At 45.5% G+C, this 72,089-nt stretch overlaps 2 protein-coding genes and 2 pseudogenes across 2 annotated transcripts; 2 read left to right on the top strand and 2 right to left on the bottom strand.

The window, feature by feature from the left end:
• Positions 1 to 21,318: 21,318 nt before the first annotated feature.
• On the bottom strand, positions 21,319 to 22,110 carry LOC125547946 (defensin-like protein CAL1). The gene is made up of 2 exons (XM_048711703.2): positions 21,895 to 22,110; positions 21,319 to 21,779 (listed from the first exon to the last, which is right to left on the bottom strand). The coding sequence occupies exons 1-2, from the start codon at positions 21,956 to 21,958 to the stop codon at positions 21,595 to 21,597; spliced, it is 249 nt and encodes an 82-aa protein (XP_048567660.1). The 5' UTR covers positions 21,959 to 22,110; the 3' UTR covers positions 21,319 to 21,594.
• A 1,159-nt stretch (positions 22,111 to 23,269) lies between these two features.
• On the top strand, positions 23,270 to 24,671 carry LOC147989805 (uncharacterized; annotated as a pseudogene).
• A 9,248-nt stretch (positions 24,672 to 33,919) lies between these two features.
• Positions 33,920 to 34,058, top strand: LOC125533330 (small nucleolar RNA Z247; annotated as a pseudogene).
• Positions 34,059 to 47,630: 13,572 nt separating this feature from the next.
• LOC125547841 (bidirectional sugar transporter SWEET14) lies at positions 47,631 to 49,901 on the bottom strand. Its single transcript, XM_048711621.2, has 5 exons — positions 49,693 to 49,901; positions 49,045 to 49,081; positions 48,576 to 48,948; positions 48,357 to 48,476; positions 47,631 to 48,278 (listed from the first exon to the last, which is right to left on the bottom strand). Exons 1-5 carry the CDS (start codon positions 49,742 to 49,744, stop codon positions 47,979 to 47,981), a joined length of 882 nt encoding a protein of 293 aa, XP_048567578.2. The 5' UTR covers positions 49,745 to 49,901; the 3' UTR covers positions 47,631 to 47,978.
• Between the last annotated feature and the right edge of the window lie 22,188 nt (positions 49,902 to 72,089).

The raw sequence follows: 72,089 nt of genomic DNA, 5'->3' as shown, positions 1-72,089 counted from the left end.
GTGGTGGGTGGACGGCGAATTTCTTCGTCATCCGCATCCCAATCCTGCCGGACGTAGTTCGGCTAGGATCCTCCTGACAAGGAGAGAGACCTTAATGAGTTCAGTATGTTGCCGAAGGCTGAGTGCTGGAAAATATCCGCGGAGGAAAACTCCATGATCGGCGCCCAATCGGATTCGATAGGCACGGGCGCAGGCGGTTCGGAGTCCGTGGCCGGAGAAGGGTCCGGCAGTTTGGCAACACGGCTCTCATGAAGGGTAAGGTCGATATTCGGCTCGATCACCGCTGAGGGTACGACCTCCGTGACGGGGTCCATCCACCCGTCCATGGATGGCGCAACTGGCTCCGAATTGAGGCTCGGAGCGGCTGCCGGTGCGATCTCCTGAATACGGTCCGATGATAGAGCTAAACCGTACTCATCATGACCGCGCGACACACAAGGCAGGGGCTCGAATCCGTCGAAGATCAAGTCTCCGCGGATGTCGGCCATGTAGTTTAAGCTTCCAAACCTGACCTGGTGGCCAGGGGCGTAACTTTCGATCTGCTCCAGGTGGCCAAGCGAGTTGGCCCGCAGTGCGAAGCCGCCGAACACAAAGATCTGTCCAGGGAGAAAAGTCTCACCCTGGACCGCATCGCTATTGATGATCGTAGGAGCCATCAAGCTTAACGGCGACGACACAGAGGAACTCTTAATGAAAGCACCAATGTCGGTGTCAAAACCGGCGGATCTCGGGTAGGGGGTCCTGAACTGTGCATCTAAGGCGGATGGTTACAGGAAGCAGGGAACACGATGTTTTACCTAGGTTCGGGCCCTCTTGATGGAGGTAAAACCCTACGTCCTGCTTGATTTATTCTTGATGATATGAGTATTACAAGAGTTGATCTACCACGAGATCAGAGAGGCTAAACCCTAGAAGCTAGCCTATGGTATGATTGTATGTTGTCCTACGGACTAAAACCCTCTGGTTTATATAGACACCGGAGGGGGTTAGGGTTACACAAGGTCGGTTACAAAGGAGGAGATATACATATCCGTATTGCCTAGCTTGCCTTCCACGCCAAGTAGAGTCCCATCCGGACACGAGACGAAGTCTTCAATCTTGTATCTTCATAGTCTAACAGTCCGGCCAAAGGATATAGTCCGGCTGTCCGAAGACACCCTAATCCAGGACTCCCTCAATGACCAAGCAATGGAAGACCCTGAAGCTGAGGAGGCAGAGGAGGCCCCCATGCCTGGTTGGGACCATTGGGCTATGCCCATTGACCAAGAACTGTACCAGGGTGAATTCTTGGCTCTCAATGACATTATGGAACCTTTGACGATTCACCTGCAGTGGAAGGAAATGTCAACAGCAGTATTATTGTTTCAGATGGTCCTGTTGATCACTCAGCTAATTCTTCAGAATCAGCCAATGGTCCTTTGGCGCCAATATTGATTGGGGTTCCAGATTTGAATGTGGCACTTGAGCCCAATGGGCCTGGCCCATTGCCACAGATGCCTGCACACCATGCTACGCTTCAACAACTTGAGCCTGTGGTGGAAGTTGAGCATCCTGCTATGGTGAGACAACCTATCATTGACCAAAGCTCTGATCTTATTTTTATGAAAGAAAGGACTGTACAAGAGGACGGATCTTTGGATCCCATGCATTTAGAATTTCAAACTTCTATTAAGTTGGCACTGATCAAGGAGATTTCACCTCAGGGTACAGAACAGGCTGCACCTGCCACTGAACCCATTCCTATTCCCTCAGAATTGGTTACTGCTGATGCAACTGCACCTATGATCGGCCAGGCACAGGATTATGAACTTGAGAGAGTCATCCTCCCACAGGAAACTGCAGGTGAGATTTCTGAAGGTCTATCTACTCCACCTGGTTTCCCTGTTCCTTTGTATATTAACCAGGCTCATACTATCTGCTCAGGGATAGTCCATATGACTGACAAGACTGTTGAGGGTGCACCACAGGTCACTGTCACTACAATTCAGACAGAGGTGGATCTTCTTGGATCTGCAGGTGCTAAGATTTGGAAAACCCACTTTGCTCCATCTCATCACAGCAAGGAAATTATTCAGGTTCCATCTCACTGGGTTAATTTTTTGGTAGTAAATTTCTTATCAGCAGGAAAGTTTGATTGGGCCAAGAGTTTTGTTAACTCCAAAGTATGGACTATCATTGTGCAAGGATCCACTTGTCCTACCTCTCTGCCTTTTGTTATCATTGACAAGTGCCCGGATCCTATCAATCTCACCAGCTCTTCATTACTTTCTGAGCAGGCCACCTCTACAGAAGCTGACCCAACCGAAGTGACTTCTGCTTCCTCCACTTCAGGGCTGCAGAACAAGAAAAAGAGGAAGGACAAAATCCCACTGGTTGAGACCGAGGTAAGGAGAAGCTGTATACTCCTAAAGTTAGCTAAGGGTTATAAACAATCAGTATGTTTGGACAAAGATTGCCTTGCTTGTTCTACTAAACCACCCACTATCTCTGCTAAAGTGGTTAAAAGTCTGAATACCTCTTTCTGCAAGGTTACTAACAAAGACACCACTGAAGAAATCTTGTCCAAGAGGCCCAAGAAGTCCAAAGGTGCATGCTCTCTGTAGGAGGGAAGCAAGAACTCCAAGGAGCCTGGGAAGAAATGGATATAATTCCATTCCCTCATTTTATCAGTAGTAGTATTTTGGGTGCTGAGTTGGCTGGTAGAGCTGGTATCCAGTTGGTGCTGTTTACGACATATTCTTGTAATAGACTTCTCATATCTGCTGCCATCTGTATCTGTAAGAACTTTGGAACCGTACTGTTCTTTTGGGGGCCTGTGGATAAGGGGCCATACTTTTATCTGTATAAGTTGCAACTCTCTCCTATGTGTGACTGTTTGAGAGGCTCCCCGCATATTTCTGTGAAAGTTCTGCACTACTACCAATCATGAACAGAGAATGGAATATCCTAAATTGGAATATCAGAGGAATTAATGACCCCAAGAAATGGACTGCTATTAATAAAAAAATTGAGGATTCACAATGTGCTATTCTATGTCTTCAGGAAACTAAAAGAGAGACTTTTGACAGTTCCTATCTCAAGAATTTCTGTCCCAGGAGGATTGGTAAATTTGAATATCTTCCCTCTGTGGGAGCTGCAGCTGGTATGCTTGTTGCATGGAATGAGCATATCTTTGGGGGTCAGGTTACTCACAGCAACAATTATGCTCTCTCTATCCAATTCACCTCTAAGCACAATGGGGAACAATGGATTCTCACCAATGTTTATGGTCCCTGTGATTCACAAGAGAGGCAGCTTTTCATTGACTGGTTTAAAAACTTACACATTGCAGCTGATAGGAGTTGGATTATTTTGGGGGACTTTAACTATATCAGATATCCTCATAACAGGAATAGAGGGGAAGGTTGCATTGAGGACATGCTCACTTTTAGTGAGGCCATTAATCACCAAGCTTTGATTGAAGTTCCCCTTAAGGGCAGGAACTATACTTGTAGCAACATGCAAGATGCTCCCCTGTTGGAAAAGTTGGATTGGTGTTTTACCTCAGAATCATGGACCTTATAATATCCTTCCACACTTGCTTATCCATTGGCCAAGACTACCTCTGATCATGTGCCCATCAACATAAAAATTGGCTCTTCTATCCCTAGATCCAACATCTTCAGATTTGAAAATTTCTGGATCAAACATCCCCAGTTTAAAGAGGTGGTCAAATCTATCTGGTCACAAGATGTGAATGAAGTGGATAGTGCTAAAATTATTGCAGCCAAATTCAAGAGATTAAGAAAAGGGCTTAAGATTTGGGCCAGACAACTCTCAGACCTGAAGAGCACTATTGCAGATACAATTTTCCTTATCCTCTGCTATGATCATTTTGAAGAATTTAGGCCACTTACCACACAGGAAACAAATGGGAGGAGAATCCTTAAGGATCATATTGCTCAGCTACTTGATCATCAGAGAATTTATTGGAAAAAGAGAGCTACCATTATGCAAATTCAGATGGGGGAGGCTAATACTAAATATTTTCAAGCCAAGGCCACTATTAAACACAGAAATAATTGTATTGCTATGCTCATAGATGAACCTGATAATGAATTTCATGATCACCAGGCCAAGGCTGCCATCCTGTTCAGAGCTTACAAAGATAGGTTGGGCAAAAAAATACCTTCTGAAAATCCCCTCAACCTTCATGAGCTTCTGCATCCTTCAGTTGATTTAGCAGAGCTAGAAATCCCATTCACCAACAATGAGATTGATGAGGTGGTCAGCCATATGCCATCAGACAAGTCACCTGGGCCAGATGGTTTTAATGCTGCTTTCCTTAAGACATGTTGGGATATTGTTGCAGTGGATTTTTACAGGCTCATTCATGATTTCTACCATGGCAAGGTCAATATTCAAAGCATCAATTATTCCTTTATCACCCTCATCCCCAAAATTGATGCTGCTTCTAGACCATCAGATTTTGGACCCATCTCCTTGCTCAACTGCACACTCAGGATCATTACCAAGTTGTTGGAAAATAGACTACAGAAAGTTATCCTCAAATTGGTCCACACCAACCAGTATGGTTTCTTAAACAAAAGATGCATCCAGGATTGCCTTGCATGGTCTTATGAATATATCCACCAATGCTTCCACAGTAAAAAAGAATTGGTCCTATTGAAGCTTGACTTTGAGAAGGCATTTGACATGCTTAATCATGAGACCATCATACAGATTATGAGAGCTAAGGGTTTTGGTCCAAGGTGGATTCACTGGATACAAATGATCTATGGGTCTGGGTTTTCCTCAGTACTTCTCAATGGAGTTCCAGGTAAACAGTTTCTCTGTAAGAAGGGTGTTAGACAAGGTGATCCATTGTCACCACTCATCTTTGTGATTGCTGCTGATCTTCTTCAATCCATGATGAATGAAGCCATGCACAACAATTTAATACAATCTCCATTGTTCCATCATTCATGCCCTGACTACCCTATCATTCAGTATGCTGATGACACTATTTTGGTGGCCAATGTTGATAGTAGGCAGATGGAACATATCAAAAACCTTCTACTCCATTATGCTGCACACACTGGGCTCAAAGTGAACTACTCAAAGTCAACTCTCATTGTAATTAACACCCCCATGGACAAGATGGACACACTTTCACAATTATTGGGTTGTCAGATTGGGACTTTGCCACACAAATATCTGGGTCTTCCTTTTGTCATTCTAAGCCCAAGATTGTGGATTTTCTCCCTATGTTACAAAGGATCGAATCAGGGCTATTGAGTTGCTCTACCTTGCTATCAACTGGTGACAAATTGACCCTCATCAAATCTGTCTTTACCAGTATGCCCACTTTTTTCATGTGCACACTTTGGATCCCTAAAACAGTGGTCAAGCAGATTAATTCTTATCTTATGAACTGTTTTTGGAGGAAATTTGGTACCCAGGATAGAGGAATGGTTATGGTTTCATGGGATAAAGTTTGTCAGCCCAAATCTCATGGTGGACTGGGAGTTCTTGATTTATATAAGCATAATCAGGCCCTGCTCATGAAATTCTTGCACAAATTCTTCAACAAAGATGACACACCTTGGTTCAGGATTTTATGGGAAACATATTATCAAGATGGTCTGCCAAGTAATTCATTGGTGGGCTCATTCTGGTGGAAAGGCATTCTGCAGACTTTGCCTGAATACAAGAAGTATTCTAGATGTATACAAGGAAAGGGGGAGACTATTCTGTTTTGGCATGATAATTGGTCAGACCTACCACTTCATCAAAAGATGCTTGAGCTCTATTCTTTTGTCATCAACAAAGATATCACACTGAACCAGATACATGAGCAACAAGCACCGGAGAACTGCTTCCACCGACCTCTCTCACAACAGGCTTTTAACCAATTCAACATCCTTCAAGATCAACTGCATGGTCTGACTCTCACTGATGACTCTGATAAGTGGAGATATAACTGGGCCTCACCAAACTTCTCTGCTATGAAAATGTACAAAAATTGGTTTGACAAGAATGGAGCTCACTTCATCTTCAAACAACTATGGAAGTCGAAGTGCAGACTAAGGCACAAGATTTTCTTCTCGATGCTACTCTATGACAGAGTTAGTACAAGGAATCTGCTACACAGAAAAAACATGCATCTGCCGGACTACAAGTGCGCTCTTTGCTTGGACAGAACCCAAGAAACTTTAATTCACCTGTTCTGGGACTGCCACTTTGCATTAAACTGCTGGAACGATATCCTCCCACACAGACAGAGGGGTATTTCGACCTACGATAAGATCGGATTGATGATTTTGCTTCTTCCCCATGATTTGGCTATGGAGATCATTATCATGGGCTGCTGGGGAATATGGATGGTCAGGAATGATAAGATTTTCAGATCTATTCCTCCTAGTTTGAACACCTGGAAATTCTATGTTCAGGAAGGCATGCAACACATCAAACTTAGAACGAAGGAAGCCAAGGCCGCAAAGATAGATCAGTGGATTGAACAGACCATGTAATTCATTTTATTATGATACCTAGAACTGGCATTGGGTGACTTGTTGTTTGGTTTTGTACTCTGTATTTTGTTTATATATTATATGAAAATACCGTAGAACAATTGTTTTACGGTCACAGGGTCAAAAAAACTTATTACTAGTAAGCCGTACATGCTACGCATGTAGGGGCACTGGTTTATATACTTTAGTAGAAAAAAAGTTTGAATAGTGCGTCCAGCTTATGTTTTTATCTTGCTAAAAAAACTTATGTTTTTGTCGTTACCAGTTTGCTTTATCTCACCTAAGTTGAGTATGCACACTCCACAAGATTTTAGAAACTAGGAATATCTAGAAATTTCAAAACGACAACTTCCGACTATTGGAGTAGTACTACAATTGATAGAGCCTTAAATTTATTTATTTATGTGTGGAAAATTGACATCACCAAAAATATTGACTGCCATAGTCCAACAATGGTCGAGCATGGTGTGACCAATGATACAAACATTAAAAATCCTGGTATTTGGCGCGGTGAGCATGAGATGGACCAGAACACATGCGCATTGTCCATGATTTTACACAATTGCTCTAGAAACGTCCGGAGCACTATAGTTTCATGCTAGACCTGCAACCATCTCAATCCAACTTCACCGTGCGATCCCAAATGGACGTCCGGTTTGGTCGGATTTTGTCCCTTTGAAACAGCAATGGGTTCGTCCATGTCTGCGTTTGTCCGATGGGTTGTGGTGCGCCCAATGCGCGGCCACACCCCAAAATCTGTATGGGGTGGACGTGAATGAAAAAATATAAAACTTAAATAAAATGACTAAAAAAGTAAATAAACACAGTTAAAAAAACATAAAACATATATAGGGGCCACGGCCATAAAACGGCCCAGTTTCTCAGTCCACTTAAACGGCCCAGTTTCATAATTAACATAAAAACAAAATAAAAAAACGCCCCCCGCGTGCTTCTGCCGCGCGTCGATGCCGTGGTCGTCGCCGTCTTCACTGGCCGCCGGTGTCGCCGTCGTCGCTGACGAAGTCGACGTAGTCCAGCGGCGTCCACAGGTGGGCCGGCGGTGCGTGGTGCACGGGGGCGGCGGGCTGGAAGGTGGTCGGCGCCTGCACCATCTCCTCCCGAGGCGAGGTCTCCCGCTCCGGCGACCGCGGCGGTGTGGGGCACCAGTTCACGCCCCCCACGGCGGCCGCCATCTGCTCAGCGGTGCACGACCAACTCCATCCCTGGCCCACCAGGCCATGGTGGTACGCGGCCACCGGCGGCTCCTCCACCACCTCCTCCTTCGGCACCATCTCCATCTCGGGGATGGCGACGTCGCCAGCCGCGGAGAGGGGCCAGCCTCGCGGTTGTGCTTGCCTTTGCGGCCGTAGTTCCATAGCCCCATGGTGGGCGGGCGGTCGGCCGATGAGTTCTTGGCTAGGGTTTGGGACTGGGGCTGTCGGGTTTCGAGGAGGCCGCGGGATGGCGTGGGACAGTGTGGACGACGACCGGTACATGGTTCCAATTTAAGAAGGACCGCGCCCTCTCGCCTGGGCGGATGACAGGCGGGCCTGCCCGCGCGTGCGCATTGATGTGGGCGGGTGGGAGGTAGGTGGCCGCCTGCCACGCGGTCCTAACGCAGACGAGGCGCGTGTCCGTTTGGTGTCCGCCGTGACCCAAACCCGGCACAAGTTTGCGCTCGAAATGGGTCGACCCGGACAAAAACGGACCAAATGGGTTCGAGCCGTCGCGCGCTGAGCCGCCTCGTTTCTCCATTTTACTTCAAACGGACGAGACCGTTTAGAATGAGATCGCGCGATGGAGTTGGCCTCATAACATTGACAATATAGAAAGATCTAGAGACGCAAGGTGACACGATCTCACACAACCAAGAAGTTGCAGAAGCACTTGCGCACGAAGCGGGACGTGTGGCATGTTGGCTTTTGAGCCCTAGAACAAATCAACCAGAAGCAACCTATACGTGCAAGCTAGCTAGACAAGCAGTCAAACAATATGTTAGAATTAAACATGACTTAGTACTCCTTGTCTGATACGGGCTTGGAGGTAGTCACCGTGTAGGACTAGTATTGCTAGGTATAGCCTAGTATATACATGTATCTACCGTGCTCCTTTGTAACAACCAAGGAGAGAAATAAAGCAAGGCTCGATACGAGCCTCTCGCCATCGTTCAGTTTTCCTGTTGCTAAGTTTACCGTCCGCCGAGTTGTCGATCTGAGATCATATCGATCCTGTAGGCGCTAGTACGTTCCGCCGAGAGAGCTGATCGCAAGTCAAAGCAAGCCCAGGCCTACATAGTATTGTTCATCAATCAAGCTGATTGTTTGACTACTTATAGCTTGCACGTATAGGTTGCTTCTGGTTGATTTTTTCTAGCGTTCAAAAGCCAACAATTGGTATCAGAGTTTCGACGATCTACGATGACGGACATCGACGCTGAGTCAGTTAAGTCCGGCAACGGTGGTTTCAAGGGGAACAAGTCCGTCGACGGTGGTTCCAAGGTGAACAAGTCCGTCAATGGTGGTTCCAAGGCGAACAAGAACGGCGACAAGGTGAAGAAGGGCGGCAAGTCAGCGACTAGTGGTGGCGGAACGGGCGGCACCAACGTTCAGGCGCATCGCAACATCCCCATCCAGTACCCGATGCCAACTACGGCGTGTGGGCGGTCAAGATGAAGATTATTCTCCGATCCCTTCGAGTGTGGGAGGCCATCACGGACGACGACGTCGACGAGGAGTGCGACAAAGGTGCCATGGCCGCCATAGCCCAGTCTGTGCCGGATTCCGTGCTGATGACATTGGCGGAGTTCGAGACATCAAGAGAGGCGTGGAACGCACTCAAAGAGATGAGGATTGGAGAAGATCGCGTCACGAAGGCTCGGGCACAAGTGCTGAAGCGCCAATTTCACAAGTTGCAGATGGAGAAAACTGAATCGGTGAACGACTATGCCATGCGTCTGACTACTTTGGTGGGAGAGATCCGCGCACTTGGTGCAAAGCTCGAGGAAGCCGAGATTGTGGAGAAGTTTTTCAGTTCGGTGATTGATAAATTCACGTACATCATCGGCACGCTCGAGCAGCTTTACGACATCGACGACATGACCATAACGGAGGCGATCGGACGCTTGCGGACATGGGAAGAGAATGCTCGTGGTTGTCGAAAAGGCAATGGAGGAGGTAGTGACCAACTTATATACTCACGCGCAGATAGGGAGTCCCCAAGTAGCAAAGGAAGGCGCAAAATTGGCGAAGGCTCAAGCATCGCGAAGCACGGCGGACAAACCGAAGAAGGCAAAGGAAAAGGCAAGCCACAAGGTCGTGGTAAGGCGGACCGATCTAAAGAGCGGAAGGCACAGAACTTGGATATGTCCGAGATCAAGTGCTATAACTGCAACGAGATGGGTCACTTTGCAAAGGATTGTCCGGAGCCTGACAAGCGAGAGATCAAGGCAAATTTGGCGAAGCAGGAAGTCGAACGTCCAGGTCTTATGATGGCCGAAGTTTGTGATCTCGTGAAGCCTAACAAAGGGGAGGTCAAGGCAAATTTGGCAAAGCGGGAAGGCGAACGTCCAGGTCTTCTTACGGCCAAAGTTTGTGATCTCGTCCAAACGATGGTTGTGAAACCAAGTTGGAAGGTACTACTTCATGAGAAAAAGGTAACACCAAAGTTATCCGGAAACCAGAACGTGTCGTGGTATCTAGACACGGGTGCCAGAAACCACATGACGGGGTGCAAGGAGAAGTTCCTCGAGCTGGAATATGATGTTCAAGGCTCGGTCAAGTTCGGTGATGATTCAAATGTGGAGATTTGCGGGCAAGGCTCTGTCCTCTTCGAGGGTCTCACAGGAGAACATCGCATACTCACCGGAGTGTACTACATCCCACGGCTTCGCAACAACATCATCTCTGTTGGGAAACTTGATGAGAATGGATGCAAGGTGGATATTGAGAATGGAGTGATGACGATCTTCGACAACCTCCGAAATGTGCTAGCACGTGTGAATTGCACGCGGAACAAGCTCTATATCCTCAACCTTGATCAATCTCAATCAGAGTGTTGGCTCACCAAGAGTGATGATGATTCATGGTTATGGCATGCTAGATTTGGACACGTTAACTTCTACGCCTTGAAGAAGATGCCAAAGATGGAGATGGTATCCGAGATGCCATTTATCGACCATGTTGATCGAGTATGTGATGGGTGCTTGGTTGGAAAACAGCATCGCAGGCCATTCCCTGCTCAGTCTACCTATCGTGCAAGTGATGCACTCGAGTTGCTCCATGGTGATATATGTGGCCCTATCACCCCAGCAACTCACGGAGGAAAGACGTATTTCTTCCTAGTGGTAGATGACTTCTCGAGATATATGTGGGTCATTCTCCTACGATCTAAAGATGAGGCGTTTGAAGCGTTCAAGAAGCTCAAGGCTGCAACAGAGATGGAACACAAGCTGAAGGTTCGCGCTCTACGGACAGATCACGGCGGAGAGTTTACGTCAAACGAGTTCAATGACTACTGCGAGAAGATTGGCATAAAGAGGTTCCTCACGGCACCTTATACGCCGCAGCAGAACGGGGTTGTTGAAAGGCACAATTGAACCGTCGTTGACATGGCGAGAAGTTTACTCAAGAGCAAGAACTTGCCGGGGACTTTTTGGGGAGAAGTTGTCCCGACGGTGGTCTATCTTCTCAACCGGGCTCCAACGAATGCAGTGATCGGCAAGACTCCATATGAAGCAATTTACGGACGGAAGCCGAATGTGTCTCATCTACGGACGTTTGGGTGTGTGGCATGTGTGAAGATGGCGGAGCCACATCTCTCAAATCTTGCCGATCGCAGCACCAAGATGGTGTTCATCGGATATGAGAGGAGTTCCGGCACCAAGGCATACCGCTTCTACGATCCACGAACCAAGCGTCTATGGATTTCACGCGACGTCGTGTTTGAAGAAAATCAAGCGTGGAATTGGAGCCCAGCAGCCAACGATGCTCCAAACGGTAACATATTCACAGTTGAATTTCCAACTGATGATGATGCAGGGGAGGATGTCCAGGTGGTTGGCAAGACACCCAACCAAGGTGACCACAATGGTAGTGATCATCATGGTGCCGACACCGATGACGACGCGCATGGGTCGCAAGGTGATAGCGACTACGATGCGCAATACACGGGTAGAGATCTCGGCAATGACATCGACAACGAGGCGCATAGTGATGATGACAATCAAGATGATGGTCACGATCACGACGACTACACCAGTGATGCGGATGCCAACGATCCGGCATCTACCATGCCCAAGACTCAACCGTCTTCCTCAAGTGCATCAACGCCGACACAATTTGTGTCACCTCCTTTGCAAGCCACAACGGATTCTTCCGGGCCTCGTCGCTACACAACCCTCAAGAAAGTCTACAAGTACGCAAAGCCAGTTACGCTCGAGTACTCTGATTTGTGTTTACTCAGAGTTGAGGAGCCGGCGAACTTTGTAGAGGCGAGCAAAAGCACAAGTTGGATGCATGCCCTGGATGAGGAGATGAGGGCGATCGAGAGCAATGGCACGTGGACTTTGGTAACCCGACCTCCGAACCAAAAGGCAATAGGTTTGAATTGGGTTTACAAGTTAAAGAAGGACATGAAGGGTTCCATTGTGAAGTACAAGGCAAGACTCGTCGTAAAGGGCTACGTACAACGTCAAGGACTTGACTATGAGGAGGTGTTTGCACCGATTGGTCGAATCGAGACAATGAGGGTGCTCCTAGCTTTGGCAGCACAAGAGGATTGGAAGATTTATCATATGGATGTTAAATCCGCTTTCCTCAATGGCGACCTAAAAGAAGAAATATACGTGGAACAACCCCTCGGCTACGAGAAGAAATGAGAAGAAGGAAAAGTGTACAAGATCAAGAAGGCACTTTAATGGCTGAAGCAAGCGCCAAGAGCTTGGAAGTCAAAGTTAGACCGAAGTTTGGTCTCGCGCGGGTTCGAAAGATGTCCCATCGAGGATCCAAAAGATTGTCTATTAAGCACCAAAGAACATGTGAAGGTTGAAGAGGCGACAAAGGAGCGTTGGCGTCAAGCTACAAATGAGCCGACAATGCCAAAGTCGGTGACTGGGATGCTACGAGGAACGACGAAGGCATTGCCAAGGGTAAAACATACGAGCAATCGTGTCTGGGATCTAGGTCACAGAAAAGAGTATGTCATGTTTAAGGGGGTGAATGTTAGAATTAAACACGACTTAGTACTCCTTGTCTGATACGGGCTTGGAGGTAGTCACCGTGTAGGACTAGTATTGCTAGGTATAGCCTAGTATATATATGTATCTACCGTGCTCCTTTGTAATAACCAAGGAGAGAAATAAAGCAAGGCTCGATATGAGCCTCTGACCATCGTTCAGTTTTCCTGTTGCTAAGTTTACCATCCACCGAGTTGTACGATCTGAGATCGTATCGATCCTGTTGGCGCTAGTACGTTCCGCCGAGAGAGCCGATCGCAAGTCAAAGCAAGCCCAGGCCTATGTGGTATTGTTCATCAATCAAGCTGATTGTTTGACTGCTTGTCTAGCAAGCTTGCACGTATAGGTTGCTTCTGGTTGATTTGTTCAAGCGTTCAAAAGCCAACAATTGGTATCAGAGCTTTGACGATCTAGGATGACGGACAGCGACGCTGGGTCAGTCAAGTTCGGCAACGGTGGTTCCAAGGGGAACAAGTCTGTCGACTGTGGTTTCAAGTTGAACAAGTCCGTCAACGGTGGTTCCAAGGCGAACAAGAATGGTGACAAGGTAAAGAAGGGTGGCAAGTCAGCGACTAGTGGTGGCGGAACGGGCGGCGCCAACGTTCAGGCGCATCGCAACATCCCCATCCAGTACCCGATGCTCACCGACGCCAACTACGGCGTGTGGGCGGTTAAGATGAAGATTATTCTCCGATCCCTTCGAGTGTGGGAGGCCATCATGGATGACGACGTCGACGAGGAGTGCGACGAAGGTGCCATGGCCGCCATAGCCCAGTCTGTGCCGGATTCCATGCTGATGACATTGGCGGAGTTCGAGACAGCAAGAGAGGCATGGAACGCACTCAAAGAGATGAGGATTGGAGGAGATCGCGTCACGAAGGCTCGGGCACAAGTGCTGAAGCGCCAATTTCACAAGTTGCAGATAGAGAAAACTGAATCGGTGAACGACTATGCCATGCGTCTGACTACTTTGGTGGGAGAGATCCGCGCACTTGGTGCAAAGCTCGAGAAAGCCGAGATTGTGGAGAAGTTTTTCAGTTCGGTGACTGATAAATTCACGGACATCATCGGCACGCTCGAGCAGCTTTTCGACATCGACGACATGACCATAACGGAGGCAATCGGACGCTTGCGGACATGGGAAGAGAATGCTCGTGGTTGTCGAAAAGGCAATGGAGGAGGTAGTGACCAACTTATGTACTCACGTGCAGATAGAGAGTCCCCAAGTAGCAAAGGAAGGCACAAAATTGGCAAAGGCTCAAGCATCGCAAAGCGCGGCGGACAAACCAAAGAAGGCAAAGGAAAAGGCAAGCCACAAGGTCGTGGTACGGCAGACCGATCTAAAGAGCGGAAGCCACGGAATTGGATATGTCCGAGATCAAGTGCTATAACTACAACGAGATGGGTCACTTTGCAAAGGATTGTCCGGAGCTTGACAAGCGGGAGATCAAGACAAATTTGGCGAAGCAGGAAGACGAACGTCCAGGTCATATGATGGCCGAAGTTTGTGATCTCGTGAAGCCTAACAAAGGGGAGATCAAGGGAAATTTGGCGAAGCAGGAGGACGAACGTCCAGGTCTTCTGATGGCCAAAGTTTGTGATCTCGTCCAAACGATGGTTGTGAAACCAAGCCGGAAGGTGCTACTTCATGAGAAAAAGGTAACACCAAAGTTATCCGGAAGCCAGAACGTGTCGTGGTATCTAGACACGGGTGCCAGTAACCACATGACGGGGTGCAAGGAGAAGTTCCTCGAGCTGGAATATGATGTTCAAGGCTCGGTCAAGTTCGGTGATGATTCAAATGTGGAGATTTGCGGGCAAGGTTCTGTCCTCTTCGAGGGTCTCACAGGAGAACATCGCATACTCACCGGAGTGTACTACATCCCACGGCTTCGCAACAACATCATCTCTGTCGGGAAACTTGATGAGAATGGATGCAAGGTGGATAGTGAGAATGGAGTGATGACGATCTTCGACAACCTCCGAAATGTGCTAGCACGTGTGAATCGCACGCGGAATAGGCTCTATATCCTCAACCTTGATCAATCTCAATCAGAGTGTTGGCTCACCAAGAGTGATGATGATTCATGGTTATGGCATGCTAGATTTGAACACGTTAACTTCTACGCCTTGAAGAAGATGTCGAAGATGGAGATGGTATCCGGGATGCCATTTATCGACCATGTTGATCGAGTATGTGACGGGTGCTTGGTTGGAAAACAGCATCGCAGGCCATTCCCTGCTCAGTCTACCTATCGTGCAAGTGATGCACTCGAGCTGCTCCATGGTGATATATGTGGCCCTATCACCCCAGCAACTCACGGAGGAAAGAAGTATTTCTTCCTAGTGGTAGATGACTACTCGAGATATATGTGGGTCACTCTCCTACGATCTAAAGATGAGGCATTTGAAGCGTTCAAGAAGCTCAAGGCTGCAACGGAGATGGAACACAAGCTGAAGGTCCGCGCTCTACGGACAGATCACGGCGGAGAGTTTACGTCAAACGAGTTCAACGACTACTGCGAGAAGATTGGCATAAAGAGGTTCCTCACGGCACCTTATACGCCACAGCAGAACGGGGTTGTTGAAAGGCGCAATCGAACCGTCGTTGACATGGCGAGAAGTTTACTCAAGAGCAAGAACTTGTCGGGGACTTTTTGGGGAGAAGTTGTCCCGACGGCAGTCTATCTTCTCAACCGGGCTTCAACGAAGGCAGTGATCGGCATGACTCCATATGAAGCAATTTACGGACGGAAGCCGAATGTGTCTCATCTACGAACGTTTGGGTGTGTGGCACGTGTGAAGATGAAGAAGCCGCATCTCTCAAAGCTTGCCGATCGCAGCACCAAGATGGTGTTTATCGGATACGAGAGGAGTTCCGGCACCAAGGCATACCGCTTCTACGATCCATGAACCAAAAGCGTCTACGGATTTCACGCGACATCATGTTTGAAGAAAATCAAGCCTGGAATTGGAGCCCAGCAGCCAACGATGCTCCAAACGGTAACATATTCACAGTTGAATTTCCAACTGATGATGATGCAGGGGAGGATGTCCAGGTGGTTGGCAAGACACCCAACCAAGGTGACCACAATGGTAGTGATCATCATGGTGCCGACACCGACGACGACGCGCATGGGTCGCAAGGTGATAGCGACAACGACGCGCAACGGGTAGAGATCTCGGCAACGACATCGACAACGAGGCGCATAGTGATGATGACAATCAAGATGATGGTCACGATCACGACGACTACACCAACGATGCGGATGCCAACGATCCGGCATCTACCATGCCCAAGACTCAACCGTCTTCCTCAAGTGCATCAACGCCGACACAATTTGTGTCGCCTCCTTTGCAAGCCACAACAGATTCTTCTGGGCCTCGTCGCTACAAGACCCTCAAGAAAGTCTACAAGTACGCAAAGCCAGTTATGCTCAAGTACTCTGATTTGTGTTTACTCGAAGTTGAGGAGCCGACGGACTTCGTAGAGGCGAGCAAAAGTTCAAGTTGGACGCATGCCCTGGATGAGGAGATGAGGGCGATCGAGAGCAACGGCACGTGGACTTTGGTAACCCGACCTCCGAACCAAAAGGCAATAAGTTTGAATTGGGTTTACAAGTTAAAGAAGGACACGAAGGGTGCCATTGTGAAGTACAAGGCAAGACTCGTCGTAAAGGGCTACGTACAACGTCAAGGACTTGACTATGAGAAGGTGTTTGCACCGATTGCTCGAATCGAGACAATGAGGGTGCTCCTAGCTTCGGCAGCACAAGAGGATTGGAAGATTCATCATATGGATGTTAAATCCGCTTTCCTCAACGGCGGCCTGAAAGAAGAAATATACGTGGAACAACCCCTCGGCTACGAGAAGAAAGGAGAAGAAGGAAAAGTGTACAAGCTCAAGAAGGCACTTTACGAGCTGAAGCAAGCGCCAAGAGCTTGAAAGTCAAAGTTAGACCGAAGTTTGGTCTCGCGCGGGTTCGAAAGATGTCCCATCGAGGATCCAAAAGATTGTCTATTAAGCACCAAAGAACAGGTGAAGGTTGAAGAGGCGACAAAGAAGGAGCGTTGGCGTCAAGCTACAAATGAGCCGACAATGGCAAAGTCAGTGACTGGGATGCTACAAGGAACCACGAAGGCATTGCCAAGGGTAAAACATACGAGCAATCGTATCCGGGATCCAGGTCGTAGAAAAGAGTATGTCATGTTTAAGGGGATGAATGTTAGAATTAAACATGACTTAGTACTCCTTGTCCGATACGGGCTTGGAGGTAGTCACTGAAGTTTACCTTGTTGTCTAGGTATTCATCATGTTTATTTCGTCGTATTAGTTTTGGTCATGCATTTAGTCTAAGCTGCGGCAGGTTGTGTATGTCTAATTGTGATCACGCTACACAGTGCAAAGCTGGTTAGTAGAGTGAGTTAGTTAGTTGGGAGGAAGTCAGTAGAGAATGGATGCTTGTGCGGGCGTCCATCAGATTAGTAGCATGCATGTACGCGTATTTCCGTTGCATGAATGTGCTGTATAGCCCATAGTGGCTTAGATGTGGACCGAGTAATTAGGAGATAAGCGTGACGCCGGCTGAATCGTGTGGCCATGTCAAAGAGGTTGTTACTCGTGGCCATGCTACCGGCTAGTGGAGAGAAAATAGCGGATCAGGCAGTACGTAGCACGGAGTAGTACGTGTGTGTCTCTATTAAAAGACTTTGTAATCAGTTGTGTGTGTTGAGAAGAAACAGAGAAAAGGCACAAGTGTGTGCGGTGCCGCAAAACTCTCTATGTGCTCTTCTTCTACCTCTAGCTCTTGTGTGTGTCCTTTCTTCTTCCTCCTCGGGCTGTGCCAACAGTCACCGTGTAGGACTAGTATTGCTAGGTATAGCCTAGTATATATATGTATCTACCGTGCTCCTTTGTAACTACCAAGGAGAGAAATAAAGCAAGGCTCGATACGAGCCTCTGGCCATCGTTCAGTTTTCCTGTTGCTAAGTTTACATCCACCGAGTTGTACGATCTGAGATCGTATCGATCCTGTTGGCGCTAGTACGTTCCGCCGAGAGAGCCGATCGCAAGTCGAAGCAAGCCCAGGCCTACGTGGTATTGTTCATCAATCAAGCTGATTGTTTGACTGCTTGTCTAGCTAGCTTGCATGTATAGGTTGCTTCTGGTTGATTTGTTCTAGCGTTCAAAAGCCAACATGGCACTCGCCGTCGGGGAAGTACTTTGGTGCGGCAGACAGCGGCGCAGTTGCTGCTGTTGATAATCCTATATCCACAGAAAACATCAATCCTTCAGCCTTCAGTTGCCACCTCCCCCGAGCCCAGCACCTGCACAGGAGCAGAGCGCCCATTCCACGTTGCCACCCGCACCCAGGTCCATTAAATCCATTTTATGCCGAAACTGGTGAGTGGGGACTGTGGGAGAGTGATCACTTCACGGGCTGAATTTCACGGATTAGGTCAGTGGTCATTTTATGTAGAGACGGATGATGGATGGCCCGTCGATGGACGACACAGGCAAGGTCACATGCTGCTCGTCAGGCAGGCCGAGCTGGATTCCATCAAAACTGGTGCGTGGCCTGGCCATGGAGCGTCCATCAAGGTCGCAAGCAACACTCACGGGCCTGCTGTTACTGTATGCAATGAATATAGTGCCGGGTCCTAAAAGGAAAAACGAGCCTGATGTATGCTACCTGCTGAAATGAATTCTTTCCCTGCCTGACTAGTCACTCCTTGTGATGAGAAGCAGATCCATGCGTACACAGGTCAGAAACAGATAAATGGACCCGTGAATCCCTGCAGGATATAATCGCGTCCATCAGCTAGGGTTATCATAAGTTAATAAATATGCCAAGTGATCTTTTGCTATTGCCTTGTGGTGGAATTCAAGCCGAGTCGAGCCAGCTCAGCAAGACTAGGAAGAGCTCGTTTAACTTGCATGTTAGATCGGTTAACTCGTTGTAAACATGAACATGGTATTGTATTGCGTATGCAATATCTATTTCTATTCACACACCATAACAATCGGTAATTTACACCAAAGGGGCACATGGTACACACCATAAATGACAACAATATTGGTTCTTATCTAATGGATGCAGATGTTCAGGGCATGGTTCCGTGGGGTGCCAGAAGATGGACCGCAGGCTCAAGCAATGAGATTCAGGTTTAATATAGGGATTTTAGGAATACAGTCCATGTGCTTGACATATACATGAGAATAAGCACACGAAATTTACCGTCCAGGCGTGAGCCATGTCTCATAAATTTTGTACGCATGCGTGTTTGTCCTCTTGCTTGTTGGGATTAACCACGACGTAGTGTTTAAATACATGTCTGAAGTACAACATATGCAGGAAGGAGGCACTAATAAATGTTGTAGATAGAGTGATGCAGTGTGTTTAAATGAATGGTTGGGGTGGGGGCCGTACCACGTCTTCATAGTTCACTCAATGACAGCGTGGTTTCATGTGATTACGATAGCATTTGATTTTTGTTTTCCTCTTGACCATTGTTGGTGCCTGTTTAGACTAGGTTTCGTAATAGCAAAATCAAGTAATTCTGTACGTCAAGATTATTAGTGCCCAATTGTATGCTCACAGGAGTGCTACTTAAACATTAACGCATGTTGAGTCTAAAACAACAACAGGAACCAACATTTAGAATATATACTTTTTGTGCATAGAATCTGGACCGAAACATTAACATATCACATTTTTGTGGGCCGGGTAGCTACTTCAACTCACACAACCAATAGAATCTATTAAATGGAGCTAATGTTACGGCTGGAGAAAGTTGGCGGGACAGGTGATCATCTGCAAATATTCTTCGTAACAAAGGTTGTCATTGGCAAGTTGCTCAACACAAAATGAGACTATAACTCTGCTTAGTCAACAGCGTGGTACCAATGCATGATCTTATACGGGCCCTAATACTAGTTTTATCCATGGACGTGCCATCCTCAACCTAATGCACACCCCCTTCCTTTCCCTCCCCTTCCCACACATGTGGCATAATGAGCAGATAATGGAGCTTGCAAAGGGCAAAAATGGATTCATGTTGACGGTAGGGAGGTGTGGAAGTGCGGAGTTTGAGATGATACTTTATGGAGCATGTAATTTGGGGAGAGGTGGAAAGTGAAAGGTCCACTCATGGTGGCAATGAACCAGGAAAGTTTGATGTTGCACGTTCTCAACAACCATGGGCATAAGGTTGCGAAGCCGACCTGCTCTGGCAAGGCAACGAAGTGTGGTCTTCAACATTAGCTTGGAAACCCAAGGATCGAGAGGTATAGAAACAGAATGAAGCCGGAGGTAATCCCCTTTTTCTAACAAAAATTAGAAACAGAATAAAAGAGATAAGTAGATAAGGAGGAGCACACGAACACACTACAAGAACTAGAGGAGGGACTAGTATAGGAGGAGATGCGGGGTGGAGATGGATTGGCGAGAAAATGCACATCGGTGATGGCATCCTTTCCAAATAAATGAGAGATTAACTCCTACTGTCAGCCCGATGGGCCGTGGTCACTAATTGACGCTCGGAATACAAGTCGTTTATATAGGTATACTTCATCCTAAGACATGCATATACGCGACGAGTAGTATGAGTACTATGTCCACCAATACACTTTGGCTTATCTAATGTGCCTTCTAATTAGCAAGCTTAACGATTAAATGAGTAACTCATTAACTTGGCTCGTTAAACTCGTTCTATTAATGAGCTTAGATTAAAACTCGGTGAGTTCGAGCAAGTCACGAGCTTTGGTTTTTAACTCGAGACCTACATTCATTCAATGCACCAATCATGCGAATAGAATTTTGTACTAATATAAATCAATACTCGGGAGAACCAACCTGAACGGTGTTTGTATGATATAGACATTTCAGTCTGAAAAAAGCATGGCTGGCTTGATGGCTCACAAGATTGTATAAAGGAAGAAAGCTATAGATCAAATATGATACCAGATAAATGAATTGCTAATGTATTACATAGAAGGTCTTGTTTGAGTAGGGCATTTTAGAGCTCGGCCTCCATGGAGGCCAATTGTTTTTTGAAAAATACAAAATTCAAACTGGTAAGTTTTAAAAAAAATCTTAAAAAATGTGCAAGTATATAAGTATGTCGTGTATATGTGTGTAAAATTTCAAGATGAAATACCTTAAAATGCGAGTTGTGCAAAACAAATCATGGACTTTGACGATGAATAGTGCTTGTACTAACAAGGTGAAGATTTTTTTTTCTTGTGTGTATAGTACTCATTTTAATGTATTTTGTCATGAAAATCGACACACTTGTACTTATGCCTCTAATTATTATTTTTGAAAATATTAGAACGTACAAATATGACTTTTTGATCATCTCAAGTTCAACATTTTCAGTCTTGTTTAGAAACAAAGGAATGAATGCGTGTTGTAGTGTGCAGGAAGGCAACGTCCAATTCATCTTGTCACGTTAATATGGAGTAGTCACAGTAATAGTAGTAGCATTTCTCTTTGAAGATAACAAACGATCAGAGAGAGAGAGAGAGAGAGAGAGAGAGAGAGAGAGAGAGAGATTGCACACGTCCATCCATGCTGAAACAACGACCATATTTATTACTGAATGGAGTACATCACCACGCACAAATCAGGTGACAACGAACAGGACGCACAGCGAACTAAACTAGCGAGACCCCGATTGGTCCTATACTTTATTAGTTCTACCGAGCCGAGCGGGACACACGAACAAGTAGCGACGAACGTGGACGCAGTGGCGAACGGAACAAATATAAGCTAACGGCACGGATGATCGAGCTAGCATGGGACGTCTCGGTGCTGGCCGGCAGGGCGGGGCCGGCGCGCGGGCGAACTAGCAGGGCCTCTTGCAGAAGCACTTGCGCTCCAAGTGCTGCCTGTGGCACTCGCCGTCAGGGAACTTCTCGGTGCGGCAGACGGCGGCGCAGTTGCTGCTGCTGAGACACGCACCCTTGAACTTGAAGCTCTGCGACAGGCAGTCCCGCGCCTCCGCCACCTTGGTCGTCGTCGTCCCCATCTCTGCATGCACATCAACCAAACCACGGTAGGAGGGAGTAAGCAACTAAGCATCATCCACGGAGCAAACCACAGCTCGGTTGGTGGGAAGAGTGAGAGGCTGGGAGGCCGGGCGTACCTGTGGCGACGAGGAGGACCAGCAGGAGGAGGGCGGACGCGGCCATGCGACGAGAGAGCGCCATCGATCTGCTCTGGCTCACCCGAGACGACGTACTGGACCGAGCTAGCTAGCAAAGCTATCCTGATGTTGCTGCTGCGACGGGGGACTCTGTTAGCTAGCTAGCAAAGCGAATGGAGGAGAATGGGCACCAGTGAGAAGCAGTGTGGCCTGTGGCTGTGGGGTTTATATAGGCGGACGGCAGATTTGTCGGTGTTTAAGTCGTGGGCTTAACAAACGTACTAGTGTTCTTCTGAATTTACTTGCTTACCTATACAGCCAGCCATACTGCACCCAGCCATGCAGGTCCAATAAATTCATTCGATTCCAAAAGCAGTGGAGTGGAGAGTAGGAATTTCACGGGCTGGAATTATTGGGTGTTTAGTCGTGGGCTTCACAAACGCATTTGCGCACCGCATTCAGTTGCTGCCCTCCCACCCAGTTGACACCTCCCCCGGTCTCGTGGTAGTGCAGAGCAGAGCAGTGGCTCATTACACGTTGCCACCCACCCAGGTCCATTATTTCGTTCCATTTCCATGTCGAAACTGGTGGATGGGGACTCTGAGGGAGTGGCCATTTCACGGGCTGGATTTCCACGGATGAATGGTCATCAAGATCACATGCTGCTCGTCAGGCAGGCCGAGGACGAGGACCTACAGCTGGATTCCCTTTGGAACTGGTGGGTGGCTGTGGAGCGGCCAACAGGTCAGAGGCGAGTGCGTATCCTGTGCAACCGGTGCACCGTGCACAAAAAATCCATGATATAGGCACGCACGGAAGTTCAGCTGGATAACAGACATCTTCAAAAGCTTTAGCAGTTGAGGCAGCAGGATGGCGTGCTCTCGCGACTCGCGTGGCGATATGCCCGACGAGAGTTGGCACGTCTCCTTCGCCGCCGACTTGCAGACGCGTACGCTCGCGTTCCATGACGGCATTCTGATTCTCCGGCAGGATGCTCACTGCCTCGTCTTGATCGATGGGTGCGGGGTCACGATCGACGCACGTTTTCTCCGTGTGGGAGAACATGTCGACGTCATCTCGCTACCGTGCCACTTTGCGAAGGTGCGGGATCGGCTCCCGGCGGCGCTAGCAGACGCGGCGCAGGGCCCGACACGAGGAGAGGTACACGGGAGTCGAGCGGGCCATCAGGCGAGCGTGCCAAACCGAGTCGGGGCGGACCCGAGCCCCACCCACCGCCCGCCAATGGCGGATAGGCGACACGTGGGCACAAATCCGAGCCTCCATTCGCAGCCGCTGGTATAAATCCCCTGCCTCGTCCGATTCTTGACCTAGATATCGCCTTCTCCCACTTCTGGGTAGCGGCGGAAAACCCTAGATCCAGGAAGCCGGAATCGTTCAAGTGGTGGGAGGGCAAGGTGGGTGGAGATCCCCGTTCGTTCGCGGCGGCCGCTGCATCACCTACCATGGCGGTGGATGCGGGGCAGGACTTCCGCGGGAGGCGCGGCGGAGCAGGCGCGGGCCGCGCGGGCCGCGGGGCGGGGCAGATCGCTGGCCGCGGCACCGGCCGTGGGGGTGAGCGCAACAAGTTCTCATGGAGGCGCGAGGCCGGTGGCGGATCTTCCTCATCTAACACCGCGCCGGCCTCGGGGGACTCTTCGCGCTGGGACGAAGCGGCGGCAACGAAGCACCGCGAGATCCAGGACGGTGGGGTCTGGGTGCAGAAGACCCAGGCAGTCGTGGGATCGGATGATACCGTGGCTAGGAAACAGATGACATCTCCGCAGCGTCGTCCTCGGGGGAAAAACCTTGCTCGGGTGCCTTTCTCCAAAAAACCAGGGGCATGTCCTATTTGCAAATCATATGAGCATCCTCCTACTCGTTGCCCTCAAGCATTATGTGAAAGATGTAGCAAGTTGGGTCACCTAGCATCTCTGTGTGTGGAATTTTTGCCTTATTAGAAATGTATATCCCCGATGTGTGCATTTCAATCTAAGGGTCAGGGATTTTACTACATTCATGATTCATGCACAGCAAACCAGCAGAAAGAGAAAACCCACAACATTGTGGTCACCATTGTTGAGGGGGAGACCTCCACTCGGCAAATGGAACTAGATCTAAATGATTATCTGGCTACGGGCTGGCGTTGTTCTGCACACGCTATAGGTCCAGAGGTATTTGTGGTGCATTTTCCTAACCCTAGAGCTGTTGCACAGATCTGTTATGTGGGAAAAGTGGCTCTGAAAACTAGTGGGGCTGTTATTCATGCCAAGCAGTGGTCGTCAGCCATTGGGGCAAAAGGTGTGATGGAAGTAGCTTGGGTGAGAATTAGCAATGTCCCGTTAGATAAGAGAAGCGAAAGAAACCTTGCTTATGTTGCATCGTTAGTGGGGGTTCCGATGGAGATTAATGCTGCTACGCTGCACCGCCCATCCTATGCTCGGGTGCGGTTGGGATGCAGAAATGTTGATGAAATACCTGTGGTTGCTGAAGCTGTTCTGGGTGGACACTTTTATGATTTCTATTATGAAGTTGATCATGTTCTGGTGAGAGACCCTGATAGAGAAAAAAATGCAGCTCATATGTCTTTTGGTTATGAGAAGAAAAACAACATTGGATCTACCTCTCAGTCGAACCCCGGAGCTACGCATGGTGGTTTACCTACTGGGCTTGGGGGAAAAATCTTCTCCCATTCCCTAGGCGGAAAAACTGACCCCATTCGGGATTCGCGGGAGAGTGTGGAATCGGATGATTCACTGCACACTACTTTACTCCTGTAAACCATGGCTCACGAATTGGAGCATGGTGAAAAAGTAAGTAAGTGTGTTGAGAGACCTACTAATGTTTTATGTGTGAGTGAGAAAAAATCTTATTCTGATGTAGTTAAATCTCTACCTCAGGTTGTGGAGGTGGATACCATAAATGATGCAAACCTGAAAGTTATCACTAATTACATGGTCGAGTAACCTGAGACTGGAGTGGAAAATGAGGTGATCCCTACACTCCCTCTAGTTACTGAAGCGAATCTGCGTTTCAGCCTACGCAATGTGCAGAACACGATGGAGAAGGTGGAAGAAAAAGCCATGGCAGCAGCTAAGGAGAGAGACATAGAAGGTACCCCCAAAAACCCCAACTCTTTCGATGCTTTAAATGATCCTGAGCTTATTATTATAGCTATCAAGATGGGTGTGAATATCCCTGATGCTGATTTTGAAAGCGTGGATATTATTAGGGAACTGGAGAAATGTAAAAATAAGGATAGTATGAATGATAATCATATCAATCCTGCTGTTGGGGGGGGGGGGGGGCTATGATTGTAACCAATGCTAAAGGAGATCAGACTCCTTTAAATATGAACTGGGGGATGAGAATGATGTTGATGATGATAAATTTACTTTTGTTCGATCTAAAAAGAAAAGAGAGAGAAAGGTTAATGTGGTCATTGCTAGACCTATAACTAGAAGTTAAAGAGGAGAGATTTCCTTGCAAGATGACAATGGTAACTCTACTCAGCTTCCTAGTAGAGTTACCAAGAGGGGGGCAAAAAGAAAAAAATGAATGGCATATTTTGGAACTGTAGAGGGGCAGGTAAGAAGGGGATGACTACCTGCTTCTCTGATATTATTAGAGATCATTCCCTAGATTTCATTGGCCTCCAAGAAACTAAGAAAACTAAGTTTACCCCTAAGTATTTGAGAAAGATTGATCCCTTTGAGAGATTTAACTGGAACTAGGTACCCTCTGTTGGCAAATCAGGTGGCATTTTGTGTGGCATCAAAAAAGAAACCTTGGATATTGTTTCCTGGACGATAGGAAAATACCTCATTCAAGCTAATGTTTTTGATGTTAAAAACAAATGCACGTGGGCCATCATAGTCGTATATGGGGCTCCACGGGAGAATAACAAAGAAGAATTCCTTGAAGAATTAAGAGTGGTATGCTTGCAGGTTAGATTACATTACATTGTGGGGGTGACTTCAACATTCTCAGAGAGAGTAGCGAGAAAAACAAACACCTGACTCACTCTCGCTATGTGGATAAGTTCAATGATGTTATCCATTCCTTAAACCTGCGAGAAATAGATATGGGGGGAGGTAAATATACCTGGACGAACAGTCAAAAGCATCCTACGTTAGAGAAGCTGGATAGAATTTTGATGAGCTTTGATTGGGAAGATATTTTTCCCCTTATCTCAGTCCGCAAGCTGGTTAGGGATGTGTCAGATCACAACCCGCTGCTCCTATCCACGAGCCCTGTGAAAAACAACCCCCTTCACAATCGTGAGTTTAGATTCGAGCTTAGCTGGTTGAAGAACGAGGAATTTTATGTTAAAGCTAAGAACATTTGGGAGCAGCCCCTAAACCTTAGCGATCCAATCAATATCCTCAACATTAAACTGAAACGTCTCAAGAAATACTTTAAGGGTTGGGGTTCTCACTCTTTTGGCCATGCCTGAGAGAGGAAAAACGAGATCAAAGAGGAATTAGAGGAGATTGAAAAGATAGAAGAGGGCGAGCCCCTGACACCGGAGTTGTATGAAAAAAGAACCACCCTATGCGCCAAGCTTAATGACATCCTTGCTGGTGAAGAGCTCTTTTGGCTACAACATTCGAATGAACGTTGGTTGCTAAAAGGGGATCAGAACACAGCTTTTTACCATCGTGTTGCGAATGGTAAAAAATAAAAAAACACCATACACTCCCTGACTGACAGAGAAGTGGTGATTGAGGGCACAAAAAATCTAACTCATGCTACTTCCTATTATAAAGAGTTGTTTGGACCGGCCAGAGGAAATATATTCCAGTTATCTCCTGATACCTGGGTGAAGGGGGGAAAGCTTACTAGTGAAGACAACATCCTGCTCACTAGCGAGTTTACGGAAGAGGAAGTTAAAAAGGCCATGTTTAGTATGGAGAGCATCAGGGCCCCTGGACCGGATAACATCCCGGTTGAATTCTACAAACACCGTTGAGATTTTGTGGAGATCTAATGCGGCTTTTCAAAGCTTTCCATGACAACACCTTAGATATTGCACGCCTAAACTATGGTGTGATCACTCTGATTCCTAAGATGAATGGGGCTAAGAAAATCCAGCAATATCGCCCCATATGCTTACTTCAGTGCCCCTATAAACTTATCACTAAAGTGCTTGATAATAGGGTTGCTGTTTATGCTGATAAGCTAATTAGTCGACACCAAAATGCATTCATTAAACACAGAAAGATAATGGATGGAATCCTCACTCTTCACGAGGTGTTGCATCATGCGCATGTCAAGAAAAAAGTTGGGGTGGTTTTAAAATTGGACTTTGAAAAAGGTTACGACAAGAAAAACCGGGACTTCCTCCTTGAGTGCCATCATAGCCGTGGTTTTGGCCAACCTGGTGCGGATCGGTTAAAAAAATCTTGCACAATGGCACTGTGAGCATTAAGCTAAATAATGAGGTGGGACCTTATTTCCAAAGCCACAAAGGGGTCCGTCAAGGTGACCCCCACTCTCCTTTCCTATTCAATCTAGCTGTTGAGACCCTCTCAAAGATGATACGTAATGCCCAAAAGGAAAAGCTCCTAACTGGGCTTGCCCCTGACTTGATTGAAGGGGGAATAGCTATCCTGCAGTATGCAGATGACACTGTCATTTATTTTGAACATGATAAGAATGCTGCTGTAAACCTGAAACTGCTTCTATACATGTTCGAACTTATGTCTGGTTTAAAAGTCAACTTCCTTAAAAGTGAGGTCCTCTGTGTTGGGGGGGATGAGGACACGCTGGCCTTTTATGTGGAACTGTTCAATTGTAATATTGGACACTTTCCTATGAAATACCTGTGAGTGCCAGTTAGCTTCTCTACACTGCGCGTCCTTGAATGGGATTTCATGGATGATCGATTCCTAAAGTGATGTGAGGCCTGGATTGGGAATGCAGCATCCTCGGGAGGGAGACTGATATTACTCAATTCCTCGCTCATGAACATTGTGTATTACTACATGGCTATGTTTCTTCTTCCGAAGACGGTGATCGTAAAACTAGACAAACACTGTAAACTTTTTTTGGCAAGAACATGATGGGTGAAGACGTTACCATTTGGTGAGGTGGTACAGAATATGCAGATCAGAAAATAAAGGGGGCCTGGGCGTGAATGATTTGCATCAACAAAATGTTAGCCTCCTCACCAAGTGGTGGTGGAAGTTAGAGAACCAACAGGGGCTTTGGCAAGAGGTTATATGGGCCAAATATTTCAAAAAAGATACGGTTGCCTCGGTAAAAAGTAAATTTGGCGATTACCCCATATGGAAAGCCATTGTGAAAGTTAAAGAGAATTACTTTGCTGGGAGAAAAGTGATTCTTAATTCAAGCAACTTGGTCAGATTATGGGTTGATCCTGTCAATAATGAGCCTCCTTTACGTGATAAATTTCCTATGTTATACAATATATGCAACGATAAAGAAATCACAGTCTCAGATTTCAGAAAAGGAGTTGATGGGGACTTTTTTAGAAGGAGACTTCACCCACCTCTAGTGGAGCAATGGAGGGAACTGTGGGTGGTGGTGGACTCCTGGCCTCAATCAGATGTGCCAGATGAGGTAATCTGGGCTTTGGGGAAGAAGAGTAAATTCACAACCAAGTCTGTCTATGAGTATCTAGAAAAAATGTGAGGGGATGTGACTACAAATGGATCTGGGCATCCAAGATTTCCTTAAAAAATTCAAATATTCCTCTCGCAACTCTTTCAAGATGTTGTCCTCACTAGAGATGTGATGGGCAGAAGGAAATGGGCAGGCAACCCTACATGCTTGTTTTGCAACGAAAGAGAAACCTCTCAACACCTTTTCTTCACATGTCCTGTGGCTAGAGTTATGTGGAGAACTGTTGGATGTGTTCGGATCGTTGCCCAAATAATGTGTGGCAATATTTTGCCTAGTGCTATATGTTCCTTCCTGATGGGGAAAAATTCTATACTTTTGGCTTGGCAGTAATGTGTTGGGCTTTGTGGAACTGTCGTAACAAAGTGACGTTTGAGTCCAAACAGATGAGGTCCCCTTTATAGGTGGTTTACTCAGCCTGTGGGTATTTGAATTACTGGGCATGGCTGATGAATGGAGCTGAGCGCGAGGCCATGGAGCACGGAACCAAGATGCTGAAGATCAACGCGTCGACCTTGATGCGCATATGTGTAGCACCAGGGGATGCAGGACAGGGATGATTCAGACACGGGGAATCAGAGAGGCAGGGATGATTCAAACGTGGTCCCTGTGCGTTGCTAAGTTTAACTTTGTGTCATATGCAAAACTTTAGTGTCCTTGTGGTTCCTGCGTGAGCTTATGTTTGAGCCTCATGTGGCTGATATGATCCTAGACTTTGGTTACTTCTGGGTTGGTGATGCTGGTTCTGATAGTGTCACTGGATTTTCGCCCCATGATAGGTTGCTCGATGACGAGTGTCTATTGTGGGTTTCCCAGTGATGCGTTGAGCTCGCATTTCCCTTTTCGGTTTCCTTCCAATCTGACAAACTTTTGTATTTCCGTTATGAAAATAATGGAAAGGGGTTATGCCCGGCTAAAAAAAATCCATGATACATGTTTTCAAAAACTCGCTACATGAAAACAACAAACATGCACCATGTCACAATTTTCTGGTTACCGCTTAAACTCATAGCTTCTGGTTTTTTATTTTGACAATCATATCTTGAATAGTAGTCCGTTGGGTAAGAAGTAACGAAGACATCGACAAGATTTACAGAGAAGTGCTAGAGCATGAAGAATGAAAGATCATATATAAACCACACAAAACATGCATGGGGTTGGTAAGAAGAATAGGAGGATCTTTTGCGATGAGTATGTTAATAATGATTGTAACAGTACTTTTTAGAAGTAACGAATCATGTCAATAATGTAACAAGTCATTTCAGTATGCTAAACGATTTGTAGTAGCAAAACAACATGGTCATGAAAAAACAAGCTATGGTAGTAGCAAGTTAAAGAGGATATATGCAAGAAGGTTTCAAAGAAAATATAAAGCGGCACTTACATAATTAAGGAAAACTAATGACAAGTCATATCGCTATAATTAAGATGAGCGGAATTTGACTAATCTATCATTCTTAAGAAGTTGCTCCCCATTCTCTTATCATGCACATTGTCCACATCAGCGGATTGCCACATCAGCGTTCACATGAGTCCATCATTTTCATTTTTTGTCTAACCACTAATTAATCTCCTACTTTTGAGTGCCTACTCAAATGCACATGCACGTACAGTTCAGCAACAAGAATAGATGCTTAGTTCCCCATTAATTAATTGTTCAGTTTCCGACCGTGAGAGCCGAGCAACCTCCCTCTTAATAGTTCAATTTCTTTTCTTAAGGCTGGTCATAATGGACAAGAACATAAGCTAGTAACTTACACACTTCCCTAGACTATGTTACTACCTCCATAGTGGGTAGGAACATCTATGTAGTGTCATGCAACGATGTATTTATTAGGTTATAGACTCATTGTTTCTTGGAGTGTGTGATGTTCCGGTAACTTAGCTAGTTACCACAAGCACCTCTCTCTTCATTAAATATGTGTCACATAAGCAAAGTTGTATTGGAGTGTGTGATGTTACTCCTAAGTTCCTCCCCATTGTGACCAGCCTAAACACTAATGGTTCAGTTCATAATCGTAAGAGTCAGTCGAACAACCTCTCGCCTTAAAAATCCTCTCGATCTCCCACATAAAAAATAAAAATGAAATTATTTCACGGAAACAACGCTCCATAAGAAAGAGGTCACCTTTTCCTCTACCTGCACACAACTATGATCTCCTGCTCAGAACAAAAGAATCCACTTCTCTCTACAGCAGAATCTGGCGACCACAGGCGACAGGCCATCTCGACGTGAAGTCCACTCTTGCACGTCCGCAGGTCTTCCTCGCCTTGTACTCCTCTCTACGCGGTTGGGCCGCCGTTCTACTGCGGGCCACCAAGATCGTCGAGGAAGGCATAGCCGATTTGGTGTGTGCATGTCGTTGCTCTACTCCTCTGCTCCTCCGGCAAACACCGCAGTCTGCCTAGCCTCCATGGCTTCATCTCTTTGGGCGTTGGCACACGAGCCGGGTGGCCATCCCATCGCCGGCTGCCTAAACTCCCTGATCGTTGATGAATGCACAACGCCACAACCAATGGGACCTCTGCGCACTATTGCTCCGCTCTGCAGCTGTCGAGTAAATGGCACTCGCGGTCTAAGAACTTGTTTTGCGGATGCATTTTAGTCACACAACTTGCAAACTGAAAAAACCCGTCACAGAACTTGCGTTGTGGATGCATTTAAGTCACACACGAGCTGAACCGGTCGGACGCCCGGTTTTCTCTGTTCTGAGGTCACGTGCGGCGCACGTGGCAGCTGTGGAGGGCTGGATTTTTGTAGATAGCCCCCTGAACTCTCACGTAACGCCGCATTGTTACTCCCTCTGTTCGCTGCCGATGGGAGAGGAGACAGGCAGCGCTGCTGCCTCATCGAGCTCGTCCGCGGCCAGGCCGCCGTCGCCGACGGTGTGGTGGTGTACAAGACATGCCCGCGGAAATCCTGCTCGAGGGCCGGCATGGCAGCCGTGCGGGCGATGGCAACCCGCCCGCGCTTCGGCTGCATCTTCGGCTCGGCACGCTGCCACAACTCTTGAGGAAAGACATTCGAGTCCCAGATGCGAGGCCATGCACGGCGGGCGCCAAAGACCTCGCTTCACCGACGCCGGTACTGGTACATGCATATGTGCTGATCTTAGTTGGTCACTCACTTGCGCGTCCGCCAGATGATTCATGTGGATTCACCCTGTTTTCAGTTGAGCTGAAGCTTTCCTCTGCTGCTTCTTCTTCTTCCTCCTCTTCGATTTGCAGGAGAGTAGTAGTACTATAATAACAAATCCAATGCAAGGAGGAGGAGGAGGCCCTGCGCCTCATGATCAGCAGCCCAAGAGACCGCCGCACCACTCCATCGACATCCCGGCGGAGAGAAGCGCGCCCCTCACACCGACGGCGGCAGCAGAGGCAGAAGCTGTAGCAGCAACACCGGGCTCCAACGCCAGCAGAAAGTCCGGCTCAGGTTCCGTTCCGGCAAGCCGCCGGCGCCGCAGCGCACGCCGTCCTGCCGGGAGGGGGCAGCTTCAAGTCGTCGGTCAGAGGCTATGAGGCGTCCCTCTCCAGGCTCTTCAGCGAAAGGATCGCTAGGACCTCGTCGCTCCTGGCGGCGGACGATGGCGTGCTCTCGGCCTCCGTGCACGCCGCCAACAAGACGCCGCCGAGTGTTCCTGCCGCCGTTGTAAGCATTTTGATCTAGTTTTATTTTTCTTTGTTTGGATTATGACGACCGTGAACTTATCCGAACTAATTTGGTGGCAGGAGAAGACGGGCATGCACCGGTCGCAGTCCCTCCCGATGAACATGAAGTTGAGCTCGGCCAAGAGCATCAAGAGGATGAACTCGCTCGACGGCGTGTACCGCGTCGTCCCCTCCAGGCCGTGAGCCCCCGCCGCCACCGCCGCGGCGAGCAATGTCGTGTCGGACATAGTCCCCATAGAACCAGGTGGGTGGATGCACATCACTCTCCAACATTCAGTCTGAATTCTGCTGCTACCTCTCTAGCATCGGTCTAAATTCCGTCACACAGAGTTCCTGAAACTGTGCACACAATGTGCTAATGGGTGACACCGTCTAGCTGCTCCATGAGAATGGAGGGAGTATCAATGCGGCATTACATGAGAGTTCAGGGGGCTATCTATAAAAATACAGCCCTCCACATCCACCACGTGACCTCGGAACAGAGAAAACCGGGTGTCCGAACCGGTTCAGCTCGCGTGTGTGACTTAAATGCACCCGCAATGCAAGTTCTGTGACGGGTTTTTCTGGTTTGCAAGTTGTGTGACTAAAGTGCACTCGCAGAACAAGTTCTTAGACCGCCAGTGCCATTTACTCGCAGCTGTCGGCGGTGGCGACGACCATGGCTGGGTCAACAAAGACGAATTCCACAAGGGCTCCACCTATGAGGATGGCACATCATCTATCAGAGAGGGCCGGCGCACTTTCTTTCAACAATGAGGTGATGAAATCTACAGTTGACATTTAGCAATAATATTCATGTCTAATGGCATGATGTGCAAGAAGGGGTTGCCAAAATTATCACACGCCATGTTATATATGTACCAGTGATGCCTCCTTTTCTTGCACCTGGGTATGATTTATTTGTTAGAATAAGTTGTGTTGAGATAGAAAAGCTGTTCATGTTGTAATCCTAGTCTATCTCTTCTTCTGTCTTTCTCCTTCTTCTTTACCGACTCTTCTCTGTAATAGATCGATCGATCTACAACTTGTAAGCCACGGCATCATTGATATATATACACGTGCGGCCCGAGCAAAGGGTTATACGCTTCCATCATAAGTTTAACATGGTCATCAGAGCCTCTTCCTCCTAGATCGATTCCATCTAGCTACAAGGAAAGCCATGACAGGAACTACCTCCTCCGCCCTCGCCAGCACCATGAGTGCCCTCACCACCGATTCATCCGCCTCCCTCTTCGCCCCATCATCCAGCACCAGCAACGCCGTGTCCATTGGACCTCCACCTCAAGAGAAGCTAAACAGGAGCAATTTTCTCCTGTGGAAGGCCGTCGTGCTGCCTCAAATCAAAGGCGCACAGATGTCGCACTTCCTCGAGCCGACGAGCCAAGCACCGCCGGCCACCCTCACTGTCACTAAGGACGGGAAGGAATAACAGATCGTCAACATGGCTAGAGTCATCTGGTATGCGTAGCAACAGCAACTTCAAGGTTTCCTGATGGGGTCTCTTTCCCGCGAGATCTTGGCCCAGGTTGTTATGCTCCAGACTCCTTCCGAGGTATGGGCTGCCATCCATGCGATGTTTGCAGCCCAATCACAAGCGCAAGCCATTAATACAAGGATTGCTCTGCACAATCTTCAGAAGGGAAGTTCAAGCATGGCAGATTACCTCGCCAAGGTCAAATCTCTCACCGATGAGATCGCTTGCGCAGGAGGAGTCACCCTCTCTGATGGGGAAATCACCACACATATTCTCGCTGGTCTTGACCTAGATTACAATCCTGTAGTCTCTGTTCTTGCTGCTCGGGTAGAACCAGTCACCGTCCAGGAATTATACAGTCAGCTTCTCTCCTTTGATGCCCGCATGAACTTGCTCCATGGTCTGAACCCTCGTCAATCTTCTGCCAATGCCGCCTCTCGCGGGCGCAACACAGGAGGTCGTGGGCAGCAGGGACGTGGTCGCAGCAACAGTAGCAGCGGGCGTGGGCGCGGTGGTTCTCAGTCCTCGCGCTCGGGTACAGGAGGAGGCGGCTACAACAGGAACCAGATTATAGGTGGAGGTGGAGGCGGCTACAATCACAATCAGAACCATAATCATTACGGGCATAGAGGCACATCCTCTTCCAACAACCGACGGCCCCGCTGTCAGCTATGCAAAAAGTCGGGTCACGAGGTGATGGAGTGCTGGCATCGCTTTGATGAAGACTACGTCCCCGACGAGCGTCATGTTGCTGCAGCCATACGAGAACAAGAATAAGATGCAGGGATGGTGTGGTATGCTGACTCCGGTGCAACGGATCATGTTATAAGTGAGCTCGAGAAGCTTGCTTTCTGGGAGAAATACCACGGCAGCGACCAGATTCACACCGCAAGCGGTGGAGGTATGAACATTCATCACATAGGTCAAGCATTAATTAGTTCCCCTAGTTCAAAACGTGATCTTCTTTTAAAGGATGTCCTTCATGTTTCACAAGCCGACAAAAATCTTGCATCTATGTCTCGTCTAACTGCTGATAACAATGTCTTCTTTGAAACTCATCCGACATATTTTTTTATAAAGGATCGGGCAACGAGGGAGCTCCTTCATCACGGTAGATGCATTGGAGGCCTTTACCCCATCACATCCGGAGCTCTTAGTCGTCATCGTCGTCGTCAAGCCCACTCTATCGTCAAGCCATCTTTGGCAAGATGGCATCAAAGATTAGGACATCCGTCATCAGTTATAGTTAAGCAAATAGTGAATAAAGACAATCTTCTATTGTCCCATAGTCAAGTTGAAGAGTGTGTTTGCGATGCTTGTCAATGTGCCAAAAGTCACCAAATCCCTTATCCTAAGTCAACTAGTGTTTCACATGCTCCTTTAGAACTTATTTTCAGTGATGTATGGGGTCATGCAAGAGACTCTTTTGGAAGGAAAAAATATTATGTTAGTTTTATTGACGACTATAGCAAATTTACTTGGATATACTTGCTTAAGTACAAATCCGAAGTCTTTTCCGTCTTCCAAGAATTCCAAAAACTTGTTGAACGACACTTTGACAGAAATATTCTCACAGTCCAAAGTGACTGGGGAGGAGAATATGAGAAACTCAATTCTTTCTTTCGTGAAATAGGCATAGAGCATCATGTTTCTTGTCCCCATGCTTATCAACAAAATGGTTCTGCTGAACGCAAACATCGTCATATTGTTGAAGTAGGGCTATCTCTTCTTGCTCATGCGTCAATGCCTCTCAAGTATTGGGATGAAGCTTTTATCACAGCTACATATCTCATAAATCGCTTGCCCAGTAAAGTGATTGGCAACTTCACCCCTTTAGAGCGATTGTTTCATCAAAAACCCGATTACAACTCTCTCAAAAAATTTGGGTGTGCTTGTTATCCTAATCTTCGTCCTTATAATCGTCACAAACTAGAGTTTCGTTCTACTCAATGTGTCTTTATTGGTTATAGCAATCTCCATAAAGGATACAAATGTCTTGAAGTCGCAACTGGACGCGTCTATATTTCTCGTGATGTTGTTTTTGATGAAACTGTCTTTCCTTTTACAAAGCTTCGTCCCAATGCAGGAGCTCTATTACGTGCTGAAATAGCACTACTTCCAGATTTCCTTCCTAATCCAGATCACGGGGGTGAACTAACTAATGCTGATCATGTGATTAGTTCAAAAGAAAAAGAAAGTTTTGATTTTATTGATGAATGTGCAGCAACAGGGCATCATTTTATGTGTGAAGAATCAAACGAGGAAAGAGACAACACCAGATCCGAGGATGATCCTGCTGCACCTGTGCCTGCCGCTGCCAACGCGTGATCCGAGGAGAATCTCAGCGCCAGGTACACGGATGGGCGCGCTATGGATTTAGGTGGCGCTGTGGCCGACAGCGTGGAGCCCAGATCTGGGGCGGATCCTCTCCGTGACTCGTCGTGTGCCACGAATGAGTGGGCGGATCTATCGGGGAACCAGGAAACAGGTGTGGGGCCCAGCTCCAGCTCTCCGTGTTGCACGCCTGGGCGCGGTTCGCCTGGCGGTTCTCTGGACCAGCGTTCTCCCTTGAATCAGGAGCCCACAGGAGACCATGCGGGATCTTCTGCGCCTGCAACAGACCAGGCGGGATCTTCTGCGACAGAAGGTTCGGCTGCAGCTCCTGTTACGCCCAGATCTTCTGTGGCTAGGTCAACAGTTCCGCCCCGTGTACCAGAGATTCCAACACATATTACAAGGTCAAAAACAGGTGTTTTCAAATCAAAGGAATACAAGGATGGTACAATGAGGTATGACAAGATCAAGCGTGCTTTTCTTACTAGTACCGGTGAACCAACTCATTTATATGATGCTCTAGCTCATGAGGATTGGAAAAAGGCTATGGATGTTGAGTATGATGCATTGATGAAAATAAAAACTTGGCATCTAGTACCACCGGGGAGAAGTAAGAATATAATTGATTGTAAATGGGTCTATAAGATCAAAAGAAAGTCTGATGGAAGTATAGACATATACAAGGTTAGACTAGTTGCAAAAGGGTTTAAACAAAGGTTTGGCATTGATTATGAAGATACCTTTAGTCCCATTGTGAAGTCGGCCACCATTAGACTTGTGTTATCAACTGCTATTTCTAAAGGTTGGAGTCTAAGGCAGCTAGATGTTCAGAACGCGTTTCTTCATGGTGTTCTGGAGGAAGAAGTGTTCATGCGGCAGCCACCAGGTTATGAGAATAAAAGCAAGCCAGATTACGTTTGCAAATTGGATAAAGCTTTATATGGGTTAAAACAGGCACCCCGAGCATGGTACTCAAGGTTGAGCACTCAGTTACAGAAACTTGGGTTTACTCCATCTAAAGGAGATACCTCATTATTTTTCTACGGTAAAGGCAACATTACCATATTTATACTTGTTTATGTTGATGATATAATTGTTGCCAGTTCTAGTCCAGATGCCACTACCTGCTTACTTAAAGATTTGAAGCTGGAATTTGCACTAAAGGATTTGGGGGATCTCCATTATTTTCTCGGCATAGAAGTTAAGCAGATAAAGGACGGCATACTTCTTACACAGGAGAAATATACCACTGATATACTCAGGAGAGTAGGGATGGAACGTTGCAAACCTGTAAGTACACCGATCTCAACCTCAGAAAAATTCACAATTGAGAGTGGAGAAGTACTTGGGTCAGAGGATGCAACAAATTATAGAAGTATTGTAGGTGCATTGCAGTACTTGACTCTTACCCGTCCTGATATTTCCTATTCTGTGAATAAAGTATGTCAGTATTTGCATGCTCCTAGTACAGCTCATTGGACTGTAGTAAAAAGAATTTTGAGGTATCTAAAGTTTACAGAAGGACTTGGACTTCAGATTGTCAAGTCATCGTCTACACTGATTACTGCTTATTCTAATGCAGATTGGGCAGGTTGTGCTGATGATAGAAGGTCCACAGGTGGTTTTGCCGTATTTCTGGGAACAAATCTTGTGTCATGGAGTGCAAGAAAACAGGCTACTGTCTCAAGGTCAAGTATTGAAGCTGAGTATAAAGCATTGGCAAATGCTACAGCTGAAGTAATGTGGATACAGACTTTACTTTGTGAACTTGGGATTCAAACTCCACAGGCTGCGAGACTATGGTGTGATAATCTTGGTGCAACCTATCTTTTAGCTAATCTTGTTTTTTATGCACGCACAAAACACATTGAGGTTGATTTCCACTTTGTTAGAGAAAGAGTAGCACGGAAGCTACTTGACATTCATTTCATACCTACTGGAGATCAACTCGCTGATGGCTTCACAAAACCTCTCACTATGAGAAGGTTGGATGAGTTCAAGTACAATCTCAACCTTGGTAGAATTCCCTAAGGTTCAGATTGAGGAGGAGTGTTAGAATAAGTTGTGTTGAGATAGGAAAGTTGTTCATGTTGTAATCCTAGTCTATCTCTTCTTCAGTCTTTCTCCTTCTTCTTTACCGACTCTTCTCTGTAATAGATCGATCGATCTACAACTTGTAAGCCACGGCATCATTGATATATATACACGTGCGGCCCGAGCAAAGGGTTATACGCTTCCATCATAAGTTTTACATTATTTTGGTGGCAGATTGAATTTTCATCCCAAATTAAACCTTCACTTAAATATCTTTGCTGCAGTTTTTTTTCTCTTTATACCCACTAAGGTGCAGTCCTTTTCCTTTGAATTTGATAACTATTACTCCATCTGTTCCTAAATATAAGTCCTTTTAGAGATTTCACTATAGAGACTACATTCGGATGTATATAGACGCCTTTTAGAATATAGTTTCACTCATTTTGCTCCGTATGCTATAGTGGAATCTCTAAAAGGATTTGTATTTAGGAACGGAGGGAGTAGTATACAAGTTGCAATTTATACTCCATCCAACATGTTACTGTAAAAGTGCTCCTCCCAGTAGGTCATTATGTAACTACTAAAATTTAAGCCAGCTCTTTATATGTATTTACAGAGTCTATAATATATGGAAGCATCGAAATTAAATATGTGCCCATCCCAAATATGTTGAAATTTTGCATACTGTTTTTCTTCCTATTAACAGAGTCACGAAATGATTCACTGAGGTAGCCAAATACATTACTTATGTATAAGACATATACATGCTTCCTTTTTCTTTGTTAATAGTTAGACATATTATTGTTAATTGTACTAACTGATCTTGATTTTTCATTTGCCGACGCATTATTTCTTGCCTGCTGCATCTTTTCCATTTGGAGAAGGAATTGTAAATTATTATTGCACCCTATTCTTTCTTTGATGATTTTTCTTACACTTATATATATCTAGCAGAATGTGGCAATATATGTCAGTAGTTCGTCGTTGTGTTTCTTATAGGGTATATACGTCCGCTCTGAATTCAGTGCTCCGTGCTCTGAATTTTAAAGGATGGTTTCCTGTTAATGTTTGCATCTTACAATATTTGTATCTGTCATTGCTTTCAGAACTGAAAGTAATATTAGTTTGCATCCATGCAGCAAAGAAAATAAATTCGCATGTGGATAATAGTTATGTCTGATGCAGCAAAGGTGACCCATTCATTATTGTCTGTGAGACTCCATAATTGAAGTGAGGTTCTATGTTTCGAAATGAAATTTATTTTCGTTTAAAGTTAACAGAAAACTTTCATGTTGATGAGAATGATTCTTAATATGGGGTGCCAGGGATCAGGACAAATTCTGATAGCGAGTCACATTTTACAAGCATTCAAACAACTTTTTTTTTATCCAGATGGTTGGTCTTTCCTCTCTCTGAGACTTGTTATGCATGGGAATCTTTTTGTGCTTGCGGCAATATACAAGGCATGTAGTAAATGGGTTTCTATACATCATTCAATGTTACTCAAAATATTATATATAAAATATTTTGCATGTAATTTTATAAATAGGTGTCGATGCATTCCCGCAGCAACGCGCGGGGTATTATCTAGTTAAATCAGGAATTAAACCCATTAGGTGACACCACTCAGCAACCCGAATAATTTAATACAATGATAATTATTGATAGTGACCTTGCTATATATGGGCAAGCGAAATAGTCAAAACATGTGGACACAATTGTAGAATTTGATGAAATGCAGTAACTCATACCCAACTATGCATCTAACTAGATCTACAACCTCTACACACGCAATATGTTTTGAGAAACTTCCGAAGCAATTCAACTTTGAGAGTGGCGGGTACGTTGTCCTCCATGTTGTCATAGGCTTGTGGGGTACATGCAAGGGAAAATACGGATGAGACACCCAAGCAAATTCCATGGATCAACCTTGGGCGGGCTGCGTGTACTATGCACTTTTCATACCCCTCTTCTTGTACTTTGGCTATGAGATTGGCCCCAATAGGAGTCAAAGATGCCTTTAGACGTGGCGCTTCTACTAAAACTGACTCTTATCACATTTTATTTTAGCACCACATTCTCCAATTTTTACTTTAGACGTGGTGCTTCTGCTAAAACGACTCTATTACTTTTTATTATAGCACCACATTACCCAATGTTTAGCACGAGTGAAAAAAATGGATGGCTAGTGGGTCCCTAAAGTATGTGCTATGAAAAGAGTATAGTGAACAAGTTGTTTTCTTATACTCAATTTACTTTCCTATTTTGTAGCACCGATGCATTGGTTTTTCTCTAAGCCTCAAAGCCCATGATCAATTTGATGCACCAAAATATATTTTTGGAAAAAGAGGTTGAAACCCCCGACCTTTGCATCAAAAGACGCACACAATTATTTTTGTTAAATTATTGAATAAAGGTTTGACAAAAACATAGATCAAACAACCCCAAACCATCATGCTGCACCTACAAACTCAATGATGGAAGATGCCATCACAACACCCCACTAGTTAGATCCAGAGTCATCAATTCGATGCACCAAGTGTTTACATGATTAACAACGTATACAATAATGTCACGGCTGTCCTTATCAACAGTCACATATAGGCTTCCTAAGGGCAATCATGTTTCTGCAATGGCTATATTTTGAATTTTTGTTGACCACCTGACCTGAGTAAATATCTTCAAAAAAACAGTACTTTATAGAAAAATATATATTATAATTTACATCTAGTCGCGCTCACCCTGCTGGTTCCTTATAATAAGATCATTGCATCTAAGTGATGGATGGATACACTAATGAACACGACCAGAATAAAATAAGAACACTTTGCAACAAGCTACCGCTACTAGGAAAAGGGCTATAGATGAAATTGACACTAATGACGCACCAGAAAGTGGTGCGCCACTACTATATACTAATGGCGCACCATGTGGCGATGCGCCATCAGTGTAGAAGACACTAATGACGCACCGGGCACAAGGTGCGCCACAAGTAACATTTTTTTTTCATTTTTACAAACATACTAATGGCGCATCCGGGCAAAGTGCGCCATTAGTAGTTCTAACTAGTAATGGCGCACCAGCCATGGAGTGCGCCACTACTGTATTTTTTTATTCTGTCTTTTGCAAAACTACTAATGGCGCATCGTGGCAAAGTGCGCCATTACTAGTTTAAACTAGTAATGGCGCACTCTGCAACGGTGCACCATTAGTATATTGGGTTACTAATGGCGCACGGCCAGCAGGTGCGCCATTAGTATGTTGGGTTACTAATGGCGCATGGCTGTATGATGCGCCATTAGTAACCTGGGACCAGCTAGATATTTTAGACAGCCACACCTACACACTCACTTTCCCCACTTCATTCCCTCCACCTCCTTCTCCAAGCTTGTCGGCTGCCTCCTCCTCCTCACCTCATTTGCACCATAGATTCATCAAAATTAAGTGATGAAATTACCTTTTTTTTGATAGGTAAGTAAGGGGAAAGCTATCTTCATGTTGTAGATCTATTTTTTTTCTCCCTAGCTCGCTCCAACAATGTGCACATGCACTTTTTGTGGCCTAGCTAGATCTATGTATGTTTGTGGTGTTGCATATATGTTTGTGTTTCCAGGTACCGGTATTTAAAATGCGATAGTTGCCAATATTTTGCCGGAATGTTGATTCATTTCCATTTCGGCGAGAATTTTGGCACTATGCATTCCTTTTGGTCCTATTTTTAGGGAAAGTCATGCCAAATTTTTTCTTGGATCTAAAATATTGTTTTGCTCTACCCCGTAGGCGACCATGGTCCGCACGATGACCGAAGGCATCGTGAATAGGTTTTTGAGCTCCGCGAAGGCCGAGATGCTTCAAAAGAATGAGACGGAGATAAGATGTCCGTGTCGAAGATGCAAGCTGAAGAGCCTTATTGCGGACTCGGATTCCGGGCAGGTGGGGGACCACCTGCTCTTGTGTGGTTTCATGGATGGCTATCGGTGGTAAGGTGATGAAGATGACTATGAAGTCGTCCGTGGGGGACGGGCAAGAAATGAGGAAGGGCAGCAAGACAACCACCGCGGCTCGGGCGGGCGAGAAGACGAAGAATCTCCAGGACATGATCACGATGGTGATGCTGTACACAGTCATCATGTAGAAGATGCCGGACATGATGATGAGGAAGATGCCGGAGCAGACGAAGGGCATGATCATAAAGATGAAGATGCCGGCGGAGCAGACGACGATGGACCATCGATGGGATGGGTGCAGGACCCTCATATTCAAGAGCTGCTTCTCAAGTAGACGGATAACGCAAGAGCTGCCGCCCGAGAGAAAGCCAAACTGGATCAACTAGAGATAGACGCGGTTACTCCATTGTATGAAGGATGCAGACCCGAGGATACCCGCCTAAAAGCAATGCTCATGTCTTTGGAGATGAAGGTAAAACAAAAAATGACCGACGCATGCTTCGACGAGAACATGTCATTCTGGCACGAACGTCTTCCCAAGGGGAACAAGTGCCCGACCAGTTTCGAGGAGGCGAAGAAAGTCGTGTGTCCTCTGGATTTACCGCACATGAAATACCATGTGTGCATGAACAATTGCATCATTTATCGGGGCGAGCACGCGGAGTCTACCATATGTCCGGTGTGCGGCGTCACTCGATACAAGAAGAGGAAGAAATCTCCTCGAAAAATGGTGTGGTACTTTCCGATCACTCCTCGTCTGCAGCGATATTTCGCGGACCCTAAGGTAGCAAAGCTCCTACGTTGGCACGCGGATAGGGAGGAGAAGAAGCGAGAAGATAAGGCAAATGATCCGGAGATAAATAAAAAAGACAAGATGCTGAGTCACCCTAAGGATGGGAGCCAGTGGCAAGCGTTGAATTTCGAACACCCAGAATTTGGGAAGGATCCAAGGAACATCGTGCTGGGCGCGAGCACCGATGGAGTCAATCCGTTTGGCAGCCAGAGAAGCACACATAGCACCTGGCCTGTGTTTGTGTGGATGTACAACCTTCCCCCCTGGTTGTGCATGAAGAGGAAGTACATTCACATGAGTATGCTAATTGAAGGGCCGAAACAACCAGGGAACGATATCAATCTGTATCTGGGGCTGCTGAAAGAGGAGTTAGACACCTGTGGAAAACGCCAACCAATACGTGGGACGCCGCAGATCAAGAAAAAGAGCTGAAAACGGAAGACTAAAAAGGGCGCCGGTGCGAGCCAGCCGACACCGAGTACGATCCGTGCTCAGGACGGGCCACCTTCACCTAAGGATATCTCGAGGAGGGTGCATGTGGTGGGTAGGGCGATGCTACCGACAAATATGCTCAATACTGTAACCGGTGCTATGCGGAGTCTGCACGACAGTGTTCTTTCTTTGGAGAAGCGGCGTCTCAGAGAGAATGATGTGGCATACCCGGTTTTCGTGGCCAAGGTGCCAGAGGGCAAGGGCTTTGTGGATGGCGACATTGGGGGTACGATCGTCCTGCGGTTTGATGACATCTTTACTATGTTTAATCTTCATCCGCTGCACTACACCTTCGTTCGGCTGTTTTCGCTGAGTATGGAGATGCGGATCATTAGAGACAAGACCCCGGACATCGTGATAGCGACCCCTTCTACATGCATGCCAAGCTCTTGAGCAGCGCTGGGGACCGCCAAGTCGCGAGTTCACACCTCGAAGGCGTTATTCTGGCAAACCCAGATAAGGATAACTTTCTTGTGGCTTACTTTTCCGAATAAGTCATCCCTTAACCGCCCCGTAACATATGATTTTTTAGATTTCGATCGTTCTTTTTTTTCTAACATTCTGTGTTCTGTGCAGTGACACACATTGCACACTCATCCTTTTAAGCCCGAAATATTCCATGGCCACGTATTTCGACCCGAATCGTGACTCCAAGATAGACTATACAAATATTAAGAAAGTTCTTGATGATGTTCTCCCCGGCTACGCCAAATCTGGAGGCACCTTCACCAGGGCAGTTCGTAAGTACGGCAAGCACGTGTTCGCCCACAATACGACGTTCTGCTGCGTCAAGCAGCCGCTTGGCGGTCAGAAGGATGCCTACTACGCCCTCCATCACATATGGGCGATCGTAAGGGACCTTCATCACCTTCTGCTACCAGATAATCTCAAAGATTGGGCCGCAAGCTTGTCGGCAATTCAGGACGCGGACATCAGACAAGAATTCTTTCGTATCCAGTCAGAGTTTGCGGACATCATCCATCAAGATGTCCTTCATACCTCGGGGCAGTTCTTCCTCAGATATCAATTGTCCAACAGTGAGATAGACGGAATGCTACAAATGCAGGCTGACAACGCCCGCGATTTCATGACCATCACGACAGACGGCGGCTTCATCCACGCTCCTGTCCCATGAGTCGAGTCGAAAGTAGTGATGTGTAGTTCTGAAACATTGATTGGCTCATGTTGTAATTAAACTTTAATGAATTGTATGTCTCTTTGGTTTGGACAGTCGTTCAACTTAGATGTAATCGATGCTATTTATTAGTAGGACCATGAATCGTGCTATTAATGTTTTACTTTTCTCTTTCGATCCTTTTGTTGCATACTAATATATTGCTTATGTATGTATTGTGTGTTGTTTGGCTTGTGCATAGAGATGTCGTCGTATGTCGTGTACAAGGGTAAGATTCCCGGAGTCTACGACGACTGGGAGGAGTGTCGGAGACAGATTCACCGTTTCAGCGGTAACAATTACAAAGGGTATACCACTAGGGCGGAGGCGGAATCAAGATACGTCCGCTATCTAGCGGGAGAGAGGAGGGAGCATGGGAGGAACCGGATGAAGACCAGTTTCATCGCGATAATGCTCATCATGATGACCGCAGCTCTCTTCTATGTGATGGTAGTTTAGATGATCGATATCGACTTGTAATGTGAAGACAAACTCGATACTCGCGGTCTCGAGACTTGTAATGTTTTACCTTTGTTCGGTCTTTTGAATTCGGAGACTAATATGATGAATTGTATTCGAAGACTAATCTTCTATTGTATTCGATGAATCTGCTGTTGCTCTGTCTATATTCTGTCAAATAATATATTTTGTAACCTGTGCAAAAATCAGAAAAGTAAAAAAAAACTAATATTCATATTAATGGTGCATCACTACAGAGTGCGCCATTAGTATGCCAAAGTATACTAATGGCGCATCACCCAACAGTGCGCCATTAGTATGCCAAAGCACATAGTTAAATATGGCCCCCTGGGAGGCATAGTAATGGCGTATGGTGTTCTATACTAATGGCGCACTACGTGATGCGCCATTAGTAAGAAATACTAGTGGCGTGATACTAATGGCGCACCAGTAGTGCGACATTAGTAGACAAAACTGATGCGCCATTAGTAGCCCTTTTCCTAGTAGTGTACGTACTACTCCCTCCTTTTTCGGTTTATAGGGTTTATCTTAAAATTTTAATTTTTTCATTTTATAAGGCTCAATTTGATTTTTCCTCATCACAAGTTCAGATTCCAAGGTGCATTAAATCATTGCATGCAAGTATTAAGAGAAAATTGACCAATGCATGTATTTTATGCGGACATGCATTGCAATTAATGCATTAATAAACACAATTTTTTTAAGAAAACAAGAGAATTAATTAGGTGCTTTTGCAAACTACAAAAAGTATTCCATCATTCATCATCTATTTTGGTTGGTGGGATTTTTGAATTGAGCCTTATAAACCGGAAGTACGTACGAATCACCACTTGAATTCGAATGGAGCATCGACAGTAGAAATTACTGGTGGACGGGGACTCGCCCATTTCACAGGTTGGATTTCCTTACCGATGATGGTGGTTATCAAGATCACATGCTGCTCGTCAGGCAGGCCGAGCACCTACAGCTGGATCCCCTTTCAAACAGGTGGGTGGGTGTGGAGCGGCCAACAGGTCGGAGGCGAGTGCGTATCATGTGCAACCGGTGCACCGTGCACCAAAAATCCATGATAAAAATGAAAGATCATATATAAACCACACAAGACATGCATGACGTTGGTAAGAAGAGTAGGAACATCTTTTGCGACGAGTATGTGTGTGAGCAATGTTTGTACAAAGCTAGAAAATAGTGTTGTTTACCACTAACTACAAAAATAAATGATGTTATGGTTGTAACAATACTTTTTAGAAGTAAAGAATTATGTCAATAATGTAATAAGTCATTTCAATACGCTAAACAATTTGTAGTAGCAAAACATAGTCACGAAAAACAAGCTATGATGGTAGCAAGTTATAGAGGATATATATAAGAAGAAGCGGTACTTGCATAATTAAGGAAAACTAATTACAGGTCCTATCACTATAATTAATATGACCGGAATTTGACTAAATCAGGAATTAAACCCATTAGGTGACACCACTCTGCATCCCAAATAATTTACCACAATGATAATTATTGATAGTGAAATTGCTATATATGGGCACGCGAAATAGTCAAAACATGTGGACACAATTATAGAATCTGATGAAATGCAAAACACACACACATGACACTCACACACGCATACCACAACTCATACCCAACTATCTAGCTAGATCTACAACCTCTACACGTGTAATATGTTCTGAGAAACTTCCGAATCAATTCAACTTTGAGAGTGGCCAGTGGCGGGTACGTCGTCCTCCATGTGGTCGTAAACGTGTGGGGTACATGCAAGGGGAAAATACCGGGTGAGACACCCAAGCAAGTTCCATGGATCAACCCTTGGGCGCACTGCATGGAGTATGCACATTCCCTACCTCTCCTCTTGTATTTTGCCTATGAGATTGGCCCCAATAGGGGTCAAAGATGCCTTTAGATGTGGTGCTTCAACTAAAACCGACTGCATTACTTCTTTTTATCTTAGCACCTCATTCCCCAATGTTTAGTACGAGTGTGAGTGTGTGCTAAGAAACCTTGGCACCCAATGTCGACCAACATTGCTCATGCCGCGGTAAGAAAATAAGCATTACTATCGGTTCTTGTTGAAGCACTGAGTCTAGAGGAATCTTCACCGCTATAGGGGGCATGTCATAGCTAAAAACAAGAACAAGGGGCTGTTTCGGTGGGGAAAAGGCATTGAGTGGACAAAAAATGGTTGGCTAGTGGGTCCCAAAGTATGTGCTATGAAAAGAGGATATTGAGAAAAAACCATTTACTCAGTTTACTTTCCTATTTTGTAGCACTGACATATCGGTTCTCCTCTTGGTCCCAAAGCCCATGATCAATTTGATGCACCAAGTTTTTTTTCTTTCGAAAAAGACCCCGGACCTCCGCATCGAAAGATGCACACAGTCATCTTTGTTAAATTATTCAATAAAGTTCTGGCAAAAACATACATCAAACAACTAAAAGCTACCACGCCACACCTACAAGCTTGATGATGGGAGATGCCGTCACAACGCCCCACTAGTTAGATCCGGAGTAATCAATTTGGTGCACCAAGTGTTTACATGATTAACAACGTATACAATAATGTCATGGCTGTCCTTATCAACAGTCCCATATAGACTTCCTAAGGGCTGCCATGTTTCCATAATGGCTATATTTTGGTTAAATTTTGAATTGTTGTTGACCACCTGACCTGGGACGAGAATATCTTCAAGAAAAACAATACTTGATGGAAAATATATATTATAATTTACATCTAGACGCGCTCACCCTGCTGATTCATTATAATAAGACCGTTACATCTAAGTGCTGGATGGATACGCTAATGAACACGACCAGAATAAAATAAGAACACTTTGCAACGAGCTACGTACTAGGTACGAATCACCACTTGAATTCGAATGGAGCATCGACAGTAGAAATTACTACGTACAATTTACAAGGCCCCATGCATGCATGCATGCATTCTCCACCGCTTGTTTGCTTGATCCCCGTCATGGCTTATTTGGATGCACGACATATACACACATCCGTGTGTCATGAACGCATGCATGCCTAGACTTGCCCGACATGGATTGCCTTGTCAAGCTTCTCGAGTGTCCCCTTGGAGTCGTCGCTGGCGGAGGCCACGCCGCTCTTCTTGGCCGCCCCCTCCTTCACCGTGGGCAGCTCAACGGCAGCCGCCGCCGGGCCGAGCTTAGAGATGTTGACGACGTGCTCGGTCGCCTTGACGGCACCATCGTCGGACACGGGGGCATCCACCTCCTTGGGCGCCGGCCTGGGCGTAGCGTTGCGGTAGAGGGCGTAGAGCCCCATCTGGATAACCCCGAAGGCGAACCCAAGAATGTTGGGCAGCTGCATGTAACGATCAAATCAAAAAACAGCTAGCGTCGAAAGTTGAGTGACGAAGTGATTTTTGTTTGTGTTGCTTACGGCGACGTATTTGTCCTTGATGAGGAGGCCGTAAAGGAACCAGACGACTGCGCTGGCGGTGAGGGAGAGGGAGAGGGAGAAGGGCATGAACTCCACGCTTCGGGTGCGCACCACAAGACGCTGCATATTATGCAAAAGCAACGAGGCAAGCAGCTAAGAGAGAGATCGATTATAAATCAAGATCAATGGTAACAGACATGCGAGAGTTAGGGTGCTCACGATGACGCTGAGGGGCGCGACGAAGACGCTGACCGAGAAGCCGACGCAGACCCACCCGAGCATGACGATGCGCCTTTCACCCGCCGTGAGAAGCAGGGTGAGTAGGAGGATGAGGCCGAAGACGCCGACGTTGAGGAGGAGGAGGATCTTGGCGGTGAAGATCCTGGCCTGCTTGTGCGCGTAGGCGAGGTAGAGGACGATGTAGATGGTCTCGATGACGCAGCCGGCTGAATTGATGGTGATGAGGAGGTACTCGTCGGACTTGAGCAGCGCGTAGTAGATCCACAGCATGGCGCTGAAGAGCGCCACCACGTAAGGGACGGACTGGAAGCCCTGCGTCGACTTGTTCTTGTAGATCCTGTAGAACGTCGGCCTGCATGAGCGCCATGCACCATTGGTGTGCACGCAGTCAGACGAGAGAGACCATGCAACAAGCAAAGCTGGAGAGGGAAACACGTAAGAGGCTTACAGTGGGGCCAGGTAGGTCATGAAGGAGATGACGTTGCCTGCAGGGAAGCAAAAGTGGCACGTTAGTACGTTACATTACATACGACAGTTATCCAGCGAGAACAAGGGAGATATGGATGTTGCGCACGCTTTCAATCCCCAGTTAGCCAGCTTTCAGTAATGGCTAGCTAGCTGGTGAGATGTCACACACGCTACACCATAAGAAAAATCCACTCCTATATGTATTGGAGCCCTTTAGTTTACATCTTTCTTTCCCTTTTCTACCTTTTTGTTAGCCGTCGCCACGCATTCCTCCAACGACGAATGAACTGTACTTGATATATATACCGCTTTTGGTGTTTACACAAAAGAAATTAACGGCCGGGGGCCTGCAACAATATGGCGATCGGGGACAAAAGAGGAAGGATCACTACGTCGCAACAAGAGAAATCTTTTACTTTTGGCATGCAACCCGCACTATCTTGGATGCTCAGAATACTACCACAAGTAGGTAACACCCCCATGCGTATGTTGACACAAGAATCCACTAGCTCATTTTGGCAAACCATATTGAACAAAGATGAAAATAAAATAATGGGCAATGAGATTAAACATATGGAAGCAAATTAATTTGGGAAACATCTATATATTGAGGTAGACAACGATATACCTAGGAGGCCGAAGGTAAAGGCCCACGGGTGCTGAACAGAGAGGCCACCCATTGCAAGACCTTAACTAGCTATGAACTTGAGACGGTCGAGTTGATGAGAAGAGCAATGAGATGGTTCAACCAAGCTATGGCTTATAGTTGGCTGAATGGGAAGAGAAGAATTGCCAGCTTACTACTCGAGGTTGTTGCTTGAGAGCTTGAATGGAGCTGGAGCTCAGAAGGGTTTATATAGTGCTGGGAAGGAAGCTCCGGAGGCAAGAAAAAGTGCACATGCCTTATCGCGTGTGACTCCATTGGCACACACAAACTATTCCTGCTCAATCATGGAAACAAATACAGAAAACTAATGCATGGATAATCCCAACCAGCCATGGGACCGCTTTAAACAAAGGACAAGATAATCATCAGGATGCATGACACAAAGCTTCCTATGTCGGTACACTTTTCCTCTCGCAATTCCCTCCATAATGCGTGGATTTATATTAGGGAAATTGCAGTACACTTCAAGTTAACTGTCCCAGGTAAGGCCAGCTTGGCTACGTGCCCTACAAGGCAGAGAGCTATAGCGCGCAGCCACTAAGCCGCAAATTACGGATCACACGCGTTTAAGAGACTCAGACCAGTGTCCAAACTCAAGCCAGTTAGGACTTAGGAGTTATCAGTCACCACGCGGTTACTTGCGCTCGTTGCACCGTTGCACACACGAAGCGGCAGCTGAGAAACAACACGTAGTACATAAGTACTGGCTGTACGTAGTGCGGATACGTTACAATGTGCGCACACGTCAGTGCCCTTTGCTCGCTGCCATGATCCATCTTGGGATGGCTTCTGGCTTGTGGGACACACATAAAAAAGTTGCTTTTTAGCAACACACAAAAACATAAGAAAGTTGCTTGACTCAGCTGGCTTCTTGTGCTAGCTAATAATCCTGGTTTCTGGACGACTCTGCCAGGCTCCTCCTGTCTTTACGGATGGAAGAGAGCTGATAAGTCTAGCCGTTTTTTCATGATTCAATGCTGCATAGTTTTGTACTCTAATGGAGAGATTTGGACTAAGAAAGGCGTTTAACGTGCGCAGGAAGGAGGCTGCATGGTAGCACAATCTTTCACGTCTTTGACTGCCTTTGACCACGGTTCGATAGATCCATGCATGCTAGCATGCATAATCTTTGGATTTCCTTTTGACAAAGGGGTGTGTGTTCTCTGTTGTTGTTCCAATCGATTTTTCAGATAGTGCATGCAACAGATAGCCGCCAGGCTTTACGGCCACAAGCGTGCAGTTATTCAGGTGCTTTTCAGTCCACTACCAGGCTTGTTGCGTTCATCTACAAATTAGTCCTACTAGTCTTCTTTTAGGTTGCTGATTTGCATGCTTTGCTGGCTGAATAGTGCATCTGCTAATTAACGGACCGTCAGGGCATCTCTAACCGTGACTGCAGACATACACATCCGTACGACACAATGGTTCAGGGTTGGACACGCCCATTTATTTATCTAAGAGTCAATTACACTAGAGATGCTATAACTTGACATAAACGATCACTTTGACGCTAGAAGTTGTGGTATACATCGAAGTGGTGCAAAAACTTGGTACTAACATGCAAATACAGCGTTTATCTCGTTTGTATACGAAGTCGATGCTGACTAGGCGCATGGGGCCCGCTGTCAGCCACTGCACCAAAGAGAAAGGATGTGTGGCCTGATTTTTTGGAAAACACCCTCGAAATATATATTTTTCACAAAAAAACACCTATTGACATGGGAGAGGTGGCATGTTTTTCACCTCTATCAACAATGGGTCCCGCCAGTCAGACGAGAGTGAAAAATAAACTAAACTTCAGGACTCCTAGAATCGAACACACGACCGAACCTAGTTACCAAATACGGCTAGCCACCACACAAAAGCGTTCTCATGTTGAAAACGAGTGTAATGACATTACTTAACTAATATATACTCGTTTCACCCGCAAAAAAAAATACACTAACCAGTCCGCATGCGGAGCTTATATGGATCGCAGATACTGCGGCCCTTTCCATAACTGTTCACTTTTTAAAATATATTTGTAAAACATAATTAATAAAAATTATGTTCAAATATTTGTGTGATACAAAATTTATACATAAAATGTATTAGTAAGTTATAAAATTTAAATATACATCCGTGCATGATATAAAAAATATTTACTTAATACAGACATTTTATAAAATTCAAATGTTCAATGAATACAAAAATATAGTCGCGGTTTATATTTAAATTATACAAACTTAATATCTATATGAACAAACAATGAACTATACAAATGTGCGTATAATTATTGAAATGTTGTATAATAAAATAATTTCTAAATTTTATTTTAAATTATTTTAGTTATAAATTATGCAAACAATTTTATAATTCATAAACATTATTTGGATATATGAATATTTTAAAATAATATGTGAACAATTTTATAAAATAATTTATTCTGTTTGCATGTCACAAATATTCATTCATTATTTTTATTACTTAGATTAAAATTTAGAGTTTTTAGAACACTTATAATTTAGATACTTTCTACAGAAAAATCAGAAAGAGAACTGACAGGTGCAAAATGGGCCACAAGATCTGCAGCCCCATTCACCTAGTTAGCATCGACTCCGTATACAAACGAGATAAGCACTGTATTTGCATGACAATGCCAAGTTTTGTCACCACTTCAATGTACATCACATTTCTAACACCAAAGTGATCGTTTACGTCAAGTTGTAGCACTACTAGTGTAATTGACTTTTTATCTAATGATGGTTTGCTAATTTACCATATGTTAGTTAACTAATCCGCTTGTGCTAATCATATTCCTAATCAACCCTACAACCTCCTTGTACAACACTGGTTATTGAATAATCTGCCATTAATTGAAGTCTTTAATTCTTTGATATTCACCATTCATCAAGAGAGATCCTTTGCATGATCTTGACTCTTCTCCAAAAATACATTGATGATAGCTTTAAACTAAGCAGAAAAATAAAAAGAAATTGATCCATGTGTAATGACTATTTGTCTCATGATAAGTCATATGAGAAAAACATTTTAAAAAGGAAAACCCCATTAGTTATAGTTTCGAGAACAATAAGTATGACATGTGGTCTTGACACGGTGTGCATATGCCGGTGCCTATTGTCATTGTGGTGAGAGCATCTACAGCCGGACGCCTCAAACCATCCCTCATACGCCCTCGGACGCGCCCGGTCAATGATAGGACAGGAGACAAAGGAAAAACGTGACCCAACCGGACCCCTCATATCATCCCTATACGCCCGGTCTGTCCGCGAACCTCCATATCCATCTCAAATATGGGGAGGGTATCAGGGCTCGCGGACGCGCCCGGTCATTCCGCCACATAGGACGCAACCCCATCCAGACCACATTTTCTCTTTCTTTATTCATTTTTTTATTCCTCTCTCTTCATTTCCACCAATCACGTGCTAGTGACCAGACATATGAGGAAGAGAATAAGAATTGTGGCTGCATGGATGGACAAATATGGGTTCAAAACAGACGCGCCCGGTCATTGATCGGGCGTGTCCGCGGACGTTTGAGGGATCGAATTAAAGGTATGTGGCTGAAGATGCTCTCACGTCTCTCGTGATGTCTGTGTTGCAACACACGTGCAAGGATGTGGTGCCCGATTCCTTGGACGATGACCTACCGATTTGTGGTGGACATGGTGTCCGCTCGACACTCATAATACATCATTGTCATAATACAGCTTATCATTAACAACTTATCATCATAATACATCATTGTCATATAACAACTCCTCATGATCATCATTTTCGTCCATGGGACATCATATAACAACTTGGTCACTAGTCATAATCACAACTCGTCCTTATCATCATCATCAACTCTAACACATTGTAGCACATAATAACAGATTGTACCTAGGACTTACTCCTCTCTCATAGGACCTACTACCCTCTCTAAGGTAAAATGGCATAAAACAATATAGGCCCTGACTCTCCATTATGGAGAATGGAGACTATCCTGTCTCCAATTCTTGTGCTTCGTAAAATGTTGGTTCCATGTAGCTCTCTACGATTGTCCATACATTTTTTCCATGCTTTGATTGTCATGTCTTCATCGGTTTTAGAAATCCGGTATGAACAGTAGTGAAGCCTAGGCAGACCTGGCCGTAAGCTAATAACATCAAGGCGACCTTTCGGAAACATGAGATGAGGAACACAATCCTTCGGGATTTTCTGTTGAAAAACATAGTAATAACGTCGTAGTTAGCAATGTAGTTTAGCTTTAGAAGAATTTATGTAAAAGATGGACGGATGTCATAATACTAAAAAATCTTACCATGCCATCTCCATAGATATTACAGTAGTTCAACATGTGCACTAGTGGCACGTATTGACCATAATGTACAGGAGTTTGATAATTGATATTGTAATTCTCAACATCAATAATAAATTAGATAAGACGATCTTTCTCCTGATAAGTTAATTCTGCGCCATCGGTGTAGTAGGTTCTGTCTACCATCTTCCGCGCATTCTTTGAAGAATGAAAATAAGCTATCAATGGAAATAAGTTGTCAACTATTTTGAAATAAACAATATAAATTACTTAATAACCATGTTTGAGAAACTCACATAGCGATAGAATTGGAAGTATATCAACAAGAACCCAAATGTCCATATTATGTTCGTCGATGTCAGGATCACCAAGATCCAAGGTGACAAGCATACCCTCTTGAAAATCATACATCTTGGAAAGTGCTTCCCAATTCGGGCAACCAAAATGGGATACGTTGTATAGATTTACATCAAAATCTATACCATGATGGGTCCTTAGGTGAACTATCTTTGTTTCCATACTTTCATGATATTCAAAATCCATCATTTCCAAGACATAGCATCTTGCATGGCATGAGATAAGCTAGTCGAATTGTAAAAGACGAAAATTACACGTTAAAAAAAGCAAAAGTCGTGCCTAATTACAGAAAAACATTTGTCGTTGTTGCGTACCATTTCAACATCGAAGGTCTTCTAGAGTGTAATACTGAAGCGCCGACCTTCTACTAGGTGAGGCCTGTCGCACAGACCCCGGTCATCGCCGCACCAGTCGCACTCCGGGAGCCTATCGTCGTCGGACGACATTTCCTATGTTCATAATTCAAAGATTAAACTTCTAAAATTAAATATATGTACTAAAAAAACTAAACTAGATCATTATTATTCATCACGGGTTGACTATCGGTCTGTCGAGTCTTTTCTTGAAAACTCTCAGCTCACGTGGTGTATATATTCGACAGTCGATGATGGTCGCTCCTCCCTTCGTCCCCGAGTGCATTACACCAAATTGTCTAGCACACGGGAACGAAGGAGAAGCGACCCCCACGACAACAGTCGGGATTCTTTCTCTCTGACATTTGCGACCGTCGCTGATGGTAGCTACTCCTGTAATTCCAAAGTGCATTACACCAAAATGTCTAGCACCTTGGAATGAAGAAGAAGCTACCCACACGACAACAGTCGGGATTCTTCGTCCTCTCATATATATGGTAGACTCCCGACAGACTTAAAGTCAACCCGAAATGTCGTTTAATTATCTTTCTACAAAATCTGGGCCACTCGATTTTTGATACATATTCTAGCACAAGGAATGCCAAAATTCATGGAAAAGTCCGGCATGACCTTTGCTAAAAAGGACATATATCGAGCGCCTGAAATTTGCCGGAATGAAAATTGATCAACACTCTGGCAAAACATAGGATACTATGAGGTGTTCCCTGCAAACATAGGCCACTTGGGCAAGCACTAGTACTACACAACACTACATATCACATGTCTAAATCTCCATCATATTTGAAAGACCTACATTGAAAATTTTGTATTCCATGGAAATTGTCACAGCTACTCATCTACTACTCTACTACATCTATGAAAACATCTACATCATCATCAACATGGGGATTTGGCTGGTCTCACCTAAGGTCGGAGGGGGTCGGTGATGGGGACGACGGCGGGGATGATGCAGGGCTCCTTGATTTCTGCAAAAACAAAAAATATACAAAAACATTATTATCCTCATTTTAGTACTTAGTGAAACCCTATAAGATATGAACTAAACATTATTATACTGATTCAAAAGACGTACATTTACTAAAAAAATTGTAAAGCCTAGTTCTAACCCTAAACAGCTATCCATCCATCCATCTATCTATCCAAAGCATTACTAAAAAAACTAGTTTAATCCATCCATCTATCCAAGCATTACAAAAATTAGTACCAATGATGAAATGGGCTCATATATATGAGCACCTAGGGTTAATTACATATAACTAGTTTAGTGCTCTAATGATGAAATGGGCTCATATATATGAACACCCAGGGTTCATATATATGAACAAAATTAGTAAAATACTACCTACCTATTCTACAATCAAATGCTAACTAATTTTTACTACTAAAAATTTGTATACCTAATTTTTTTTACTCAAAATTTCTATACAGAGAGAGGTGGGAGGAGGGAGGAGGGAGGAGGAGGAGGAGGTAGGAGTTAGGGGCAGTGGGAAGAGGGAGGAGAGATGAGGAGGGCAGTGGGAGAAGGGAGGAGGGCGACCGGATGCGGAGAGAGGAGTGAGGAGGGCGCGGATGGAGGAGGAGGAGGAGGAGGGCGCCGCTGGAGGAGGAGGAGGAGGGCGCCGTCAGAGGAGGAGCTAGGAGGGCGCGGCCAGAGGAGGAAGTGTCTAGAGGAGGAGGAGGAGGGCGCGACCGGAGGAGGAGAGAGGAGGGCACGGCCGGAGGAGGAGAGAGGAGGGCGGTGGAAGGACGGAGGAGGGGGCATGCCGAGGAGGACGACGGTGGCGGCAATGCGGCGGCGACGAGGAGGATGGCCGGGAGAGAGTTGAGAGAATTGAGAGGGAGTGTGAGAAGAGCGGATGAGAGGGAGGAGAGTGAGGGTCGGCCGCGCAGGGAAGACGGTAAGCTAGGGTTAGTAGCAATGCGGGTTGGGAACAAGCGCTACTACTACGGAGTATAATAGTAGCGCCGGATATCGACCTGTGTTGCTGCAAAGTGGGGCTCGTCATGCACGCCCAGTTCAAACGTAGTAGTAGTGCGTTCTGCTACCACGCGCTACTGCTATGTGGATAGCAGTAGCGCCTTTTTCTCCCACACGCTACTACTAAATAGCAATAGCGCTTTGTTTTAACAAGCGCTATTGATAAGTCTCTGTGTATAAACTTTTTCCTAGTAGTGCTACGGTGTCGCTTCGCTCCTGAGGACGTTGTTGTGGGTTTCCACATGGTGCCAGGGCTCCAGGTAAAACCTCCAGTTCATCTTCTCGGGCTTGACGGCGGTGGCGTTTGGTGTTTTGGCGTCATCACCCTCTTAAGGCCTGTGCGGAGCGCCAATCCCTTTCGGTTGCAGCTCGCCTATGGCTTCGGGCATGCATGTCCCTCACATGTACTGCTCTCCACTATTGAGTGGGGTAGCCACAGTGATTTCCTATCTTATACATGTTTCCCCGTGATTTTCTCTCTTGGTCCTTGCTATCTCCTTGCAGGAGTGGTGCTCCATGGCCTAGAGCAAGGGGACAGTCTCAATAGCCAGCTTGCCCCCTCCAAAGATGGCTCAGTGTGTTTGGTTCTAAGGTGTCCGGTGGTTTCTCGAGGCGGCTTGGTTTTGGTCCTGTTCGGTAGTCTTTGGCGTCTCTTGCTAGGTGTGGCGTTTTTGTTGGGTTAGTTGTACCTGTGCCCCTCGCTCGGATGCAAAAAAAAAAAAAATTGATCTGCCTGTATGAGGATTTCTTCATCACCTTGTATCAGTTCGACCGTTAATGATTTATATCAAGTGGGGTGAAAGTCTGTTTCAAGACTACAAAATGCAAATGATGAAGACCAGAGATGACCTAAAAGTTAAAGATGACCAACACACTAGCTTGATAAATAAAGAGGCGCCAACTAAAAAAATCGTTGCAGCAAAGCAATTTTAGACTAAAGTTCAAGTTTTGGGCAGTCATTCACAAAACGGACTATACATATATACAGAAAATAATTCACCGGAGCAACAACTCAGAATACAAGCATTTTGACGCCACTAGTACTTACCAAGTTACGTCGGTCAATCGATCAGTCTTAATCAAGATATGCGTTCACTTTCATCAAAGTTGTTCCACAATGATCCTAGCTATACACTGCAGAGAAAGGGATCCCAATATGTGAAGTTATGAAGTCACTCTCAGAGTTCCAAACTTTCAAAAGTATACACAAAGATCAGTGGCTGCCCCCGCAAAGATTCAATAAAGGACCGGCATCATGGCCTCATAATGCGATTAATTAAGATATTAACAAAAAGGAGTGGGAGATATTCCAATGGTAACAGTGCTGCAAGCGTATGGAATTGGCAACTGGTATGAGATTGCCAAAACGCAACGTCACCAATCTGATCGTCTTCGAGGAAGGCCATGAAGAAGCACGTGGATGGCTAATTAATGTCCTTAACATCCATCTCCAAAGATGTGTGCGTCCTTTTCATGTAGAGACTGCTCGATCGAGGAGATTACAAAGTAGTATATAATTATAAGAACTATAGGCATAAATTTTTGGACGAAGTAAAAGGAGCGAATGTAGGTATGATCTGCCTATCAATGTAGATGCCGAGAGACACTTTTGTAGTCATCAGATAGCAACTATGAGAATTCTTTCTGGTGGTTAAGAGCATCCGTATCAAGTCTAAAATTTGAATCCGAAGAGCAGGTTTCACCACAAGAAACCTAATTAATTGAACTAGGTACCTCAGTCCATTGGGAACACACATATGCTGAAACTATAATCTAGTATAACTCATGTTAGAGTTAGAGATAGAATCTAGTTTAAACTCATGTAATCTCAACCTCTGTCTTATCTCTCTCTCCCGCGTATCTGGTTCGATTTCCTCTCCTCTGTAAACCATTGTATCCTAGCGATAGATGGAAACTTGTAAGCCACGACAGGGGCTTCCTGTCTCGATCAATAAAACCCAACGCGGCTCCCTTACGAGGGAGTAGGAACGCTTCAATCTTACATGGTATCAGAGCCTATTCTCTTCCCGTCTAGCTACCAGAAGCCAATTCCCATCGCTACCAGAAGCCAATCCCCATCGTCATGTCTTCCAGCTCGGCACCGGTCGTCCTCAACCTCGGACCTCCACCAGCGGAAAAGCTTAGCAAGGGAAACTACCTCTTGTGGAAGGCCCAGGTCATGCCCGGCCTGCGAGGAGCGCAGGTCACGCGGCTCCTGGATGGAACCGACGCGGCGCCCCCGACCACGGTGGAGCAGCAGAAGTCGGACAAGACCATGGAAGTGGTACCCAATCCACTTTATGCGCCATGGCTATCAAAGGACCAACAGGTCCTCAGCTACCTGATGAACTCCCTCTCCACGGAAGTCCTCGCGCAGTTCGTCGGTAAGGAAAATACCTATGATTTGTGGACCGGCATCACCACCCTGTTTGCATCGCAGTCCCAATCCCGCATCACCAACTTGAGGATCGCCATCACCACGACAAAGAAGGTCAGCATGTCCAGCACGGCGTACATCTCCAAGATGAAGAGTCTCGGGGATGAACTCGTGGCGGCAGGACGCCCGGTCTCCGATCCCGAGATGGTGGACTACGTGCTCACCGGATTGAATCGCGACTATGATCCGGTGGTGGCGGCCATTGGTGCTGTCAAGACCTCCATCAACTTTGACGAGCTCTTTGCTCAGATCGCCGCCTTCGACCAGCGCATGGAGATGCTGGGCGATGGAGAAGAAGGAGGCTTCAACACTTCGGCGAACCTGGCGTACAGAGGTTGCGGCCAGTACAGGTCCAGGGCGCGCGCACGTGGGACCAGGGGCGCGGTCGAGGGAGGCACTCTCCCTCTGCTCCAAGCAGCAGCAACAGGGGAGCTCGAGGTGGCCGTCCCCAACAACAGAATCAGCAACGTCAACAGCACCGAGATTATCCCGAGTGCCAGATCTGTCTCAAGCATCATCGAGGAGGCGCTCGTGCATGCTGGGATCATTATGAGGAGGACGAGGAGTACGAGGAGAAGGAGGCAAACGCTGTCACTGACTCCTACGGCATCGACACAAATTGGTATGCGGATACTGGTGCTACCAACCACATCACGGGGGAGCTCGACAAGCTGACCATCAGGAACAAGTACCGTGGACATGACCAAGTGCACACTGCAAGTGGTTCTGGTATGGACATTACTCATGTTGGTAGTTCAATTGTCAAAACCCCCTTAAAATTTTTAATCTAAACATAATTCTATATGTGCCCGAAACATCAAAAAAATCTTCTTTCTGTTCATAGATTTACCCTTGATAATTGTGTTCTCATTGAATTATATCCTTACTTCTTTTTGGTTAAGGACTTGGACACGAGGAGAGTACTTCTTAGGGGCAAGTGCGTGGGAGGTCTCTACCCGATCATATCCTCATCATCGTCATCAAATAAACATGCCTTTGTTGCTGTCAAGCCGTCTTTAGCAAAGTGGCATAGTAGATTAGGTCATCCTTCATCAGTTATTGTTAAGCTTGTTCTTAGTAAGAATAAACTTCCTCATTCGCATGAGTCTAGCATTGAGTCAATTTGTGATCCTTGTCAGCAAGCTAAGAGTCATCAGTTGCCATATCCTATTTCTATCAGTATTTCTACTGCATCCTTACAACTTATATTCTCAGATGTTTGGGGGCCTGCTCCTACCTCTGTTGGTAGACACTCATATTATGTAAGTTTCATTGATGACTATAGCAAATTTACTTGGATCTATCTTCTTAAGAAACGGTCTAAAGTGTTTCAAGTGTTCAAAAATTTCCAAAATCTTGTTGAGCGGAAACTAAACACTAAGATCATTGCCATGCAAACGGGTTGGGGAGGTGAATACAAGAAACTCAATCTCTTTTTTCAGCAACTTGGCATCTCACATCATGTGTCGTGTCCCCATGCACATCAACAAAACAGTTTTGCCGAGAGAAAACATCGTCATGTTGTTGAAGTAGGACTAGCTCTATTGGCAAATGCATCTATGCCATTAGAGTTCTGGGATGAAGCATTCTTGACTGCTACATATCTCATAAATTTACTCCCTAGAAAAGTCATTAAATTTGAGACTCCCATCACACGTCTTTTTGCTACTACTCCTGACTATAACTCTCTCTGTGTGTTTGGTTGTGCTTGCTGGCCCAATCTTCATCCTTACAATACACGCAAGCTTGCGTTTCATTCCAAGAAGTGTGTATTTCTTGGCTATAGTCCTATTCACAAAGGCGTTAAATGCCTAGATGTTTCCACCGGCCAAGTGTATATTTCTCGGGATGTTGTGTTTGATGAATCAGTGTATCCTTTTGAGTCTCTTCATCCTAATGCCGGAGCCCTCCTTAGGAAAGAAATTCTCCTTCTTCCACCTAATCTCCAAAACTTTGATCAAGGGGGCGACGATTGTACTAACCCAACTGATGATCCTACTAGTACTACTCATGTGCAGGACCATGCAGAAGTTGTAGCAGAAAACGGTGCAGAAAACGGTGCAGAAAATGATCAATTTTTTGAAGAAAACGGAGCTGTATTTCATGTGCCAGAAAATGACGAAGCGGGGTGGAACACGAGGAAGATTTTGCATCGCCTGGAACTCCTGTGCTGCAGTCTTCATCGGATCGCGCGCGCAGATACGCGCGGGATCACGCGCCAGGCAGAAGCGCTCTGCACCAGCCCGTGAGCGCCACGTCATCACCTGCCACCCCACCCTCCGCGCGTAGGCCCACGGCATCGCCAGAAACTGCGCCGCCAAGCACATCCCGCACTGATTGTCGGCTCCGCATGCATGTGCAGGGTGATTCCATGGGATCTTCTGCGGCCGGTATAGATGATGTAGTAACTTCTTCCGCCACACCACAGGCTACAGGATCTCTTGTGCAAAGCGAGTCCATATTCTCTCCAGGATCTGCTGCGGCTGAGTCTTCTACACCACCTCCTATACAGAAGGTTATAAGGCATCAACCACAAGTAACTTCACGTGTTACGACTCGGCTACAAAAAGGTATTAGAAACCCAAAAGTTCGAACTGATGGCACTATACGATATGGAATGTTGTGTCGCATGAGAACCAACAAAGTTGGAGGATGCACTGAAGGATCAGAAGTGGAAAATTGCAATGGATGAGGAATACATGGCACTTATGAGGAACAAGACATGGGACCTTGTACCGGAACCAAGAGGTAAAAATATTATTGACTGTAAGTAGGTTTACAGAATCAAAAAGAAGGCAGATGGCTCAATTGATAGGTATAAAGCACGTTTAGTTGCAAAAGGTTTTAAACAGCGTTACGACTTGGATTATGAAGATACTTTTAGCCCTGTTGTTAAAGCAGCGACTATTAGGCTTGTATTATCTATTGCTGTGTCCAGAGGATGGAGCTTGAGACAGCTAGACGTTCAGAACGCGTTTTTACATGGTGTTCTGGAAGAGGAGGTTTACATGAGACAACCACCTGGCTATGCAGAAAAGAGTGCACCTCATTATGTGTGCAAACTTGATAAGGCACTTTATGGACTGAAACAAGCACCAAGAGCATGGTACTCAAGATTAAGCTCTCAGTTAAGACGTCTTGGCTTTGCTGCATCAAAAGCTGACACGTCTCTCTTCATTTACAACAAGGAAAACGTTGCTATATTTTTACTGATATATGTTGATGATATTATAGTTGCAAGTTCTTCACAAAGTGCCACTAATGCTCTCTTGCATGACCTAAGTTCAGAGTTTGCTTTGAAAGATCTTGGTGATCTACACTTCTTTCTAGGAATTGAAGTCAAGAAGATTCAAGATGGTATAGTACTTAATCAAGAGAAATATGCTACTGAACTTCTGGTTTGTATGGGAATGAAGGATTGTAAAGCTTCACCTACACCATTGTCTTCTTCGGAAAAGCTTTCAGCATTTGAGGGAGAGCCACTTAAGGAAGAAGAAGGCACAAGGTACAAAAGTGTCATAGGGGCTTTTGTGAGTGCATCTAGTGCCACCCCTATTTGGTTTTGGAGTATTAACGACAAACGTAGTTGAGGGACTAATGTGTTTGTGAGAATTGCAGGATAACACAGGTAGAAGTGCCTCATTGATTCGGTTTTCCTACCAGAGATGACCCCTAAAAATGTATGAAGACATTGATATCAAAGGTGGTTTATGAAGATATTCTCATTGAAGACTATGACAAGAGAAGACATTGCATGAAGCCTATGGAGCTCGAAGACTTAGATCTTTCGTAGTTCTTTTTTCTTCTCTGTTGAGTCATAGGAACCACCGTACTGTTAAGTGGGGTCCAAGAGAACCAGTTAGAATGACTGAAGTGATGCTTAACCAAAACCTATGTTTTCGAGTGAAGACTATGAGAGCGAATCTTGTCCAGAGTCGGACAAGTCAGCTTTGCTTGTAGCCCAAGTAAAGTTGTCGTGTGAGTTTGAAATCTGACCGTTGGAACACGTGTCAGTTCCTTAGTGACCCAGGGTCATTTCGAACAAATCAGGTCGGGTTGCCTAGTGGCTATAAATAGCCCACCCCCTACAACCATAAACGGTTGGCTGCTCAGAGTTAGAGTACGGCTTTTGTCATTTGAGAGCAACCCACCTCGAAGCCTTTGAGAGAGAGAATTCCTTGCGAGGATAAAGCCCTAACCACCCAGAGCCAAAAAGTGTTAGGCATCACTTAAGTCTTCTTGTCTGTGTGATCTGAAGACTTATTACACTTGAGGACTGTGAATCCTCCAGCCGGTTAGGCATCGCTTCTGAGCATCCAAGAGCCATTATGGATCGCCGGTGAACGAAGTCTGTGAAGGTTTGGGAGTCTACCTTAAAGACTTACCAGAGTGATTGGGCGAGGTCTGTGTGACCTTAGCTCAAGGGGAATACGGTGAGGACTGGGTGTCCTGAGCTGCGTGTTCAGGACTGTGTGTCCTCAGGTTTAAATACCTAACCGCCCTAACCAGATGTACAGTTGTCACATCAACTAGAACTGGTCCAACAAATCATTGTCTTCAACGAGTCACTGGTTTCATCCTTCCCTTCCCTTTACTTACTGTTGGTACTTGTGAAGTCATTGTATGATTACACTATCTTCTGTCTTCACTAAGTGACTGAGTGTTCTGTTTGGCTTCATAATATCTTCCTACCTGATCCTTACTACATTGCTGCTATTAGTCATTGTGCTTTCACTTCATTGAATACATGACTATGGTTTGCCTAGTGTATTCTACCTTCCGCTGCATGGTAATAGGTTTATCTTTATCGTTTGTCTTCGAAACTTCCACGTTTTGAAGACTTTCATAAAAATCACCTATTCACTCCCCCTCTAGTCGATATAACGCACTTTCAATTGGTATCAGAGCAAGGTACTTCCTTGTTCTGTGTGATTCGGTTTAACCACCTGGAGTTTTAGCTATGTCGACTGCAGGGACAATCAAAGTCTCCACTGCGTGCCCCGTCTTCTGTGGAACTGAATATCCCTACTGGAAGAATAAGATGCGCATGCATCTTGAAGCCATTGACGTCGACCTATGGTATGTCGTCAAGAACGGCGTTCCCAAGGCTGGAGAAGGTGTCACTGCTGCTGACGTCAAGAAGTTCGTTCAACTGGACTCTACTGCCAAGAATATCATCTGTGGTCATCTGACCAAAGGACAGTATGGCCGCGTGAGTGCTTTGGAAACATCTAAGCTAATCTGGGACTGGCTCTCCAAGGTCAACGAAGGCGTCTCAACCCAGAGAGATCAGAGAATCAGTGTCCTTCGCAACCTCTTCAACCGCTTCAAGCGAAATGACAATGAGTATGTCCAGCTCACGTTTGATCGACTCACTGACATCACAAATGAGCTTCAAGCCCTCGGCGCTACTGAGATCACCAAGCATGAAGTCGTCAAGACACTACTGAGATCACTTGACAGTTCGTTTGACACCCTAGCCCTGATGATTCAAGAACGTCCTGATTTCAAGACACTCGATCCATCTGACATAATTGAGAGGCTCAACACATATGAGTTTCAGCTTTCTGAGAAAAGAGATATCTACGGTCCCAACTATGGGCGAACTCGTGCCTTGAAGGCAAAAACTGTCTCCTCATCTGAAGAAGAATCTGACAGCAGTTCTGATGATCCTGAAGACATTGGAAAGGAACTTGCTATGCTTGTGAAGAAGTTCCAAAAATTCACCAAGAAGAAAGGCTTCAGAAAGTCTTCACGATCAAGCTCAAGGAATGATGAAGTTTCTGCTCATGACTACAAGAAGAAAACATGCCATAAGTGCAAGAAACCTGGCCACTTCATCTCTGAGTGTCCACAGTGGGACAATGAGAACAAAAAGAAGAAGAAGAGCAAGGAATATGACTGACGACAAAAAGAAGAAGAAACACTCAGAGTCTTCTTCCAAGTCTTCCTCAAAGTCTTCATCACACAAGAAGAGCTCATCTGGCAAGGCACGTGCGTTTGTTGGCAAGGAAATGGATTCAGAGGAGGAGTCCACTTCTGAGGAGGCGGAGGTGGAGTCTGAGGAGCAGTCCGATTCTGGCGTTGCAAGTCTGGCTACAGCATACGTTGCCAAGTCCATCTTCAACACTGAAGACAATGACTTCATCACCGACACCGATGCAAATGACAAGGACTACTCCGCCCCTACCTACTGCTTCATGGCACGCGGTGCCAAGGTAAACACACGCACTACTCACTATCAAACATCTAGTGAAGATGACTCTGATTGTGGTTCAAGACCCAGCTACAAAACACTTGCTAAAATTGCAACTGAACAACAGAAAGCTATGGAACATATTCAAAAACTATTAGACAAAAGCGATGATCTGTTAGGTGCTGAAATGACTCGATCTGAGTCCCTAATTGAAGACATAAAAAATCTTCACGTTAAGTATGAGGAACTTGAAAGTCGTCATGAAACGCTCTCAACAACTCATGAAAAGCTTTCCTATGATTATCTTCAAAGAAAGCAAGATCTTGAGAAATTGAGAGCGGCTCATGAAGATCTTCAAAAGGAAAACGAGTCACTTTGCACCGAACAGATCAGTTCCGCTCAGGAAGGATTTGAACCACCGTGTCTTAAATGCATTGAGCGTGATAATGCTACTTCTGTTGCTGAATGTTCTACTGCTGCTACTGTTGCAATATCTTCAACTGTTGATGTGGGAACTAACCCCTCTACTGAGGATACCACTGCTATTGCTGATGAGAATGCTAGGTTGAAGACATTGCTTGAAACAGGGATGTACAAAAGTCTTAAAGGGCATCAGACACTATGTGATGTCCTCAAAAAGCAGATCCTGAACCGAAACCCGAGGAAAGAGGGTGTTGGGTTCGTAAGGAAAATGAATGCTGATGGCTCTTACTGGAAACCTGAGCAGTACCCCAAAACCACGTGGGTTGCTGCAAAGGAACTTTCAGCAGATCCATCCACTCTATCTGGCTTCACGTGTGCTAACCCCATTGTCATTGATGAATCCTTTGATGCAAACTATAAACTGTTTAAGAATCAGAATGGTGAAGTGTTTGCCAGGTATATTGGTACTAACTGTAGGAATGGGCCGCCTATGAAGAAGATCTGGGTGCCGAAAAAGTGTTTGGAGAATCTTCCTGTGAATGTCATCATGACACCATAAGTGAAGAAGACAAACCCCAGACCACAGGCTTCATATGGTCCAAAGGCTTCATACAGACAGAGGACTCACCTGAGTCGCACTAACGCAAATGTTTTGCAGGGAAACCATACTCAGGCCTATGAATATGAGCGCGGTTCATCAAACCGCCATGTTCATAAGACCAAGAACTATTCTGCTTATTCTTATGAGTACTATTGTCCGCCTGCAAGACTGTTTGCTAGGGCTCCAAAGCCAAAGTTCTCAGATGCTGCACTTAGACTTATTGCTTCTAAGCCACCCTTGAAGATGTGGGTGGCTAAGAAAGCTTAACTCTCTTTTGCAGGGAAGGGTCTCCAGCAGAAAACCAAAATCGTCTGACGCTATTGCTGGGGACCTTAAACATCTTGTAGGGCGCAAGATCAAATGCCCGAATGGTCTTACTATGTACTTCGTTCCTGAATCGCTTGCTACTCTCCCTATCAGTCCTAATCTGGATCTAAGCTTTCATAACCCACTGGTCCGTCAAATATTTTTGCTTCACAATTCTCTTCGTGAAGCCTATCCCCCTAACTGCACTGTAGGGTACGACACTAGCGTCTTCAGAATGGATTATTGATAGTGGGTGTACCAATCACATGACGGGCAAAAGAAGCCTTCTTATGGACTCAACCTTACGTCCATCCGACAAGAGTCACATCACATTTGCTGACACTGGTAAAAGTAAGGTATTGGGTTTAGGTAGAGTTGCAATCTCAAAGGATCAACACATGGATAAAGTCATGCTTGTTGAATCCCTTGGCTTCAACTTAATGTCTGTCTCAATGCTTTGATTTGAACATGATCGTAATGTTTGGAAAATATTGTTGCCTTATTCTAATGGAATCTGACAAGTCTCTAGTGTTTGAAGGGTATTGGAAAGATGATTTGTACGTGGTAGATTTCTCAGCAGGACCACAGCTTGCCGTATGTCTTCTAGCAAAAGCTTCAGAATGCTGGCTCTGGCATCGGAGGCTAGGGCATGCTGGCATGAGGAACCTCCATACCCTTGCAAAGAAGAAGCATGTCATAGGCATCGAGGGCGTCAAGTTCAAGAAAGATCACTTATGCGGTGCCTGTGAAGCAGGAAAGATGCATGACGAGGGCCAAACATCCCTCGAAGACAATCATGACAACTACTCGACCCTTCGAACTGCTCCACATGGATCTTTTCGGTCCCACTCATTACTCAACTATTACTACTACTGCTTGTCTCTATGGCTTTGTCATTGTTGATGATTATTCTAGATATACTTGGATGCACATGATCCTCTACAATACTGAAGTGCAGGATGTCTTCAGACGCTTCGCCAATCGAGCAATGAACAACTATGGCGCCAAGATAAAGCACATCAGAAGTGACAATGGCACTGAATTCAAGAACACTGGCCTTGATACATATCTTGATACTTTGGGCATCACACATGAATTCTCAGCCCCGTATACACCACAGCAGAATGGCGTCGTCGAACGCAAGAATAGAACACTCATTGAGATGGCCCGAACGATGCTTGATGAATATAAGACTCCAAGAAAATTCTGGCCTGAAGCCATTGATACTGCATGCCATACAATCAATCGTGTTTATCTTCACAAGCTTCTGAACAAGACATCTTATGAGCTCCTTACTGGCAAGAAGCCAAATGTTAGTTACTTCAGAGTATTTGGCGCCAAGTGCTGGATCAAGGATCCACATCACACTTCAAAATTTGCACCAAAAGCACATGAGGGTTTTATGCTTGGATATGGAAAGGATTCGCACTCCTACAGAGTCTTCAATCTCTTTCATTATAAAATGGTTGAAACAGTGGATGTGTGGTTCGATGAGACTAACGGTTCACAAAGAGAGCACCTGCCAAATATGCTAGATGAAGTTCCATCCAGTGAATCAATCAAACTAATGGGAACTGGAGAAATCATACCCTCTGAAGCTCAACCTGAAGAGGAACTTATCATATCCGCACCTGATCAACCTGAAGACAATGCTCAACCTGAAGAGGAACTTATCATATCCGCACCTGATCAACCTGAAGACAATGCTCAACCTGAAGACAATCCTTCTAACAATGACAATGATCAGCAAGAGCAAAATCTTCGCCCAGTACATCCTCGTGTTGCCAATGAAGTGCAGATTGAGAGAATAATTGATAGCATCAATGCACCCGGTCCGCTCACTCATTCAAGGGCAACTCAGCTAGCAAATTTCTGTGGGCACTTCGCATTCATTTCAATAACAGAACCCAAGAAAGTTGAAGAAGCCTTCATGGAACCTGAATGGATTCAAGCTATGCAAGAAGAGCTTCAACATTTTGAGCTGAATAATGTATGGGAACTGGTTAAGCGTCCTGATCCTCGGAAGCACAATATAATCGGCACCAAATGGATATACCGCAATAAGCAAGATGAGCATGGTCAAGTTGTCAGAAACAAAGCTCGTCTCGTTGCTCAAGGATATACTCAAGTGGAAGGCATTGACTTTGATGAAACATTTGCTCCTGTGGCTCGACTTGAAGCCATACGCATACTGCTGGCCTATGCAAATCATCATAACATACTTCTATATCAAATGGATGTGAAGAGCGCCTTTCTCAATGGCAAGATTGAAGAAGAAGTGTATGTTGCACAACCGCCTGGCTTTGAAGATCCAAAACATCCTGACATGGTATACAAGCTCAACAAGGCACTGTATGGCCTCAAACAAGCCCCTCGGGCTTGGTATGACACACTCAAATACTTCCTGAAGAGCAAAGGCTTCATACCTGGTTCCCTCGACCCCACTCTCTTCACGAAGACATATGATGGTGAACTGTTTGTATGCCAAATATATGTGGATGACATTATCTTCGGCTGCACCAATCAGAAGTACAGTGAAGAGTTTGGATATATGATGCAAGAGCAATATCAAATGTCCATGATGGGAGAGCTGAAGTTCTTCCTCGGTCTTCAAATACGACAGCAACGCAACGGCATCTTCATATCTCAAGAGAAGTATCTCAAAGATTGTCTGAAGAAGTTCGGTATGCAAGACTGCAAAGGCTTCACGACGCCAATGCCAGCCAAACATCATCTGGGTCCCGACGACAATGGTAAAGAGTTCGATCAAAAGGTATACCGCTCCATGATTGGTTTTTTACTTTATCTATGTGCATCTAGACCAGATATTATGCTTAGTGTTTGCATGTGTGCTCGATTCCAAGCAGCACCAAAGGAGTCGCATCACTTAGCTGTGAAGCAAATTCTTCAATATTTGGCTCACACCCCAACTCTAGGATTATGGTATCCAAAGGGCTCAAAGTTTGATCTGGTTGGATTCTCGGATGCTGATTATGCTGGTGACAAGGTGGATCGCAAGTCTACATCAGGCACATGTCATTTTCTGGGACGATCACTTGTATGTTGGTCTTCAAAAAAGCAGAACTGTGTATCTCTCTCCACTACTGAATCTGAATACATTGCTGTTGGATCTTACTGCGCTCAGCTTCTGTGGATGAAGCAAACACTCAAGGACTATGGCATTTATCTGAAGCAAGTGCCACTCTACTGCGACAACAAAAGCGCCATCAAGATTTCCAACAACCCAGTTCAGCACTCGAAGACAAAGCACATTGAAATTCATCATCACTTTCTCAGAGATCATGTTGTGAAGGAAGACATTGATATCATACACGTCAACACTAAAGAGCAATTGGCAGATATCTTCACCAAGCCCTTGGATGAGAAGAGATTTTGCAAGTTACGGTGTGAGTTAAATATCTTGGAATCCTCAAATGTCCTGTGATCAGGCACACATCCTAACACTTATGCATATTGATGACTTAGATGTGCAACACACGAAGTAAAGTATATCTTCAATCAATGAAGACATACATTCTAAGTGTGAATACATTAATGTGGAATTTGACTTCGGAGCGCCACGATAATTGTGCGCCGTGTCTGGGTCTAATACTTCCTATACAGTGGGTAACGCCACCACCAAAGATTCTGTTTGAAGTGTTTCACTCATGGCGTTAGATTTGCTATGTCTTCACATTTGGTTTGACTTCAATCTCAACATGTCTTCATAATTATCTTCATTATGTTGATTATATATATATATACTAGTGTTCTGTCCTCTACAGCATTCACTTATAGCTATGTCTTCGTGTTGAATCTTTTGAACTAAGTGAATGTGATCGGACCCTAACCTCTCTATGCTTTCTATCTCAAACTCTATCTCTCCAAATCATATGCATTCTATTGAAACTGTCGAATGTCTTCTCTGCGTCCTTGTCAGCAGAAGATACAGAGACAAACATTAAGTCCGTTTTCAATGCTCATTCCTTCACCTGAAACCCGGAGAAGTGGGAATGACCACCCGACAATCCAGGCGTGCGTGGGACGTGGAACAACCCCTGATATGCTGCATGATGGCCACGTGTTCCTCAGATGTGAATCGCCAGGGGCACCTGTGTAATAACACTGAGCCGCCCCTGTACCTATAAATACACGCCTCACCGCAGTCATTATCTCTTCTTCCACTCTCGCACGAACCCTAACGCCACCGCTAGCTCTCGACGACGCCGACGACGAAGCGCTTCGCTGCCGCAACCTCTCCGACGCCGTCTTCACGCCGACCGCGGACATCGTCTTCTCCGCCGTCGCCGTAGGTGTCCTCCGTCGCCAAGTTAGGGCACGGACGATCGAACTGCTCGGCCTCCTCTTCCACTCCGTCTAGCAGTTTTTCGTGTGGTAAATAAAACTTCCTTTTTACGGCCCCTTTGATCCTATAGCTTCGTCATTTTCTACCACAAGCAGTTTCTATTCACACAAGTTGGATCTCTTTCATTCTGCATCTCATAATATGCCTAGTATATTCACTTATGCTTCACAAAGTAGTTAGATTTCTCACTTGTACTGATCCATGGATTCGTACAAATCTGGAACCAACTCCTTATCTATGAGTGAATGTCTTCGCAAGATGAGGTCAACGTCTTCTAAACTGATTTATCTTCAAAATCTTCTGAGAATGCATATGACCTCTTCCCCTTCCCTCGCACCTTAATGCTGTCACAGGTACATATCCGTGGGAGAATCCCTTGGTTCGCATAGTCTGCATTCATTTGCAGAATTCTTACAGCATCATATAAATTCTCCCGAAGCCAGTTCCTGTTTGTCCAGCAAGCGAAAGCCTTTGAAGCCTTTGAACGTATTGAAGCCTTTCAGTTTAAAGTTCATGGCTATAGAGAAATCTGCAAGGAAGGGAGGCAGACAGCGTCGTGGGGGAACATCAAGAGATTTGCCTGATGACCTCTCAGAGCTTTACAAGACAGATCCTGAAGAGGATTATAATCAGCGCAAGACCCGAATCCAATGGATTCGAAGATATTGGGCAGAACAATGGTTCAAATACCGGTTTGTGACCCAAGAATATGCTGAGAAAAATGCCATCAAGCGACCGTGGGGAGACATCCTATACAAGAATCTTCAACCCAGGTCCAGAGAAGAAGCCATTGAACAAGGCTTCTATCCCTGCATGGTCCGTGGGCCACAGCCTACAGATGCACACCCATCGTCACTACTATGGTGTCGTGACGACAATCTGTTCAAGCGCAACTTCCAGTTTGCCAAGAACTCAGCGAAGCAGAACAAGAAGTCTTTGGGATTAGACTTCAACCCTGGTCCCTCTGCTCCCCATGCCGATGGAACTCGCGAAGCTGAACCCAATCTTCTTGGGCCCT

This window comes from Triticum urartu, chromosome 1A (assembly GCF_056163025.1).
Source record: "Triticum urartu cultivar PI428250 chromosome 1A, HENAU_Tu73, whole genome shotgun sequence".
NCBI lineage: Eukaryota > Viridiplantae > Streptophyta > Magnoliopsida > Poales > Poaceae > Triticum > Triticum urartu.
The sequence above is the reverse complement of the archived record's forward strand: the minus strand, read 5'-3'. Positions and strand labels throughout refer to the sequence as shown.

Excerpts from the sequence above, each read along its gene's own strand:
- LOC125547946 (XM_048711703.2), bottom strand. The coding sequence starts at position 21,958 with ATGGCGCTCTCTCGTCGCATGGCCGCGTCCGCCCTCCTCCTGCTGGTC. Across the intron at positions 21,780-21,894 it reads GGTCCTCCTCGTCGCCACAG|AGATGGGGACGACGACGACC; the intron begins GTACGCCCGGCC and ends ATGTGCATGCAG.
- LOC125547841 (XM_048711621.2), bottom strand. The coding sequence starts at position 49,744 with ATGGGTGGCCTCTCTGTTCAGCACCCGTGGGCCTTTACCTTCGGCCTC. Across the intron at positions 48,949-49,044 it reads ATGACCTACCTGGCCCCACT|GCCGACGTTCTACAGGATCT; the intron begins GTAAGCCTCTTA and ends GCGCTCATGCAG. Across the intron at positions 48,477-48,575 it reads TCGCGCCCCTCAGCGTCATC|CGTCTTGTGGTGCGCACCCG; the intron begins GTGAGCACCCTA and ends CATAATATGCAG.